Here is a 72,089-nt window from a genome sequence, read left to right as displayed (position 1 = left end):
GGGAATTTAGAGTTTTAAAAGTATCAAAGCTACCCAGTCGTTAAAACGTGACAGTATTTAAAAGAAAACACTCATGCAATGGATTCCCATAAAAGTTGTTCCCTGTGAACTGGGACATGTTTCGTGTAGAATTCGTTGAGCCAGACCCAGTATACCCCAGACTGATGAAGAAAATGGAAGACAGGATAATAAGAGGCAAGTGTGGAGGCCACATTCCTCCCAAGATCTATCCATTTCACTCCCATTTTGTTCTAGGCATGAAGGACTTCAAATTGAGAGTTTCCCAAGATGGCTCCAATTTGCATTACAAATGTTCCTTGTATGTTGAAATACTCCCACCTGAACACCAGGTCATGGTGTGGACTGCTTTAGCAATTAAGGGAATGAAGTTGGAAGTACCTTCTGTGTCATCTGTCTTTATTTTTTTGTGCAAGTAAAGTTGCAGGACTTAATCCACCCTTCACCAGATTGTATCATAACCCCCATCTGACCATATTGCTGCTCACACTCCATATTTGAGGATGAAACCCCAAGATGATGGATGAGTGACCCCTCACAACATGAAGCTCCTTCTTGCTGGGAATTGAATTCAAGGAAAGTTCAAGAGGCTCTGCAGACAGGACTGCTAGTGTCTTTCTGGGTTGGCTGCAAGCCAGTGAAACACGGGGTAGATCCATGTTTTGTGATATGGTATGCTCCTCTTCTTTCTATAAGAGTCGGTTTTTTTGAAAGGGGAGGTGATTTGGACGATGGTGGTTGTTGGCCTGCCTCCCAATTCACTGCAAATTCATGATTGCCAGAAAAATGAAGAACACGAATCCCCACAACCCCAGCAGAGCCACATGGACAGGAAACCAAAAGGTTGGGAGACTTAAAATACACGTGTTGAAGTGCATTAGCTACATTCCTTTATGCCGCCTCCACATACTGGCACACACAGAAAAACAGAAACATACACGCAAACACCCAATACCACACAAACACGCAGACATCCAACACTTGAAAATCCCACACAGAGTAACAACCCAGAAGCTCCTCAGGCTGCCTGGTTCTGCAGGAGGCCCCTCTTGAGAGAGAGCAACCCCAGGGAACACAGGCGGGTTTTACCTAGAAATGACAGTGGGGCAAGTTTCAAACAGACTCACCTCTACATCTAGACAGGCCTGAGGACTCTGCAGCTCCACTTGGATTCTTAAGGATTTTGCAATTTATTCCTAGGGCTGTGCTTGACCTTTCTTCACGCTGGCTCAAGTCTGCCCTCTCCTAAGTTCATGGGAAAATCTTGTGAATCCACAGAGACATCAGGTGAGAGTCCACTTTCAACGCATTTCCATGGAGGTCTCCTTATCCACAAAGCCGCAGGGACTTGTTGCTAGAAAATGGTGATATTCATTGTGATACTAGCAAGAGCTCACAATCAGGCCTAATTCCCTGAAACTAGGGCGAGCAGGTTCATGAGGCAGGCTCAGGTGCCTGTTGTCAGAGTGGTCAGCCTACCTTAGCAGAGGAAAATGGGACAGGCAGAGCCGACCTGGTATTGGGGAAATGTCTGCTTGTGAAAATCCACTGTGGAGCCAAAAAAGTGTCAACCTCAGGACCGCTTCGGGTGGTTCCGTGGTCCATTCCTCCTGGAGGAAGAGGTGTTTCAAGACTGTAAAGTGGTCACTGGAAACTGCTCTTCTGACTCCATTCGTGAAACAGGCTTTGTGCAATAATCAAGTGCCATGGGGATTGGAATAGTCTGGTGTGTTGATGAGGGTTGTTTGGGAGACAGAATCATACCTGAGACCCCAAATGATGGTGTCAGTGAAAGAAAGCCAGGTTCCTGATATTACTGCTTCCCTTCATTGTGGGCCTTACAGTGGCACTCAGGGAAAAGGAGGAACCATGACAAAGACAAGTCTAAAATGGGGCAGTGTTTCCCATATTGAACTGGCCTCTCAGGGTTGCAGATGAAGTTGAAACAGTGTCTCAGAGGCCATCTGTGATGATGGCAAGCCTTAAAAGTGTGTCCAGGAGTGCTGTTGAAGGGCACTGTGGATTCCCCATGAAAGCAAAGAAAAATTAAACCTGGCCTGAGAGAACAAGCTGTCTTGTGCTGGAGTCCAAGCAATATTCAATGATTCCTGTCAGAGGACAAAAAAACCTCCTGCAAGTGCAAACACCCTCAGCCCCCAAAACTAGAAAATAAGCCACAACCTGGAGCACAGCCAGCCTACCCAAAGTCCCTTTTACGCTCTGAAATACCCTGCAGCTAAGTACTCTGTGGTGAGAAGCAATCCCAAAAGCAACAGCCCAATGAAAGATACCCTCCACAATGAAAAAGCTGTGCAGTTAAAAGGAAACAGAGGCTAAATTACCATGCAAAAGCCCATCACAGCTTCCTGCTTCTCATCCTACAGAAATCTGGTAGCCTTCAAATGGAAGTGGGAGAACAATAGTTTCCTTGTTGGTGACTGTAATAGGAATTTATGATTTTAAAAGTATCAAACCTACCCCGTCATTAAAACTGACAGTATTTAGAAGGAAACACTCAGGCAACGGATTCCCATGAGGATCATTCTCCGTGAACTAGGAAACTTTTAGTGTGGAAGTCATTGAGCCAGACCCAGTAAACCCCAGGCCAATGAGGAACATAGAAGTTAAGATAAGAAGAGGCAAGTGTGGAGGCCGTATTCCACCCAAAATGAATCCAGTTTATTTCCACTTTCCTCTGAATGTGAAAGACTTCAAAGAGGGAATTTGCCAGAATGGTTTCAATTTGCATTCCTAATGTTCCTTGCAGGTCGGTGTGCACCCACCTGAACACCAGGTCGTGGTGTGGACTGCTTGTGCAATTAAGGGAATTTGGGGATGGAGTTGGAAACAACTTCTACATATCTGTCTTCGTTTTTTGTACAGGTAATATTGTGGCACTTCATTCACACCACACCAAATTGTTTTCTCACTCCTATCTTTCCTTATTGCTGCTCACATTCTATACCACAGGATAAAATCACAAGATGATGGATGGGTGCCCCCTCAGGACCTGAAGCACCTTCTCACGGGAAACTGAATTTGAGGGAAATTTAAGGGTCCCTGCAGACAGAACTGCTAGGTTCTCTATCAGGGTTGGCCACAAGACAATGAAACACTGGAAGATGTATGTTTTGTGGTGTGGTGTGCTCCTCTTCATACTAGAAGAGTGATTTTTTTATGAAGGGGAGGTGATTTGGACACCAGAAGGTCTCAGACCACCTCCCAATTCACTACAGATTCATGACTGACAGAAGAATGAAGGACACAGAGCCCCACAGCCCAAGCAGAGCAACACAGGCAGACCACCAATAGATTGAGAGACTCAAAAAAACAGAAGTGCTGTAGCGCATTAGCCACATTCCTTTATGCAGCCTCCACATACTGGCACACACACAAAAATAGAAACACACACACATAAACACACAATGCCCCACAAACCCGCAGACATCTAGCACTCACAACACCCCCACAGAAACACACAGCCTGAAAGATCCTCAGGCTGCCTGGTTCTGCAGGAAGCTTCTCCTACCAGAGAGCAACCCCAGGAAACACAGGTGGGATATGCCTAGAAATCTCAGTGGGGCAAGTTTCAGAGGCTCAACCCTACAATATCTAGGCAGGCCTGAGGAATCCTGTAGATATTTTTGGATCCTTGGGGATTTTGCCATTTATTCCTAGGGCTTCACTTGATATTTCTTCAGGCTGGCTCACATCTGCTCTCTTTTAGGACCATGGGACAATCCCATGAATCCTACAGAGAAGACAAGTGAGAGTCCGCCAACAAGGCATTTCCACGAAAATCTCCTTCTTTGCCAAGCCACAGGGACTTGTCGCTAGGAAACAGTGATGTTTATTGTGATGCTAGCCAGAGCTCACAATCTGGCCTAATTTTCTGAGACTAGGGCATGTTCATTTGTGGGGAAGCCTCCAGTCCCATGCTGTCAGAGCTGTCAACCTTCCTAAGCAGAGGGAAATAGTACAGGCAGTGTCCACCTGGTATCGGAAAAAAGACTGTTTGCAAAAACCCATTGCGGGAACCCAAAAGTCTCGACCTCAAGGCCCCTTTGGGCTGTCTCTGTGGTCGTGTCCAATTGGAGAAGGAGACATTTTGAGACTGTGAGATGGTCACTGGAAACCGTTCTTCTGACTCCATTCCCAGAAGAGTCTGTGCCAGAATTGGTTCACATGGTTCTTGGAATATAATCTGGTTGGTTGCTGAAATTTATTTGGGTGATAGAGTCATAACTGAGACCCCAAAGGTGGTTGTCAGTGAAAGATGGAACGGTTTCTGATCTCACTACCTCCCTGCATTCTGGGCCCAACAGGGGCACTCTAGGAAAAGCAGAAACCACAAAAAAGTCATGTTCAAGGAGGAGTAGTGTTTCACACCTCGGACTGGCATCTCAGGGGTGCCAATGAAAATGAAACAGTGTCTCAAAGGGCATCTGTGGTGATGGCAAGCCTGAAAAATGTGTCCAGTAGTGTTGTTGAGGGGCACTGTGGATTCCCCATGAAAACAAAGAAAAATCAAGGCCTGCCTGAGAAAATGATTTGCCTTGTGCTGGAGTGCAAGCAATGTTCTATAATTCCTGTCAGAGGACCCAAAAGCCTCCCGCAAAGTGTAAACAACATCAACCTCCAAAACGAGACAGCGACGCACAACCTGAAGCACTGCCAGTCTACCCAAAGTCCCACTTGCTCTCTGAAATCCTTGGAAGCTAAATAATCTCTGGAGAGACAGTGCCATCCATCAACATTCCAATGAGAGAGCCCCTCCACATGAGAAGGGCATGCACATTAAGTGAAAGAGAGGCTAGATTACTAGGAAAAGTCAGACATGACTGCCTGTTTCTCATCCTATGGGAATCATGAAGCCCTCTGATAGAAGTATGAGAACAAGTTTCCTTGCTGTAATGGGAATTTACAATTTCCAAAGTATCAGAGCTGCCTTATTATTAAAACATGACAGTGTTAAAAATAAAAGACACACAATGGATTCCCATAATGCTCATTCTCCGTGAACTGGGAAATGTTTAGTGTGGAACTCATTAAGCCAGATCCAGGAAACCCTTGCCTGATGAAAAAGATGGAATTCAGAAAAAAAGAGACAAATGCGGAGGCCACATCCCACCCAGCATCAATCAATTCCACTCCCATTATGCTCCGTGTATGAAAGCCCTCAAATCAAAAGTTTGCCAAGATGGCTTCAATTTACCCTCAAAATGTTCCTTGCCCATTAGAGTACTCCCACCTGAACACTGGACCATGGTGTGGACTGCTTGTGCAATTCAGGGAATGTGGGGTGGCTTTGGAAGCACCTTGTGTGTCACCTGTCTTTTTTCTTTTTCTGCAGGTGAAGTTGTGGCATGGGACCCCATCAACCCATCAAATGATTGTATTCTCACCCTATCAGACCTTATTTCTGCTCACACTCTATGTCCCAGGATGAAATACCAAGATGACGGAGGAGTCCCCCCTCATGATGTGAAGCACCATCTCAGCGAGGAACAGAATTTGAGGTATATTCAAGGAGGCTAGGAACTGTAATGCTAGTGTCTCTCCCTGGTTTGGCCACAGGATAATGAAACACTGGGAGTCTTTTTTTTTTTTTTTCTTTTTCAGGAGGAGATGATTTGGATATTGCTGTGTCTTGCCCTCCTCCCAATTCATTACGGATTTATGATCCACAGAAAAATAAAGAGCAGAGTGTCCCTGAGCCCAAGCAGAGCTACAGAGACAAGAAACCAAAAGGTTAGGTGACTCAAAATAATAATAATAATAATGATAATAATAATAATAATAATAAATAATAATAATAATAATAAGCGCTCAGGAGCGTTACCCTCATTCCTTTAAGCAAACTTCACTTACAGGCACATACCCCCACACAGACACAAACAACACACAATGCCACATAAACATGCAGACATTCAACTCTTGCAGCACTCCCACAGAAACACAGAGGCCGGTAGCTCCTGAGACTCCATGGTTCTACAGAAAGCCCTACCGGGAGAGAGCAACCCCGGGTAACACAGGTGGGATGTACCTAAAAATCACAGTGGGGCAAGTTGCAAAAAGAATCAATCCTATGATGTCTAGGTAAACCTGAGGAATTCTCTAGATCCTTTTCCATCCTTTGGGATTTTGCAGTGTATTCTAGGGCTCTGCTTGACATTCCTTCAGGCTGGCTTGCGTATGCATTCTCTTAGGATTATGGGACTATCCTGTGGATCCCATGGAGAAGACAGGCAAGAATCCCCCATTGAAGCAAATCCCCACAGGTCTACTTCTTTGCAAAGCCACAAGAATTTGTCACTAGGCAATGGTGACATTAGTTTGACACTAGCCAGAGTTCACAATCAGGCCTCATTCCCTGAGACTAGCAAATACACATTCCTGAGGCAGGCTTGGACACCCAGCTGTCAGAGCTGTATGCCTGCATAAGCAGAGGTAAATGGTACAGACAGAGCCGGCCAGGTATAGGGAAAAATCCTGCCTGCAAAAGCCCACCTCAGGATTACAGAATTCTCAACATCAAGGGCCCCTTCAGGCCATCTCAGTTGTCAGGTTCCACTTGAGGAGAAGACATTTTGAGACTGTGGGGTTGTCGCTGTAAAATGCTCTTCTGACTCCATTCTCAAAAGAGGTTGTGTGCTGGAATTGGGTCCCGTGGAGACTGGAAAGACTGGAATATAGTCTGATGTGTTGTTGAGTGTGCTTTTGGTAATAAAACCATACTGGAGGCTCCAGAGGCAGATGTCAGTGAAAGATGGCTGGACTCTTAACCTCAATGCCTTCCTTCATCCTGGGCCTCACAGGGGCTCTCTGGGAAAGGCAGGAACCATGATAAAGGCAAGTCCATTGTGGAGCAGTATTCTCACACCTCAGACTGGCCCCTCATGGGTGTATATGAAGTTGAGACAGTGTCTCAGAGGCCATCTGTGGTCATAGCAAGCCTGAAAAACATGTCCATTAGTGCTGCTGAGGGCCACTGTGGATTCCCCACAGAAGCAAGGAAGAAAACAAAACTCACCTGAGAGAATGAGGTGCCTTGTGCTGGAGTTCAAGCAATGTTCATTGATTCCTGTCAGAGGACCCAAATCCTCCTGGAAAGTGCAAACAACCTCAGCACTCACAAGGAAGCATGACCACATTCTGGTGCACAGCCTGCTTACATGAATTCCCTTTTGCTCTCCAATATTTCTGGCAGCTAAATAATCTGTGGCAAGAGGCAGTCCCATCCAGCAATAGCCCAATGAAAGGGGCCTTCCACAATGAGAAGGCCGTAGAGATAGAAATGAAGCAGAGGATATATTACCAGGCAAAATCAGACATGGTTGTCTGCTTCTCATCCTAAAGGAATCATCCAGTCCTCTGACAGAAGGTGAAGAAAAAGAATTTCCTTGTTGGCAGCTGCAACGAGAATTTATTGTTTTAAAATATAAAAGCTGCCCAGTCCTTAAAACCTGGCAGCATTTTGAAGAAAACAATCACACAATGGATTTTCACGCGAGTCATACTCCATTAAATGGGAAACATTTAGTTGTAGAAGACGTTGAGTCAGACCCAGGAAACCCTAGGCCAACGAGGAACACTGAAATCAGAAAAAGAAGAGGCAAAAGTGGAGGCCACATTCCAGCAAACATCAATGCTTTCCACTCCCATTTGTCTAAGATTATGAAAGCCCTCAAATCGGGAGTTTACCAGTATGACCCAAGTTTGCAGCCTAAATGTTCCCTACATGATGAAGAACTCTCACCTGAACACTGCATGATGGTATGAACTGCCTGTGCAATTAAGGAAATGTGTTGATGCTATTAGAAGCAACTTTTGTGTCACCTGTCTTCACATGTTTTGCAGATAAAAGTTTGCATCCCTGTCCACTCCTCACCAGAATGTATTTTTATTGCTTTTTGGCCTTGTTGCTGCTTACACTCTCTTTCCCAGATTCAAATCCAAAGATGAGAGGAATGTCCCCTCATGACCTGAAGTATCTGCTTGACTGGGAACAGAATGTGAGATAAATTGAAGAGGCACTGTGGACAGAACTGCTACTGTCTCTCCCTGGGTTGGCCACCAGACAATGAAATACTGGGAGAGGTCTATGTGTGGGTGTGGTGTGCTCCTCTTTTTTTTCTAAAAAAGTAACTGTTTTTGAAAGGGGAGGTGATTTGGATTCTAACAGATCTCAGCCGGCCTCCCAATTTGCTGCAGATTCATGATCCATAGGATAATAGCGAACAAGGGGCCCTGCAACCCTAACAGAGCCTTGCAACCCTAGCAGAGCCACACGGACAACCAACAAAGGTTTGGGAGACTCAATAGAAGAAAGCCCCACCTGTGAGAGACCAACTCCAGGGAACACAGGTCAGCTGTACCTAGAATCCACAGTGAAGGAAGTTTTTAAAAGACTCACCCCTACAAAGTGTAGGCAGGCCAGAGGCATCCTGCAAAACTTTTAGCATACTTACAGATTTGATGGTTTATTCTTGGGGTTGTTTGATGTTTCTTCAGGATGGCTCACATTTTCTCTGTCCTACCATCATGGAACTATCCAGTGGATCCCACAGAGAAAACAGGTGAGAGTCCACAGTAGATGCCACTTCACGGAGGTGTCCCTCTCCAACAACAGGCAGGTTCTTTTCGCTAGGCAACAGTGGCATTTATTATGATGTCAGCCAGGGCTCACAGCTGAGGCCAGGAGCCTTCGGACTACCACACACACATTCAGGAGCTAGGCCAGCACACCCAGCTGTCAGGCTGTCAGAGCTGTCAGCCTGCCTAAGCAGAGAAAAATGTTACAGGCAGAGCTGGCTTGGTATCAAAAAAGAAAAAAAATCATGCCTGCAATAACCTTCTGGAGGACTGTAAAAGTCTCAACATCAGGGCCACTTCAGGTCGTCTTTGTGGTTAGGTGCTGCTGGAGGAGGATGCATGTTCAGACTCTGCAGTAGTCCCTAGAAACTACTCCCTGACTCCATTCTTGAAAGAGGCTGTGTGCAAGATTCTGTTCCCATGTGATTGGAATACAGTCTGGTGAGAGGTTGAGGGGTCTTTGATAATGGAATCATACCTGAGATTCCAGAGCTGGATGTCAGAGAAAGATGGTCATGACTTTGACATCACTGCCTCCCTTCATCCTGGGCCTTACAGGGGCTCTCTTGGAAGGTAGAAACCAAGACAAAGACAAGTCGAAGCAGAAGCAGTGTTCTCACTCCTCGGACTGGCTTCTCACGTGTGCAGATGAGGTTCACACAGTGTCTTAGAGGCAGGCTCTGAAAATGGTATACATTAATGATTTTGAGGGGCACTGTCCACTTTCCATGAAAGTGAAAAAGAATCAAGGCTCACCAGAGAGAACGAGCTGCCTCATGCCGGAGTCTAAGCAACATTCAAAGATTTGGATCAGTGGACTGAGAAGCGTCCTCTACTTTGCAAAAAGTGATAGCCTCCCAAACGAGACCATGACCTACAACCTGGAGAGCAGTCAGCATACTCAAAATCCTTTTTGCTCCCTGAAATCACTGGCAACAAAGAGGTCTGTGGTGACAGGCAGTCCAGTCCAGCAACAACCCAGTGAAAGACATTGTCCACATTGAGAAAGGATGTGCAGATTCAATGAAGCAGATTATAGATCCCCACAAAAAATCAAATGGGGCTGCCTGCTTCTCATACTGTAGGAATCATGCATCCCTCTAATGTAAGAGGGAGAACAGCTGTTTCCTTGTTGGTGGATGTAATGGAAATTTATTGTTTTAAAAGTATTACAGCTGCCCAGTCAGTAAAACGTAACAATGCTTAGATGGAATCACTTATGCAATGGATTCCCATGAGGGTAATTTTCCATTTACTGGGAAATGTTAAGTATGGAAGATGTTGAGCCAGACCCAGGATACCCAAGGTCAACGAGAAACTGAGAAACATGGAACTCAAAGAAAAAAAGAAGAAGAAAGTGTGAATTCCACTTCCCACAAAGCATGAATCCATCCCACTCCTATATGGCTCTGGGTCTGAAAATGCTGAAATGGGGAGTTTGCCAGAATGGCCCAGGGTTGCATTCCAAATGATTCCTGCACGTTGAAGTAGGCCCACCTGAATATTGGGCCATGGTGTGGACTGATTTTGCAACTAAGGGAATGAGGGCATGCTGTTGGAAGCAACTTCTGTGTCGCTTGTCTTTACATTTTTTGCAGATGAAGGTGTGGGTCTTCATCCACCTGTCACCAGATTGTATCTTCACCCCAATCTCATTGCTGCTCACACTCTATCACAGAATGAAATTCCAAGGCGATGGAGGAGTGAGCCCTGATGACCTGTAGCACCTGCTTGGCCGGGAATGCAATTCAAGGTAAATTCAAGGAAGCACTACAAACATGACTACTAGTGTGTCTCCCTGGGTTGGCCTTAGGACAATGAAACACTGGGAGATGTCTGCTTTGGGATTTGATGTACTCCTCTTCTCTTTAGAAGAGTGGCTGTTTTTGCAGGAGGAAATGATTTGATTATTGTGGTTCTCAGCCAACCTCACAATTCACTGCGGATTCATGATCCACAGAAAAATAAAGACCACAGAAGCCAGCAGCCCAAGTAGAACCACATAGACCGGTTAGCAAAAGTGTGGAGACTCAAAAAATGAAGTGCTAAAGTGTTAGCCACATTCCTTTAAGAATACTCCACTTACAGGCACATGCACACGCACACACACACAATGCCAAAGACACATGCAGACACACAACACTTGCAACACTGCCACAGAAACACACTGCCAGGCACCTCCTGAGGCTGAGTGGTTCTGTAAAAAGCCCCACCTGGGATACAGTAACCCCAGGGAACACAGGCAGGCTGTATCTGGAAATCACAGTGTGGCAAGATTCAAAAAACTCACTCCTACAACATATAGGCAGGACTGAGCAATTCTGCAGATACTTTTGCATCCTTAGGGATTTTGCAGTTTATAACTGGGCCTGTGCTGGAAGTTTCTTCAGGCTGGCTCATATCTGCCCTCTCTTAGGATCATGGGACTATCCTGTGGGCAACACAGTGAAGACAGGCAAGAGTCCACGACCCAAGCAACTTGATGGAGTTCTCCTTCTCCTCCAAGCCACAGCACCTTGTGTCTAGGAAATGGTGGCATCCATTGTGAGGCTATGCAGGGCCCACAGCTGAGGCCCAGTGCCTTGAGATTAGTGCATGTGCATTCACAGTGCAGACTCAGGTGCCTGGTAGTCAGAGCTTCTCAGCCTGCCTGAGCAGAGAAATACTGTACAAGCCTGGTATTGAAAAAAAGTCTGCCTATTAAAACTGACTGCAGGACCCTAAAAATCTGAACCTCAAAGCCCCTTCGGGCCATCTCCGTGGTCATGTCTGGCTGGAGAAGGGGACATTTCGAGACTGTGAGGTGGCCTCTGAAAACTACTTTTCTGACTCCATTCCAAAAAGGCTGTGTGCCAGAATCGGGTCCCTTGGGGGTTGGAGTATAGTCTGTTGTGTATTTGAAGGTTATTTGGGTGATAAAATCGTAAATTAGTCCCCAGAGGTGGGTGTCATTGAAAGATGGCCAGACTTCTAAACTCACTGCCTTTTTTTATCCTGGGCCTTAGAGAAGTTGTCTGGGCAAAACAGGGAACACGGCAGTCAAGTCAAAGTTGCAGCAGTGTTTTCACAGTTTGGTCTGGCCTTCCATGGGTGCAGATGATGGGGAGACCATGTCTCAGAGGCTGTCTCTTTTGATGGCCACCTGAAAAGGGTGTCTGGTAGTGCTGTTTAGGGGCATTGTGGATTCTCCATGAAAGCAAAGAAAAATCAAGGTCTTCCTGAGAGAAGGATCTACCTTGTGCTGGAGTCCAAGCAATTTTGAGTGATTCAGGTCAGAGAACACAAAAGCCACCTGCAAAGTGTGAACAACTTCGGCCCCTGCAATGAGGAAACAACCCACAACCTGGAGCACAGCCAGCCTACCTGAAGTTTCTTTGCTCCCTGAAATCCCACCTTCACAATGAGAAGGTCGTGTGATGAAATGAAACAGAGGATAGATTACCAGGCAAAAGCCAGAGGCGGCGATCTTCTCATTTTACAGGAATCATGCAGCCCTCCAATGGAAGTGGAAGAACAGGAGTGTCCTTGTTGGCAGCCATAATGGAAAGTTATGGTTTTAAATATATTAAAGCTGCCCAGTCATTAAAACGTGACAGTGTTTAAAAGGAAAGACTCATGTGATGGGTTCCCATGAAGGTCGTTCTCCATGAACTGGGAAACGTTTAATGTGGAAGTCGAGCCAGACCCAAGAAACCTGAGCAGCATGAGGAACACGGAAGTCAAGAAAAGAAGACGCAAGGTGCAGAGGACACATAACACAGCATCAATACATTTCACTCCCATTTGGCTCTAGGTATGAAAGCCCTCAAATTGGGAGTTTGCCAGCATGGCCCCAATTTGCACTACAAATATTCCTTGCATGTTGCAGCAATCCCCGCTGTACACCAGGCCCTGGTGTGGACTGCTTGTTCAATTAAGGGAATGTGCAGATAGAATTGGAAGGATATTTTGTGTCATCTCTCTTCATTTATTTTGCAGGTAATGTTGTGGGACCCCATCCACCTTTCACCAGATTCTATCTTCACCCCATATGTTTTTATTGCTAATCACCCTCTATGTCTCATGATGAAATTCCCAGATGATGGAGGACTACCCCCTCAAAATGTGAAGCACCTGCTGAGCTGGGAACCAAATTACAGGTAAATTCAATGGTCCCTGTGAACAAGAGTGTTAGTTTCTCTCTCTGGGCTGGCCGGGGGAACATAAAAGATGGAGATCTCAGTTTTTTTTCTTTCTTTCTTTCTTTCTTTTTTTTTTTTTTTTTTTTTTTTGATGTCGTGTGCTCCTCTTCTTTATAGAAAAGTAGCTTATATTTATTTATTTATTTATTTATTTATTTATTTATTTATTTATTTGCACAGAGAGGTGACTTGGACGCTGGCTGTTCTTGGCCTGCCTCCCATTCTCTGTAGATTCATGATCCACAATGAAATCAGGAATACAAAGACCCAAAACCAAGCACAGCCACAGAGACAGGCCACCAAAAATCTGTGAGAAAAAAAAAAAGTAGTACTGAAGTGCATTAGTCACATTTATTTAAGCCAACTCCACTTACAGACACATACATACACACACACACCCCCCAAAACAGAATGTCACACACACATGCAGATATCCAACACTCCACGCACTCCAACAGAAACACAACCCAGCAGTTTTTGAGGTGCTGTGTTTCTGCAGGAAGCCCCAGCTGGGTTAGAGCAACTCTGGGGAACACAGATGGGCTGCACCTAGAAATCATAGGGAGGCAAGTTTCAAAAAGACTCAACACTACAGTGTCTAGGCAGGCCTGAGTAATACTGCAGATCCTTTTGGATCCTTACGGAGATTTCACAGTATATCCCTGATACTGTGCTAGACACTTCTTTATGCTGGCTCATGTCTGCCCTCTCCTAGGATCATGGGACTATCTTATGGATCTCACAGAGAAGACAGGTGAGAGTCCACCACCGACGCACCTCCGCGGAGATCTCTTTCTCCCCCAAGCCACAGGGAGTTGTCATTAGCAATGATGACATTCACTGTGAATCTAGCCAGAGCTCACAATCAGGCCTGGTTCTCTAAGTCTAGCACATGATCATTCGTGAGGCATGCTTGAGCGATTGGCTCTCAGAGCTGTCAGCCTGCCTAAGCAGAGGAAAATGTTACAGGCAGAGCCGGCATGATATCATTGGGAAAATGGCTGCTTTCAATAATCCACTGCGAGACCATGAAAGTCTTGACCCCAGGGCCCCTTCAGGCTGTCTCTATGGTCTGGTCCCACTGGAGAAGGAGGCTTTTTAAGACTGTTAGGTGGTCGCTGGAAGCTGCTCTTCTGTTTCCATTCTGGAAAGAGGCTGTGGGCAAGAATCGGGTCCCATGAGAATGGGAATATATTCTGGTGTGTTGTTGAGGGTTCTTTGGGTGTCAGAATCATACCAGGATTGGATGTCAGTGAAAGATGGTTGGGTTCTTGAACTCACTGCCTCCCTTCACTTTAGAACTCACAGGGGTTCTTTGGGAAAGGCAGGAAACACAACAAAGAAAAGTCCAAGGGGGAACATTGTTCTCACACCTTGGACTGGAATCTTATGGGTGCAGATGTGATTGAGACAGTGTCTCAATGGCCATCTGTGGTGATGGCAAGCCTGAAATGGGTGTCCAGTATTGTTTTGGAGGGCACTTTGGATTGCTCATGAAAGCAAAGGAACATCAAGTCTTGCCAGAGAGAATGAGCAGCCTTGTGCTGGAGTCCAACTAATGTTCAATGATTTCTGAAAGTAGCACAGCCAGGTTACCAAAAGCCCCTTTTACTTCCTGAAATCCCTGTCCACTAAATAATCTGAGACGAGAGGCATTCCCATCTAGCACCAGCCCAATGAAAGAGCCCCCCCCCCCCACAATGAGAAGACCATGCAGATGAAATAAAACAGAGGCTAGATTATGAGGCAAATGCCAGACACCAGTCCCTGCTCCTCATTTTAGAGGAATCATGCAGCCTTCCAATAGAAGTGGAAGAAGAGTTTCCTTGTGGGCAGATGTAATGCAAATTCCCAGTTTCAAAAGTATCAAAGTGACCAGGCATGGTGGCTCACACCTGTAATCCCAGAACTTTAGGAGACTGAGGTGAGCAGATCATGAGGTAAAAGGCCACATCACACAGAATCAATGCATTCCACTCCCATTTGGCTCTGGGTACAATATCCCTCAATAAGTGATTTGACAGGATGGTCCCAATTTGCACCCCAAATGTCCCTTGCATGTTGGAGTAATCCCCCCTGTATACCAGGCCATGGTGTGGACTGCTTGTGCAATTAACAGAAGGCAGGGGTAGAGTTTGAAGCACAGTCTCTGTCATCTGTCTTCATTATTTTTGCAGGTGAATTTGCAAGACCCCATCCACCTTTCACCAGATTGTATCTTCACCCCTATCTGACCTTATTAATGATCACACTCTATGTCCCATGTTGAAATTCCTGGACGATGGAGGAGTGCCCCCTCACAAAATGAAGCAACTGCTCAGCTGGGAATCGAATTTGAGGTAAATTCAAGGGGACCTTTGGGCAGGACTGATAGTGTCTCTCACTGCATTGGATGCAAGACAATGAAACACTTGGAGCTGTATATATATATATATATTTTTTTGGTGTAGTGTGCTCCTCTTCCTTCAAGAGGAATGGCTTTTCTTGCAGGGGGACATGATTTGGAAGCCAGTGGGTGTCAGCCGACCTCGAAATTCACTGCAAATTCTTGATCTACAAAAAAAAATAAAGAACACAGAACCCCACAGCCCAAACAGAGCCACACAAACAGGCCACCAAAAGGTTCAGAGACTCAAAAAAAAAAAAAAAGGGCTGAAATGTGTTAGCCACATTCCTTTAAGCAGACTTCAATAACAGTCATGCACACACAGACACACACACATACACACAGAAGCACACAATGCCACACACACATGCAGTCATCCCACACTGGCAACACTCCCACAGAAACACAACTCATCACCACCTGAGGCTGTGTGGTTCTGCAGGAAGCACTACCTGGAAAAGTGCAACCCTGGGGAACACAGTAGGTGTGTACCTCAAAATGACAGTGTGGCAAGTTTCAAGGAGACTCACCCCTCCAACTTCTACGCAGGCCTAAGAAATCTTGGAAATTATTTAGATCATTAGAAATTTTGTGTTTTATTCCTGGAGCTGTGCTTGATGTTTCTTCAGGCTGGCTCATGTCTGCCCTCCCTTAGGATCATGGGAATATCCCGTGGATCCCACAGAGAAGACAGGCGAGAGTCCAACCACAACTCACCTCCACTAAGGTCTCCTTCCCCGCCAAAGGCCAGGGACTTGTTGCTAGGCAGCAGTGACATTAGTTGTGAAGATAGCCAGAGATCACAACCAGGCCTGTTGCACTGAGACTAGTGCATGCACATACTTGTGGCAGACTTGGGCACAGGGTTGTCACAGTTGTCAGCCTACCTACACAGAGTAAAATGTTACAGGCAGAGAAGACTTGGTATTGGGAAAAGGGCAGCCTGTGAAATCCCACTGCAGAACCCTAAAATGCTCAATCTCAGGGCCCCTTTGTGAAGTCTCTGTGGCCGGGTCCCACTGGAGGAGGCATTTCAAGACAATGAGGTTGTTGTTGCAATCTGTTCTTCTGACTCAATTCCTGAAAGAGGCTGTGTGCAAGAAACAGGTCCAATTGGGATTGCAATATAGTCTTCTGTGTTTTCTAGAGTACTGTGGTTGATAAAAATCGTACTTAAAACCCAGAGGTGGGTGTCAGTGAAAGATGTCCTGGCTTTTAACCTCACAGCCTCCCTTCATCCTGGGCCACACAGGGGCTCTCTGGGAAATACAGGAACCACGACAAAGGCAAGTCCAAGATGGAGCAGTGTTCTCACACCTCGGACTGGCCTCTCACATATGCAGATGAGTTTGAGACAGTGTCTCATAGGTGGTCTGTTACAATGGCAAGTGTGAAAAGGGTATCCAGTAGTGCTGTTGATGGCCACTGTGGATTTTCTCTGAAAGCAAAAAAAAAAAAAAAAAAAAAAAACAAACAAACAAGGCTCACCTGAGAGAATGGGCTGCCTTGTGCTGGAGTCCAAGCAAACTTCAATGATTTCTGTCAGAGGACCCAAAACTCTCCTACAATGAAGACAACCTCAGCCCCGCAAGGAGACAACAACCCACAACCTGGAACATAGCAACCTACCCAAAGTCCCTTTTTCTCTCTGATATCCCTGGCAGCTAAATAGTGGGTGAGATTCTGTCAAATTCAGCAACAGCACAATGAAAGAGGTGCTCCACAATTAGAAGATTGTGCAGATGAAATGAAACAGAGGCCATATTACAAAGAAAAAGCCTGACATCTCTGTCTGCTTCTCAGGTTACAGGAATCTTGCAGCCCTCTAAGAGAAGTGGGAGAATAAGAGGTTTATTGTTGGCAGCTGTAAGGGGAATTTATGATTTTAAAAGCAACAAAGCTGCCCAGTCATTAAAACTTGATAGTATTTAGAAGGAAACACTTACACAATGGATTCCCATGAAACTCATTTTCTGTGAGCTGGGAAATGTTTAGTGTGGAAGTCATTAAGCCAGACCCAGGAAACACCAGGCCAGTGAGAAACTTGGAAGTTGAGAAAAAAAGAGCCAAATGTGAAGGCCATATTTAAGCCAGCATCACTTCATTTAACTTTCATTTGGCTACAGGTATGAAAGCCCTCAAATCAAGATTTTGGCTACATGACCCATATGTGCACTCCAAATGTTCCTCTCATGTTGGTGTGCTCCCACCTGAATGTTGTGCCATGATGTGGACTCCTTGTGCAATTAAGGGAATTTGGAGTGGAGATGAAGGCACTTTCTGTGTCACTGGTCTTCATATTTTTTTTTGCAGGTGAAGTTGTAGGACCCCATCCACCACTCACCAGACTGTATCTACATGTCTCTCTTATCTTACAGCAGCTCATACTCTGTGTCCCAGGATGAAATCCCAAGAAGAGGAAGGAGTACACCCTCATGACATGAAGCACCTGCTAGGCTGGGAAGTAAATTCGAGGTACATTCAAGGGGCCCTGCTGATATGATTGTTAGTGTTTCTCCATGGGTTGGCCCCTGGACAATAAATCACTGGAAGATGTCTGTTTTGACTCTCTCCTTTCTAGAAGAGTGTTTTTGTTTTGTTTTGTTTTGTTTTGTTTTGTTTTTGGGAGGGGGAAGTGATTTTGATCCCGAAGGGTCTCAACATGCCTACCAATTCACTCAGAATTTATGACCTGCAGAAAAACTTAGAACACAAAGTTCTGCAGTGCAAGTAGAGCCACATGGACAGGACACCAAAAGGTTTGGAGACTCAAAAAAAGAAGCTTTGAAGTACGTTAGCTACATTCCTTCAAGCAGGCTTCACTTGCAGGCGCAGACACACACAAATATAACACTAACACACAAAGCCACACACACATAGACATCGCACACTAGCAACTCTCCCTATAAAACACACAGCCCAGCAGCTCTTGCGTCTATGTGATTCTGCAGGAAGCCCAACCTGGGAGTGAACAACTTCAGGGAACACAGGTGGGCAGTACCAAGAAATCACGGTGAAGCAACATTTACAAAGATCACAAAGTCTAGGTAGACCTGAGGAATCCTGCAGATCGTTTTGGATTTTTAGGGATTTTGTGGTTTATTCCTGGAGCTATTCTTGATCATTCTTCAGGCTGGATCATTTTTGTCCTCTCCTAAAATCAAGGGACTATCCCATGGATCCCACAGAGAAGACAGTTGAGTGTTCACCGCCGATGCATCTGCATGGATGTCTCCTTCTCTGCCATGCCCTAGGGACATGCTCCTAGGCAATGGTGATATTCATTGCACTCCTAGCCAGAGCTCAAATTCAGGCCTGCTGCCCTGAGACAAGCGCATGTGCATACATGAGGCATGCTCCAGTGCCAGGCTGTCAGAGCTGTCAGCCTGCCTAAGCAGAGAAAAATGGTACATGCACAGCAGGTCTGGTATCGGTAGAAAGGCTGCCTGTGAAAACCCACTGTGAGACCCTAAGTGTCTCGACCTCAGGGCCCCTTCGGACCACTTTTATTGTTGGTTCCTGCTGGAGGAGAAGGTATTTTGAGATTTTGAGGTGGTCCCAGTAAACTACTCCTCTGACTCCATTCCTGAAAGATGTTGGGTGCAAGAATCAGTTCCCATGGGAATAAGAATATAGTCTGGTGTGTTGTTGAAGGCTCTTTGGGAGAGATAATCATGCCTGAGAACCGACAGACATGTATCAGTGGAAGACGTATGGGATTTTGACCTTATTGTTCTTCATCATGGGCCTCAGAGGTGCTCTTTGGGAAAGGCAGGAAACACTACAAAAACAGGTCCAAGCTGAAGCAGACTTCTCACCATTTGCACTGGCCTCTCATAGGTGCAGATGAGGTTTAGACAGTGTCTCAGAAGCTGTCTGTGGTGATGGAAAGCCAGAAAAGCATATCCAGTAGTGATGTTGTGGAGCACTGTGGATTCAACATAAAAACAAAGAAAAAGCTAGGCTTTCCTGAGAGTGAGAGATGTTTTGTGCTGTAGTCCAAGCAATATTCAATGATTCCTGTCAGAGCACCCAAAAGCCTCCTGCAAAATGTAAACAATCTCAGTTCCCACAACAAAACAATGACCCACAAACTAGTTCAGCCAGGAAACCAAAAGTTCTTTTGCTCTCTAAAATTTCTGGCAGCTAAAACATCTGTGGCGAGAGGGAGTACTATGCAGCAACAAGTTAATAAAATAGCCCATCCACAAAGAGAAAGCCATGCACATAAAATGAAACAGAGGCTAGATTACCAGGCGAAAGTCAAACACATAGGCCTGTTTCTCAACCTACAGGAATAATGCAGCACTCCAATAGAAGGGAGAGAAAAATAGTTTATTTGTTGGCATCTGTTACAAGAATTTATGACTTTAATTATCAAAGCTGCACAGTCATTAAAACGTGACAGAGTTGAGAAGAAAATAGTCATGCAATGGATTCCCATGAGGATTGTTCTCTGTGAATTGGAAAACGTTTAGTGTGAAGGCAGTTGAACGAGACCTGGGAAACCCTTCAGGAAAAAAAAAATAGGCAAGTATAGAGGCCACACTTCATCCAGCATCAATCCATTCCACTCTTGTTTGTCTCCGGTTATGTTCCCTGTACCTTGGAGTACTTCCATCTGAACACATACTGCTTAACAACCGTAGAATTCCAGACAGGTGTAGCAGATGAATCAGACTATCAAAAACAATTAGGGAAAGTGTGTCAAGAAACAGGATTAAAGTGGTTACAAGCTCTCCCTACAGTATTGTTTAAGATTAGATGTACCCCTTCTAAAAGAAAAGAATATTCCCCTTTTGAAATATTATATAATGGGACCCCTCCCATATGTAGGTGAAAGGCACCCCTCCCATATGGGGACTCCCAGGCACTCATCAAGTGTTAGGTGAAATTCAGTTCCAGTGACAGCTACAGGCTTTAGAGAAGATTTCACAAACAATTTCAGCCTGAGTAAACAAGAGGTGCCCCATCAGGTTATTCTCCCAGTTCACCCTTTTTTCCCCAGGTGATCAGGTGTGGATCAAGGATTGGAACAAAACCCCCTTGCGGCCAGAGGTGGAAATGATCCCAGACCGTCGTCTTGACCACTCCCACCACCATAAACATAGAGGAAATCCTAGCCTGGATCCACCAAAGTCCTGTAGTACCTGCAGCACATGAGACCTGGGGGGCTACATTAAGCCTAGACAACACTGGCAAGGTGACTTTGAAGAAGATGACAAGCCCTGCTCCAGTCACAGCTAAAAACTGACTGGTTCAGGCATGGTGGAAGCATGAGGAAGCTCATTGTGGGACTCATTTTGCTTAAATTTTGGACTTGTACAGTAAGGATTTCAGCTGACCTTCCTCAGACTGAAGACTGTTCAAGTGACTGAGGTAGGACAAAAAGTTAAGACAGTCTCTCTGTTTTATAGTTATTATGAATGTATGGGAATTTAAAAGGGACTTGTTTGTATAATGCCACACAGTACAAGGTATACAGCCCAGGAAGTAACAAGCCTCAAGTATTATAACCCATTAGAACTGCTTGATCCTGGTTGGAAAACAGGAGGGTATGGAACTCTAGGAATCAATAAAACTGGACTGGATTATAAGTAAAGATTTTAGACTAAAGGGAGGTCCACAGGTGCTCTCCCAAGCCAGTATTTAATCCCCTGTAGGTTATCTGTATTTCTACCACCTTCGTTCATAAAATCACCACAGCATCAGTGTATTAAATGGATCGCTATTGATCTATCTTGCATGAAGACCTGGGTAGTAAAGATGAGAGTGAGAACTCCCACTAGTGAGTGAGGGTCTCAAAGAGGGGAACGAGGAGAGAGGCCATTACTCTTACTTTCTCCTATTCTCTGAAGATAAGGAGGAAGTAAAAGCAGAAAAACAACGGGAAAGAAATCAGTGATAAGGTGAGGTGATGCCACGGATGACAAGGCCTGAATTTAAAAGATTAACTCCCCAACTCTAACCACATAAGCTATCTATAGATCTCCCACCTATCACAACAATTTCATGTTGAACCCCTTAGAGTTGTAATCACTTAAAAGAGCCAGGAAATCTTTCTTTAGAGAGCTTGGTCTTAAGAGGCAAGTCTCCTGATGCTCTAAAAAAAAAAAAAAAGCAACTTTCTTCTTTAATCCTGTGTCTGAGGGGTTTTGTCTACTGCTCGTCCTGTTCCAAAGAGAATGTGGGGATGGAGTTTGAAGCACCTTCTGTGTCATCTGTCTTCATTTTTTATTGCATATGAAGGGGTATGACCCCATCCACCCCTCACCAGATTGTATCCTCACCCCTATCTGATCTTACTGCTGCTCACACTCTATGTACCAGGATGAAATACCAAGATGATGAAATGCTCTGTCATGAAGTGAACACCAGCTTGGCTGGGAAGCAAATTGGAGGTAAACACAAAATTCCTGCAGTCAGAATTTCTTGTGTCTCTCCATGGGTTAGCCGAAAGACAATGAAATACTGGGAGAATTCTGTTTTTTGTTGTTTGGTCTGCCTCTTCTTTCAAGAATGTATTTTTTTTTTTTTTTGCACGGGAAAATGATTTGGATGCTGGTGTGTCTTGGGACACCTCCTAATTCACTTCAAATTTACAATCCAAGGAAAAATATACACACAGAAACCTGTAGGCCAAGCAGAGCCACACAGACAGGGAACCAGAGGGTTTGGAGACTTAAAAAAAGAAGCACTGAAGTGCATTAACCACATTCCTTTAACCAGACTGTACATACAGTCACACACAAACACAAACACACGCACACAATGCCACACACATGCAGACATCCAACACTCCCAAAATTCTGCAGAATCACATAGCCCAGAAACTCCTGAGTCTGCATGGTTCTACAGGAAGAGCCACGTGGGAGAGAGCAAACCTGGGGAACAGAGGCAGGCTGTACCTAGTAATCACCATGGGACTAGTTTCAAAAAGACTCAAGCTACAATGTCTAGGAAGGAATAAGGAACCCTGCAGATACTTTTTGATTCTTTGGTATTTTGCAGTTTATTCATGGGGCTCTGCTTGATGTTTCTTCAGTCTGGCTGATGTCTGCCCTCTTCTAGATTCATGAGACTATCCCATCCATCCCTCAGAGAAGACAGGCAACAGTACACTGCTGACAGGCCTCCATGGAGGTCTCCCTCCCAGCCAAGCCACAGAGAATTGTTGCTAGGCAATGAACATATTCACTGTGACAATAGCCAGAGCTTATAATCAGGCCTAGTGCCCTGAGAGTGGCGCATATGCGTTTGTGTGGCAGACTTGTGTGCCTGTCTGTCAGAGCTGTCAGTCTACCTAAGCCAGAGCAAAATGGTGCATGAAGAGCCAGCCTGATATTGGAAAAAATCTGACCGTGAAAACACACTGCGGCACTGTAAAGGTATCGATCTCAGGGCCCTTTTAGGCTATCTCCTTGGGCAAGTCCTGATGGAGGAGGTCACGTTTTGAGACTGCAAGATTGTGGCTGGATCTGGTCTTCTGACTCCATTCTTGAGAAAGGCTGTGTGCAACAATCTGGTCCCATGGGGATTGGAATATATTCTGGTGTGCTTTTGAGGGTTCTTTGTACGATACAATCATACCCGAGACACAAGATGTGTGTGTCAGTGAAAGATGGCCAGTCTCTTGACCTCCCATAATTCTGGGTCTTGCAGGGGCTCTCTGGGAAAGGGAGGAATGATGATCAAAGGAATGTCAATGTGGAGCAGTGTTCTCACACTTTGATCTGGCCTCTCATACGTGCAGATGATGTTGAGACTGTGTCTCAGAGGCCGTATGTGGGGATGACAAGCCTGAAATTGGTGTCCAGTAATGTTTTTGAGTAGCACTGTGAATTCCACGTGAAAGGAAAGAAAAATCAGGGCTCTAGCACAGGTGCCTTGTGCTAGAGTGCAAGCAATGTTCAGTGATTTCTGTCAGAGCACCCAAAATCATTCTGCAAAGGGTAAACAAACTCAGCTCTCACAAGAAGACAATGACTGACAACCTGGAGTGCAGCCAGTCTACCTGAAGTTCCTTTTTCTCTATGAAATTCCTGGTGACTAAATAATCTGTGGCAAGAGGCAGTCCCATCCAGGAACAGCCCAATGAAAGATCCCCTCCACAATCAGAAGGCCATGCAGATAAAATGAAACAGAGGCTAGATTACCAGGCAATGGCCAGACAGAACTGTCTGCTTCTCATCCTACAGGAAACATGCATACATCTGATAAAAGTGAGAGAAGAAGTTTCCTTATTTGCATCTCTAATCGGAAGTTACGATTTAAAAAGTATCGCAGCTTCCCAATCATTAAGATGTGACAGCGTTTAGAAGGAAACATTCAGAAAATGGATTCCAATGAGGGCCATTTTCCATGAACTGGGAACTATTTAGTGTGGAAGTCATTGAGCCAGACGCAGGAAACCTTAGGCCAATGAGAAATATGGAAGTCAGAAAAAGAAGAGGCAAGTCTGGAGGCCACATCCCAACTGGCATTAATCCACTCCACACACATTTGAGAATCAGAAGTTTGCCAGGATGGTGCCAATTTGCACACCAAATATTCCTTGCATGTTAAAGTATTCTCACCTGAATACCAAGCCCTGCTGTGGAATGCTCATGCAATTAAGAAAATGCAGGGATGCAGTTGGAAGCACCTTCTGTGTTATCTGTCTTCTTTTTTTTTTTTTTGCAGGTGACTTTGCAGGTCCCCATTCACCCATCACCAGATTGCATCCTCACCCCTATCTTAACTTATTTCCACTCACATTCCCAGGATGAAATCCCAAGATGATAGAGGAGTGTCCCCTAAAGACTTGAATCACCTGCTCAGATGGGAACCAAATTAAAGGTAAATTCAGGGGCCCTGCTTACAGGACTGTTAGTGTCTCTTTCTGGTTTAGCTGCAGGACAATGAAACACTATGAGATATCTATTTTATGGTTGGTGTGCTCATCTTCTCTATAGAAGACTGGCTTTTTTTCAGAGGGAGGTGATTGGATACAAGCGAGTCTGGACCTCCCTCCCAGTTCACTGTGTATTCATGATCCACATAAAAATAAAGAACAAGGAGCCTCATAGCACAAGCGAAGCCACAACACAGGCCACAAAAAGATTGAGAGACTCAAAAAAAAAAAAAAAAAAAAAAAAGAAGCGATGAAGTGCATTAGCCATATTCCTTTAAGCAGACTCTCCTTACATACAGCCTCTTTTGGAAATGTGTGCCCGGACACACACACACACACACACACACAAACACAATGACTGAAACACATGCAGGTATCCAACACTCACAACACTCCCGCAGATAAACACATCCTGGCAGTTCCTGAAGCTGCGTAATTATGCAGGTAGTCCCACCTGGGAGAGAGCAATGCCAGGGAATACAGGAGGGCTGTACCTAGAAATCACTGCGGGGCAAGTTTCAAAAAGATTCACCCATACAACATCTAGGCAGGCTTGAAAAATTCTACAGGTCTATTTGGATCATTAGGGATGTCATGGTTTATTCCTGGGGTTCTGCTTGACATTTCTTCAGGCTGGCTAACATCTGCCCTCTCCTAGGTTTACGTGACAATCTCATTGATCCCACATAGAAGACAGGTGAGAGCCTTCTGCCGACACACCTTCATGGAGTTCTCCTTCTAGGACAAGCCATAGGGAATTCATGTTCAGCAATGGTGGCATTCACTGTGACGCTAGCTAGAGCTTACAATCAGGCCCTGTGCCCTGAGACTAGTGCATGTGCATTAGTGAGGCAGGCTCAGGTACTCAGCTTTCAGAGCTGTAAGCCTGCCTAAGCAGAGGAAAATGGTACAGGCAGAGATGTTCTGGTATTGGGAAACAGGCTGCCTGTGAAAACCCACTGTGGAATCCTAAATGTCTCGACCTCAGGGCCTCTACAAGCCATCCCCATAATCAAGTCCTGCTGGAGGAGGAGGCATTTTGAGATTGTGAGGTGGTTGCTGGAAACTTCTTTTCTGACTCCATTCCCAAAAGAGGCTGTATGCAAGAATTTGGTCCCACGGGAGTTGGAATATAGTCTGCTGTGTTGTTGAGGGTTCATTGGGTGATAGAATCATACCTGAGACCCCAGAGGTGAGTTTTAGTGAGAGATGGGGAATCATACCTAAGACCCCAGAGGCCGGTGGTTGTGAGAGATGGCCAGGAGCTTGACCTCACTGCTTCCCTTCATTCTGGACCTCACAGGGGTTTTCCTAGAAAGGAAGGGACGACAATAAAGTGATGTCTAAAGTGGAGCATTGTTCTTAAACCTCGGTCTGGTCACTTAAGTGAGCAGATGAGGTTAAGACACTGTCTCAGATGCCGTCTATTGTGATGGCAAGCCTGAAAATTGTGTCAGTAGTGCTGTTTAGGGGCTACATGTATCCCTCAGGAAAGTAAAGGCAAATCAAGGCTCATCTGAGGGATCAAGCTGCCTTGAGCTGGAGTCCAATAAGTGTTCAATGATTTTTGTTGGAAGACCAAAATCCTCCTGCAAAGTGCAAACCACCTCAGCCCCACAACGTGAAAATGCCCAATATTCTGTAGTACAGCCAGCCTACCCGACATCCCTTTTGCTCTCTGAAATCACTGGCACCTATAAAATCTGTGGCAAAAGGCAGCCTCATCCAGTAACACCTCAGTGAAGGAGACTCTCCACAATGAGAAGGCCATGCAGACTAAATGAAACAGAGGGAACATTACCAGGTAAAAGCCAGACATGGCTTTCGGCTTCTCATCCTACAAGAATCATGAAGTCCTGCAAGAGAAGTGGGAGAAGAAGTTTTCTTGTTAATAACAGTAATGGGAATTTACACTCTTAAAAGCATTAAACCTGCCCAGTCATTAAAACGTAACAGTATTTAGAACAAAACACTCAAGGAATGGATCGCTATGAGGGTAATTCTCTGTGAACTGGGAAATATTATGTGTGGAAGTCGTTGAGCCAGACAGGCCAAGAAGAGGCAATTCTGTATGCCGCATCCTACCCAGCATCAATCCATTCCACTCCCATTTGGATCTGGGTATGAAGGCTCTTAAACCGGAAGTTTGCTAACATGGCTTCAATTTAAATGCCAAATGTTCCTTGCACGTTGGAGTACTCCCAGATGAACACTGGACAATGGTGCAAACTGCTTGTGCAATTAAGGGAATGCAGGTATGCAGTTGGAAACTCCTTCTCTGTCATGTGTCTTCATTTTTTTTGCAGGTGATATTGAAGGACCCCATCCACCCCTCAAGAGATTGTATCCACACACCTATCTGATTTTAATTCTTCTCAAACTCAATGTCCCCAGATGAAATTGCAATATGATGGAGGTGTGCCCCTACACGATGTGAAGCACCTGCTTTTCTGGGAAAAGAATTTGAGGTAAATACATGGGTCCTTACAGAGGGGACTGCCAGTGTATCTCCCTCTGTTGTCTGCAGGAAAATGAAACAACGGGATACCTCCATTTGTTGATGTGGTGTGCTCCTCTTTTTCCTAGGACAGTTGGTTTTGATTTTTGGTTGGTTTGTTTGTTTGTTTGTTTGTTTTGCAGGGGGAGGTGTTTGGGCACTGGCGGGACTCAGCACCCCTCCAACTTCAGTGCGGATTAATGATCTACAGAAAAACAAAGAACACAGATCCCCACAACCCAAGCAGAATCACAAAGACAGGACACTAAAAGTTTGGAGATTAAAAAAAGAAAAAGAAGAAGAAGTACTGAAGTATGTTAGCCACAATTCTTTTAGAAGATTTCACTTACTAGGACACGCACACACAAACACAATGCCACACACACACATGCAGACATCCAACAGTTGCAAAACTCCCACAGAAACACACATCACCAGTGCCTGAGGCTGTGTGGTTCTGCAGGAAGCCTCACCTGGGAGAGAACAACCCCGGGGAACACAGGCGGACTGTACCTAGAAATCACAGAGAGGCAAGTTTTAAAAAGACTCACCCCTAAAACATCTAGGGAGACCTGAGGAAACCTTCAGATCCTTTTAGATTCTTGGGGATTTTATGGTTTATTCCTGGGGCTGTGCTTGAGGTTTCTTCAGGCTGGCTCCCATCTACCCTATCCTAGGATCATGAGACAGTCCCATGGATCTCTGAGAGAAGACAGGTGAAAGTTCATCGCTGAGGCATTTCCACAGAGGTCTTCTTCTCCGACAAGACACAGGGACTTGTCACTAGGCAACAGTGACATTCAATATGACGCGAGCCACAGCTCACTATCAGGCCTGGTGCCCTGAAACTGTTGCATGCACATTCATGAGGCAGGCTCGGGCACCTGGCTTTAAGAGATGTCAGCCTGCCTAAGCGGAAAAAAAATGGTACAGGCAGGCCCAGATGGAGGAGGAGGAGTTGTGACATTGTAAGGTGGTCACTTATAACTGTTTTTCTCACTCCATTCCTCAAAGAGGTTAAGTTAAAGAACCAAAACTCATGTTGATTGGAATATAGTCTGGTGTGCTTTTCAGCGTTATTTGGTTATATAATCATATCTGAAACCCCAGAGGTGGGTGTCAGTGAAAGAAGTCCGGGCTCTTGACTTCACTGCCTCCCTTCATCCTACGCCTACCAGGGGCTCTCTCAGAAAAACAGGAACCATGACAAAGTCAATCCACAGTTGGAGCAGTCTTCTCACACCTTGGACAGGCTGCTCATGGGTGCAGATGAGGTTGAGACAGTGTCTCAGAGGCCTTTTGTGGTGATGACAAGCCTGAATAGGATGGCAGATTGTGTTGTCAAGGGGCACTGTGGTTTCCCCCTAAAAGCAAACAAAAATTAAGTGTCACTTGGGAGAATGAGCTTCCTTGTGCTGGAGTCCAAGCTATGGTCAATGATTCCTGTCAAAGGATCCAAAGTCTCCTGCAAAGAGTAAACCTCAGCCCTCACAATAGGACAATGACACACAACCTCACATGCGGACAGCCTACCCAAAGTCAACTTTCTCTCTGAAATCCCTGGTAGCTAAATAATCTGTGGTGAGAGGCAGTCCCATCCAGCATCAGCCCAATGAAAGAGACCCTTCACAAAGAGAAAGCCATGTAGATGAAATGAAACAGAGGCTAGATTACCAGGAAAAAACAGTCACAGGTGCCTGCTTTTCATGTTAAAATATCATGCAGCCCTCTGACAGAATTGGCAGAAAAAGTATTTCGTTCTTGGTGGCTTTAACAGAAATTCACAGTTTAAAAAGTATCAAAGCTGGCCAGTCATTAAAATGTCATCAAGTTTAGAGAAAACACTTACGCATTGGATTTCCATGAGGGTCATTCCCCACGAACTGGGAAACACTTACTGTTGAAGTCTTTGAGCCAGAGTCAGGAAACCCTAGGCTGATGCAAAATATGGAAGTCAGGAAAAGAAGAGACAGGAATAGAGGCCACATCCCACACAGTATCCATCCATTCCACTCCCGTTTGTCTCCAGGTATGAAAGCCCTAAAATCAGGAGCTTGCCAGGTTGGCTTCAGTTTGCACTCCAAATGTTCCTTACAGTTTGGGGTGCTACCACCTGATCACTGGTCCATGGTGTCAACTGCTTGTGCAATTAAGGGAATGTGGAGATGGAGTTGGAAGCACCTTGTGTGTCATCTGTCTTTATTTTTTTGGAGGTGAATGTGTGGGTCCCCATCTACCTTTCACTAGATTGTATCCTCACCCCTATCTGATGTTATTTCTTCTCACCCTCTATGTCCCAGTATGAAATCCCAAGAGGATTGAGGAGTACCTCATCATGATGGGAGGCACCTGTTGGGCTGGGAACTGAATTAGAGGGGAATTGAAGATGATCTGCCGACTGAACTTTTAATTTATCTCCCTGGATTGGCCACAGGACAATAAAACACTGGGAGATTTTAATTTTTGGTCCGCTGTGCTCCTCTTCTTTCTAGAAGTGTGGTTTCTTTGCAGGGGGTTGTGATTTGGATGCCAGCAGCTCTCAGCCAACCTCCCCATTCACTGAGGATTCAGGGTCCACAGGGAAAAAAAAAACAGAAAAACAAACAAACAAATAAACAAAAAACAGAACATGGCGCTTCACATCTCAGGAGGAGCCACACAGACTGGCCACAAAATAATTGAGAGATTCAAATAAAAAGACGTGCTGAAGCGTGTTAGCCAAATTTCTTTAAGTAGATTCCACTTAGAGTCTCACACACAAACACACAATGCCTCACACACATGGAGTCATCCAACACTCACAAAATTTTTACAGAAACACAGCCTGGCAGCTCCTGAGGCTGCATGGCTCTGCAGGAAGCTCCACCTGGGAGAGAGCAACTCTGGGGAACACAGGCTGGTTGTATCTGGAAAACACAGTGGATCAAGTTTCAGAAAGACGCACCACTACAAAATTTAGGCAGCCCTGAGGAATCCTGGGGAACTTTTTGATTCTTATGGATTTTGTGGTTTATTCCTGAGGCTGTGCTTGGTGTTTCTTCAGGCTGGCTTATGTCTGCCCTCTCCTAGGATCATGGGACTATCCTGTGGATCCCAAAGGGAAGACAAGCGAGAGTCCACCACTGACCCACCACTACCGTAGGCTTCCTCTTCACCAAGCCACAGGCACTTGTTGCTAGGCAACAGTGACATTTATTGTGACATTAGTCAGAGCTCTCAGTAAGACCTTGTGCTCTGAGGATTGTGCATGTGAATTTGTGGTGCAGTCAGTCCTCCCGGATGTCAGAGCTGTCAGCCTGTCTAAGTAAAGGAAAATGGTACAGACAGAGAGGGCCTCCTATCAGAAAAAAGGCTGCCTGAAAAAACCCACTGGGGGACCCTAAAATTCTTGACCTTGGGGCCCCTTCAGGCTGTCTTTATGGTTGAGTCCTGATGGAGGACCAGGAGTTGCAAGATTGTGAGATGGTCGCTGAAAACTGCTCTTCTGACTCCATTCCTGAAAGAGGCTGTGTGAAAGAATCGGGTTCCATGGGCATTGAAATAGGTTCTGAAGTGTTGTTGAGGGTTCTCTGGATGATAGAATCATACTTGAAGCCCCAGAGCAGACTGTCAGTAAAAGACCTCTGGACTCTTGACCTAACTGTCTCTTTTTATCCTGGGTCTTGAAGGAGCTTTGTGGAAAAGGCAGAAACCATGAATAAAGGAAGTCTAAGGTGGAGTAGTGTTCTCACACATCAGACTGGTGTCTCATGGGCACAGATGTCTGAAAGAACCTTTGAAATTACCTCAAATTAGTTTCCAAGGCAAGCAGGTGTTTCACATCATGAGGGAGCACTTCTCCATCGTGTTGGGTTTTCATTATTGAACAGAGAGTGTCAGCAGAATGTCAGATAGGCATGAGGATATAATCTGGTGAGGGGTGATTGGGATCCCACACCTTCACCTGCAAATAAGGTGAAGACAAATGACACAGAAGGTGATTCCAACTGCATCTCCACATTCACTTAATTGCAAAAGTAGTTCACACCATGGCCCATTGTTCAGGTGGGAGTACATCAGTGTGCAAAGAACATTTATAGTAAAAACTGGGGACATCCCTGGCAAACTCTCAATTTATGGGCTTTCATACCCAGAGCCGAATGGTAGTGTGAGGGACTGATGATAAGTAGGATGTGGCCTTGACACTTGCCTTTTCTTTTCCTGACTTCCATGTTCATCATTGGCCTAAGGTATTTTGCGTGTGGCTCAATGTCTCATTTCTACTCCAAATGTTTTGTGCACTTTGGAGACCTCCCACCAGAACACAGGGTCATGGTGTGGACTGCTTGTGTAATTCAGAGAATGTGGGGAAGTTGTTGTAAGCAGCTTCAGTGTCATCTGGGTTCTTTTTCTTTCTTTTTTTTTTTTTTCAGGTGAAGTTATGGGATCCCATCCACCCTCAGCAGGTTGTATCCTCACCCCCAACTGACCTTATTGCTGCTCACATTCTATGTCCCAGAATGAAACCCCAATACCATGATGAATGACTTCTCATGACATAAAGCACCTGCTAAGCTGGGAAACAAATTTGAATTAAATTAAAGTGTCCTTGGGGACAGGGCTGCTAGCTTCTCTCCCTTTGCTGCAAGAAAATGAAACACTGGCAGATGTCTCTTTTATGGTGTCATGTGTTCCTCTCTTTCTAGCGAGGTGGGATTTATTTATTTATTTATTTATTTTATGTTAATTTTGCAGACGGGGGTGATTTGGATGCCGGCATGTCTATGCCTACCTCCCAGTTTACTGCAGATTCATGATTCACAGAAAATTAAAGGACATGGAGCCTCGCAGCCCAAGCAGAGCCACACAGACAGGCAACAAAAGGTTGGGAGATCCAAGAATAAGAATGCAATGCAGTGCGTTAGCCACATTATTTTGAGCAGACTCCTCTTACAGGTGCGTGCGTGTGTGTACAAGCACACACACACAATGCCACACACACACATGCAGACATCCAACACTCCCAAAACTTTTACAGGAAAACACAGCCTGGCAGTTTCTGAGGCTGCCTGGTTATGCATGATTTTCCACACTGGAGAGAGAAACCCCAGGGAACACAGAGAGGCTGCATGTAGAAATGAGTGGTGCAAGTTTCAAAAATACTCACCCATGCAACATCTGGGAGGCATGAGAAATCTTGCAGATCCTTTTGGTTTCTAAGGCATTTCATGATTTATTCTTGTGGCTGTGCTTGAGGTTTCTTCAGGCTTGCTCACCTCTGCCCTCTACGAGAATAGTGAGACTATCTGGTGGACCCTACAGGGAAGACAAGTGAGAGTACACCACCTACGCACCTCTAGGGAGGTCTCTTTCTCCTCCAAGCTGCAGGGTCTTGTCATTAAACAACTGAGACTTTCATTGTGATGCTACTCAGAACTCATGACCAGGCCTGGCGCCCTGAGAATACAGCATGCACATTTGTGAGGCAGGCAACTGAACTGGGCTGAGAGATCTGTAAGCCTGCCAAAGCAGAGGAAAATAGTACAGGCTTAGCCGGTCTGGTATCGGGAAAAAGGCTTCCTGTGACAACCCACTGCGTGACCCTAGAAATGTCGACCTCATGGCCCCTTCGTGCCATCCTTGTGGTCGAGTCTCGATGGAGGAGGAGGCCTTTTGAGGCTGAGGTGGTCCCTCGAAAGTGCACTTCCGACGCTATTCCTGAAAGATGCTGTGTGCAACAATCGTGTTCCATGGGGATTGGAATATAGTCTGATTTGTTGTTAAGTGTTCTTTGGGTGACAGACTCATAACTAAGACCTCAGAGGTGGGTGTCAGCAAAAGATAGCCGTGCTGTTGACCTCATTGCCTCCCTTCATCCTGGGCTTTGCAGGGGCTCTCTGGGAAAGGCAGGAACCATGACAAAGGCAAGTCCAAAGTGGAGCAGTGTTCTCATACCTTAGACTGGGCTCTCACGGGTGCAGATGAGGTTTAGACAGTGCCTCAAATGCCATCTCTGGAGATGGTAAGCCTGAAAATGGTGTCCAGTTGTGCTATTGAAGGGCACTGTGGATTCCTCATGAAAGCAAATACATATCAAAGCACACCTGAGTGAATGAGCTGCCTAGTGGTGGAGTCCAAGCCACGTTCAATGATTTCAGTCAGAGGACCCAAAAGTCTCCTACAGCATGCAAACAACAGCTCCCACAATGAGACAGCCACCCACAATCTGGAGTGCAGCCAGACTACCTGAACTCCCTTTTGCTCTCTGAAATCCCTGGCAGCTAAATAATCTGTGGTGAGAGGTAGTCCCATCTATCAACAGCTGAAGGGAAGATCCCCTCCACAACAAGAAGGCTGTGCAGATAAAATGAAACAGAGGCCATATTACAAGGCGAAAGCTAGACACAGCTGCCTGATCTTATCCTACCGGAATCATGGAACCCTCTGATAGAAGTGGGAGAACCAGGGTTTTCTTGTTGGCTGATGTAACAGGAATTTATGGTTTTAAACTATCCAAGCTTCCCAGTTATTAAAACCTGATAGTATTTAGAAGAAAATATTCATCCAATGGATTTCCATGAGTGTCGTTCTCAGTGAACTGGGGAAACATTTAGTGCGGAAGCAGTTGAGAAAGGCCCAGGAAACCCTAGGCCAATGAGAAATGTGGAACTCAGGAAAATAAGAGGGAAGTGTGGAGGCCACATCTCACCCAGCACCAATCAATTCCAATAACATTTGGCTCCAGGTATAAAAGCCTTCACATCAGCAGTTTGCCAGGATGACCCCAATGTGCACTGCATATACTGTTTGCGTAGTGGAGTACTCCCATCTGAAGAGTGGGCCACGGTGTGGACTACGTTTGCAATTTAAATAATTTGGGGAAGGTGTTGGAAGCACTTCTCTGTCATCTGTCTTCTTCTTTTTTTTTTTTTTTTTTTTTTGCAGGTGAAGTTGAGGGACATTTTCCACCCCTCAACAGATTGTATCACACCCTCTCTGACTTTATTTCTGCTCACACTCTATGTCCCAAGATGAAATCCCAAGAGGAGGGAGGAGTGCATCCTCATGACCTTAAGCACCTGCTCACCTGGGAACCGAATTCTAGGTAAATTCACGGGGCCGTGTGAACAACACTGCTAGTGACCCTCCTTGGCTTGGTCTCACAACAATGAAACACTGGAGATGTCTATTTTTTGGTGCGTTTTGCTCCTCTACTTTCTAAAATACTTTTTTTTTTTTTTTTTTTTTTTTGTAGGAGAAGGTGATTTGGAAACCTGTGTGTCTCAATCCCCCTCCCAATTCACTGCTGATTCGTTATCCACTAAAAAGTAAAGAACAAGCAGCCTTGCAGCCTAAGCAGAGCCACAAAGACAGGACACCAAAAGAGTGGAAAACTCAAGGAAAAAAAAAAAGAAGTGTTGAAGTGCATTAACCACACTTATTTAAGCTGACTCCACTTACAGGTACACACATATATGCACATACACATACAAGCACACAACGCCACACAAAAATGCAGATATCCAATACTGAGAACACTTGCACAGAAAAACACATCCTGGCAGATCCTGTGGCTGTGTGGGTCTGCAGGAAGCCCCACCTTTGATACAGCAACCCTGGGAACACAGGTTTGCTGTACCTAGAAATCACAGTAGGGCAAATTTCAAAGACCCACCCATAGAAAGTCTAGACAGGCCTGAGGAAATGTGCAGATCATTTTGGATTCTTAGGGATTTTGCAGTTTATTATTGGGGCTGTGGTTGACTTTTCTTCAGGGTGGTGCACATCTGCCCTCTCCTAAAATCATGGGACTATTCTGTGGATCCCAAAGTGAAGAGAGATGAGAGTCCATAGCTGACAGTTGTTCTCCACCAAGCCACAAGGACTTGTTGCTAGGTAATGGGGACAATCATTGTGACGCTAGCCATAGCACACAATAAGGCTTGGGGACGTGAGACTGGCCAATGTGCATTTGTGGCAGGTTCCTCTGCCCAGCTGTCAAGAGTTTTCAGCCTGCAAAAGCAGAAGAAAATTATACTGGCCAAGCCACCCTGGTTTTGGGAAAAAAGGCTGCCGGTGAACACCCACTGCGAGACACTAAAATGATTAACCTCAGGGGGCCATCTCCATTGTCGGGTCCCTCTGGAGGAGAAGACATTTTGAGACTGTGAGATGGTTGCTGGAAACTGATATTCTGACTCCATTCCCAAAAGAGGCTGTGTGCAACAATCCTGTCCCATGGGAATTGGAATATAGTCTCATGTGTTGTTGAGGGTTCTTTGGGTGATGGAATCATACCTGAGACACCAGAGGGAAAAGCCAGTGAAAGATGGCTGGGCTCTTGAACTCACTGCCTCTCTTTATCTGTGAATTGCAGGGGCTCTCAGGGAAAGGTAGGAACCACGAAAAAGACAAGTCCAAGATGGAGCAGTTTCCTGACTTGTCACTCATCGGACTGGCCTCTGATGGGTGCAGATGAGGTCGAGACAGTGTCTCACAGGCCGTCTGTGGCAATGGAAAGCCTGAAAAAGTGTCCAGTAGTGTTGTTGAGGGGAAATGTGGATTCCCCATGAAAGCAAAGAAAATCAAGGCTAGCCTGAGAGAACAACTGCCTTATGCTGGAATCCAAGCAATATTAAATGATTGCAGTCAGAGGACACAAAAGCATCCTGCAAAGTTCAAACACACTCAGCCCCAACAATGAGACAATGACCCACAACTTGGAGCACAGCTGGCATACCCAAAGTCCTTTTCGCACTCTGAAATCTTTGGCAGCAAAATAATCTCTGGTGAGAGTCAGTCCCATCCAGCAACAGCCCAGTGGAAAAACCACAATGAGAAGGCTGTGCAGATGAAATGAAACAGAGGATAGATTACCAGGCAAAAGTCAGACATGGCTGTCTGCTTCTCATCCTATGGTAATCAAGCAGTCTCTGATAGAAGCAGGAGAACAAGAATTTTCTTGTTGGAAGTTGTAACAAAAATTTACCGTTTCAAAAGTATCTAAGCCACCCATTCTTTAAAACATGACAGTGTTTAGAAGAAAACACTCACACAATGAATTCCCAGGAGGTTTATTCTTTGTGAAATGAAAAACGCCTTGTGTTGAAGTGTTTGAGCCAGATCCAGGAAACCCTAATCTTATGAGAAACAGGAAATTCAGAAAAAGAAGCAGCAAGTGCTAGGCTACATCAGAACCAGTATCGATCCATTCCACTCCCATTTGGTTCATTCATGTTAGCTCTCAAATTGGGAGTTTGCCAGAATGGCCCTTATTTGTTCTTCAAATGTTCCTTGCACGTTGGAGTACTCCCACCTGAACATCAGGTGATGGGTGGACTGCTTGGGCACCTGACAGAATGTAGGAATGGATTTTGAAGCACTTTCTATCTCATCTTTCTTCATTTTCTTGCAGGTGAAGTTGTGGTACCTTGTGGTACCCCATCCACCCCTCACCATATTGTATCCTCACCTTTCTTTGGCCTTATGGCTGTTCTCACTCTGTCTCAGGATGAAATCCCCAAAATATAGAAAAGTGTCCCCTCACAATGTCAAGCACCTGCTTGGCTGGGAACCAAATTTGAGGTAAATTCAAAGGGCCCCGCAGACAGGACTGCTAGTGTCTCCTCCCGGGTTGGTCCATGGCCAATGAAACACTGGGAGATATGTGATTTTTGGTGTGGTGTGATCCTCCTTTTTCTATAAGAGTGCCTTTTTTTTTTTTTTTTTTTTTTCCTGCGAGGTAATTTGGATGCTGGTGTGTTTCAGCACACCTTCCAATTCACTACAGATTCATAATAAACACAAAAATAAAGAACCCGGCCCCACAGCCCAACCAGAGCCACAGAGACAAGCCAACAAAATGTTGGGAGACTCATAGTAAAGAAGCTCTGAAGTGCTTCTTTAGCCACATTTATTTAAACAGATTACACACGCACACACACACACACAATATTATTCCCCACACACACACAGACATCCAACACTCACAACACTTTCATAGAAACACACAGCCTAGCAGCTCCTGGGGCTCCTTGGTTCTTCAGGAAGCCCCACCTGGGAGAGAGCATCTCCGGGGAACACAGGTGGGCTATATCTAGAAACCACAGTGAGACATGTTTCAAAAACACTCAACCCTACAATGTCTAGGCTGACCCCAGGGATCATGCAGATCTTTTTAAATACTTAAGGGTTTCATGGTTTATTCCTGGGGCTCTGCTTGATGTTTTCTCAGGCTGGCTCATGTCTGCCCTCTCCTAGGTTCATGGGACTATCGCATGGATTCCATAGAGAAGACAGGCGAGAATCCACCAATGATGTACCTCCACAGAGGTCTCCTTCTTGGCTAAGCCGCAGAAACTTGTTGCTGGTCATTGGCGACATTCACTGTAATGCTAGCCAGAGCTCACAGTCAGAACTTGTTCACAGAGACTAGAGCATTTGCACTCCTGAGGCAGGCTTGGGAGGCAGGCTTGGGACAGACAACTGTCTGCCACAGTTGTCAGCCTGCCTAAGCAAAGGAAAATGGTACAGGCAGAGCTGGAATAGTATCAGGAAAAATGCTGCCTATGAAATCACACTGTGGTACCCCAAAAGTTTTGACCCCAGGGCCCCTTTGAGACATCTTGGTGGACATGTTTGTCTGAAGCAGGATGCAATTAGAGACTGTAAGGTAATCACTGGAAACTGCTCTTCTGACTTTATTCAGGAAAGAGGCTGTGTAGTGGGAATTGGAATATTGTCTGGTATGTTGTTAAAGGTTCTTTGGGTGAAAAAATTATACCTGAGACCCCAGAGGCAGGTGTCAGCAAAAGATTGCTGGAATGTTGACTTCACAGCCTCCCTTCATCCTGGGCCTCTCAAGGGCTCTTTGGGAAAGTCAGGAACCCTGACAAAGGCAAGTCCCAGCTGGAACAGTGTTCTCGTAACTTGGACTGGCCTCTCACAGCTGCAGATGAGTGTTCACACAGTGTTTCAGATGTCGTCTAGGGTGATGGCAATCCTGAAAAGGGTGTACAGCAGTACAATTTAGGAATTCTCCATGAAAGCAAAAACAAAAATACATATCATGAAACATTGCTTGGACTCCAGCACAAGGCAGCTCTTTCAGGCAAGCCTTGATATATATATGTGTGTGTGTATATATATGTGTGTGTGTGTGTATATATATATATACACACACACACTCATACACACACACACACACATATATATACACACACATATATATATCAAGGCTTGCCTGAAAGAGCTGCCTTGTGCTGGAGTCCAAGCAATGTTTCATGATTCCTATCAGAGTACCCAAAAGCCTCCTCCAATGTGCAAACAAACTCAGCCCCCACAGTGAGACAGTGACTCAAAACCTGAAGTTCAGCCAACCTACCCAAAGTCCCTATTGATTCCTGATATCCCTGGCAGTAATATAATCTGTGTCGAGATGCACACTGATGACCCCAGTTTGTACTCCAAATGTTACCTACAAGTTGAAGTGCTCAAATTTGAACACTGGGTCATGGTGTGGACTGCTGTGTAATTAATGGAAAACAGGGATGCAGTTGGTAGCACTTTCTGTGTCATCTGTCATCACTTTTTTGTAGGTGAAAGTGTGGGTCTCCATCCACCCCTCACCAGATTGTGTCCTCACCCAATCTGACCTTATTGCTGCTCACACTGTCTGTAGCAGAATGAAATCCAAAGAGGCAGAGGTGTGCCGCTGACTTGAAGCACCTGCTTGTCTGGAAACCAAATTCGAGGTAATTTCAAGAAGCACTGCAGACAGGACTGCTAGTGCCTCTCCCTGGCTTGGCTGAAAAACAATGAAACATGGGGAGATGACTGTTCTTGGGTGGGGTGGGGTGCTCTTCTAGAAGGGTTTTTTTTGTTTTTTTTTTAAGAAGGAAGTGATTTTTATCCTGATGGGTCTTAGGCAGCTTCCTCCATTGTGGATTCATGATCCATAGGAAAATAAAGAACATGGAGCCCCGCAGCACAAGCAGAGCCACACAGACAGGACACCAAAAAGTTGGAACACTCAAAAAAGAGGAAGTGCTGCAGTACGTTACCCACATTCCTTTAAGCAGACTCCAGTTACAGGCACACACACACACATACACACACACACTCTAAACCACACATATACGCAGACATCCAACACTCACAACACTCTCACAGGAACACACAGCATGACAGCTTATGAGGCTCTGGTTCTGCAGGAAGTCCCACCTGAGAGCGTAAACATGGGTAATACAGACGGACTTTACTGGTAAATCACAGTGGTGCAAGTTTCAAAATGACTTACCCCAATACTGTCTAGGCAGACCTGAGGAATCATGAAGTTATTTTAAATCATTAGGAATGCCGTGCTTTATTGCTGTGGAACTGCTTCATGGTTCCACAGGCTGGCTCATGTCTGCCCTCTCCTAGGATCATGGGACTATCCCGAACATTTCACAAAGAAGAGAGGTGAGAGTCCACAGCTGACATACCTCCACGGAGGTCACCTTGTTTGTCAAGCTGCAGGGACTTCTCACTAGGCAATGGTGGCATTTATTGTGACAGTAGCCAGAGATGTCTATGAGGACTTGTGCCCTGAGAGTAGAGCCTGCACATTAACGAAATAGGTTCTGGTGCCTGGCTGTAAGAGCTGTCAGCCTGCCTAAACAGGAAATTGGTACAGGCAGAGCTAATTGGGTATTGCAAAAAGGGTGCCTGAAATAACCCACGGCAGGAACTAAAATCCTTGACCCCAAGTCCCCTTCGGGACATCACTGTGGTTGGGATCCACCAGAAGAGGATGCTATTCCAAACTGTGAGGAGGTAGTGGAAAACTACTTTTCTGACTTCATTCACAAAACAGGCTGTGTGCAAGAATTGGGTCCCATGGAGATTGGAATATAGTTCAAATAGAAGCAAAACAAGGGACCTCAAGGCCTCTTCTGGCTGTCTCCATGGTCAGGTCACATTGAAAGAGGAGGCATTTTGATACTGTGTGATGGTTGCTGAAAACCGCTTTTCTGAATCCATTCCCAAAAGAGGCTGTGTGCAAGAATCAGATCCCATGGGGATTAGTAATTAGTCTGGTAAGTTTTGATAAGCCTTTGGGTAAAGCAATCATAAAGGAGACACCGGGACAGGTGTCAGCAGATGGCTGGGCCCTTGACCTCATTGCCTCCCTAGTCCTCACAGGGGCTCTCTGGGAAAGGCAGGAACCAAAATGAAGGCAAGCTCGAAGAGAAGAAGGGTTCTCACACCTCGAGCTGTCTTTTCACAAGTGCGGGTGAGGTTGAGATAGTGATGCAGAGGCCATCAGTGGTGATTGGAAGCCTGAAAAGGGTGTCCAGCGGTGCTGTTGAGGGACACTGTGGACCACACATGATAGCAAAGAAAAATCTAGGCTTGCCTGAGAGAACAAGCTTACTTGTGCTGGAATCCCAGAAACATTTAAAGATTTCTGTCAGACAAGCCAAAATCCTCCTGCAAAGTACAAACAACCTCAGCCTCCCCAAAGAGATCATGACCAAAAGGCTGGAGCACAGTCAGTCTACCTGAAGACCCATTTGCTCCCTGAATTTCCTGACAGCCAAAAGATCTGTGGCAAGAGGCATTTTCATTCAGCAACAGCCCAATTAAAGACCTCCTCCACAATGAGAAAGGACATGCAGAAGAAATGAAGCAAAGCCTAGATTTCCAGGCAAAAATCAGGCACTGCTGTCTGCTTTTCATCCTGCAGGAATCATGCATCTTTCCTACAGAAGTAAGAGAACAAGAATTTCCTTGTTGGCAACTGTTACAGGAATTTACAGTTTTAAAAATATCACAGCTGCCTAGTCATTAAAGTGTGACAGTGTTTTGAAAGAAACTCACGCAATGGAATCCCATTACGGTCATCCTCCTTGAACTGGGAAACTTAGTTTTGAAGACATTGAGCCAGACCCAGGAAACCATAGACCGACAAGGAACATGGAAGTCAGGAAAAGAAGAGACAACATCAATCCATACCATTCCCATTTGTCTCTGAGTATGAAAGCCCTCAAATTGGGAGTTTGTAAGGATGGCCCCAGTTTGCACTACAATTTTTACCTGCACGTTAGATTAATCTCACGTTAACACCAAGCCATGTTGTTCATTGCTTGTGATTATTAACGGAATATGAGGATGTAGTTGGAAGTACCTTCCATGTCAATTGTTTTCACCTTTTCTCAGGTGATGGTGCAGGTCTCCATTCAGCCCTCACCAGATTGTATCCTCACCTTTATCTGACCTCACCGATGCTCACACTCTCTGACCCAGAATGAAATCCCAATATGATGGATTAGTGCCTCTTCATGCTGTGAAACACCTACTCAGAAGAAATTGAATTCTAGGTAAACAAAAGGGACCCTGTGGACAGGACTACTAGTGTCTCTCCCTGGGTTGCCTGAAGGATAAACTCTGGGAGATGTGTGGTGTGATCCTCTTCTTTCTAGAGAGTGGCTGTTTTTGCAGGGAAAGATGATTTGGACCCAGAAAGGTCCAGCCAGCCTCCCAATTCACTGTGGAGTTATGATACATAAAAAAATAAAAAACACAGAGCTCTGCAGCCAAAGCAGAGCCACAAAGACAGGCCACCAGAATGTTGGGAGACTCAATAAAAAAAGAAGCCCTGCAGTGTGTTAGCCACATTCCTTTAAGCAGACTCCACTTAAAGGCACACACACACACACACGTACACACACACACACACAACCCACACCCAAAGCCACACAGACACGAAGACATCCAGTACTTCCAACACTCCTACAGAAACAAATATCCTGGCAGCTTCTGGGTTTCATGGTTCTGCAGGAAGGCCCACTTTGGCAGGAGCAACAACGGGGAAAATAGTTCACCTGTATCTATAAATCATGGTGAGGCAAGTTTCAGAAACACCCCTGCAACCTCCATGCAGGCCTAAGGAATCCTGAAGATCTTTTTGTATCATTAGGGGTTTCATAGCTTATTGCTGGGGCTCTGCTTGACTTTTCTTCAGGCTGGCTCATGTCTGTCCTTTCCTAGGATCATGAGACTGTCCTATGGATCCCACAGAGAAGATAGGTGAGAGTCCAACACCGATGCACCTCCATAGAAGTCTCCTTTTCTGCCTAGCCACAGATAATTTTTGCTAGCCAATGGTGGCATTGATTGTGACACTAGCCATAGTTCACAGTTCATGCTGGGTGCTCTGATACTGCTGCATGCCCATTCATGAGGCAGGAGGGGGCACCATGGTCTAGGAGATGTCAGCCTGCCTAAACAGAGGAAAATGTTACAGATAGAGGAGAACTGTAATCAGGAAAAACGCTGCCTGTGATAACCCACTGCAGAACTCCAAAATCTCGAACTTAGGGCACCTTTGTGCCATCTCTGGAATTGTGTCCCTCTGAAGGAGAAGACATTTCTAGACTGTGAGGTCATCACTGGAAACTGCTCTCTTGACTCCTTCCCTGAAAGGGGCTGGGTGCAGGAATTGCATATCATGGGTATTAGAATATAATCTGGTGAGTTGTTGAGGGGTCTTCTGGTGATGGTATCATACCTGAGACCCCAAAGGTGGATGTCAGTGAAAGATGGTTGGGCCCTTGATCTCACTGCCTTTCTTCATCCTGGGCTTTGCAGGGGCCCTCTGGGAAAGGCAGGAACCATGACAAAGGCAAATCCAGTGAAAAGCAGTGTTCTCATACCTGAAACTGTCCTTTCACTGGTGCAGATAAAGTTGAGACAGGGTCTCATAGATTGTCCGTGGCTATTGCAAGCCAGAAAAGAGTGTCCATTACTGCTATTCATGGGCAGTGTGGACCCCCCATTAAATGAAAGAAAAATCAAGACTCTTCTAAGTGAATTGACCGACTTGTGCTGCAGTCCAGGCAATGTTCAAAGATTCCTGTCAGAGAACTCAAACCCTCCTACAAAGTGAAAACAACATCAGACCGCACAAAGAAACCAAAACCCACAACTGGGATTGCAGCCAACCTACCCAAAGTTCCTTATTCTCTCTGAAATCCCTGGCAGACAATAGATCTGTAGTAAGAGTCAGTCCCATCCAGCAATACCCCGTGAAGAACCCCTTCACAATGAGAAAGGACATGCAGATCCAATGAAACAGATCCTAGATGACCAGAAAATGCCACACATGGCTGCCTGCTCCACATTCTATAGGAATCATGCCATTCTCTGATAGAAGTGGGAAGACCAGAGTTTCTTTGTTGGCCACAGGAATGAGAATTTATTGGTTTAAAAGTATCACAGCTGCCCAGTCATTAAATCAAGAAAATACTTAGAGGGAAACTATCATGCAATGGATTCCCATGAGGCTTGCCCTTTGTGAGGTGGGAAACATTTAGTGTGGGAGATGTTGAGCTAGACGCAGGAAACCCTAGGCAATGAGGAACATGAAAGTCAGGATAACAAGACACAAGTGTAAAGGCCAAATCCCATAAGCATCAATCCATCTCATTCCCATTTGTCTCTGGGTATGAAATCTCTCAAATCGGAGTTTGCCAGGATGGCCCAAATTTGCATTTCAAATGTTCCTTGCATGTTCGAATACTCCCGCCTGAACACTGGGACATAGTGTGGACTGCTTGTGCAATTCAGGGAATGTGGAGATGGAGTCAGAAGCACTTTCTCTGTTACCTGTCTTCATTTTCATTTTTTTGCAGGTGAAGTTGTGGGACCCCTTCCACCCCACACCACATTGTATTTTCACCGTAAGTTACCTTATTCATGCTCACATTCTATGTCCCCACATGAAAACCCAAGACGATGGAGGAGTGACTTCTCACCATGTGTAGCACCTGCTCTGCTGAGAACAAAATTTGAGGTAATTTCAAGGAGCCCTGAGGGCAGGACTGATAGTGTCTTTCCCCGGGTTGGCCGCAGGACAATAAAACAATGGGAGATATTCTCTTTTTGATGTTGTGTGCTCCTCTTCTTTGTAGAAGAGTGGCTTGTTAATGCCGGGGGAGTTGATTTAAATGCCAGTGGGTCTTGGACTGCCTCACGATTCACTGCAGATTCATGATTGACAGAAAAATAAAGAACACAGAACCCCTCAGTCCAAGAAGAGCCACAGACAGGCTACTAATATGTTGTGAGCCAAAAATAAAAAAATAAAAAATAAAACAAGCACTGAAGTGCAGTAGCCACATTCCTTTAAGCAGACTCCATTTACAGCCACACACACAGAAACACACACACACAATGCCACACACAATCAGACTTCCAATACTCACAACACTCCCACAGAAACACACAACCCAGCAGTTCCTGAGGCTCTGTGGTTCTGTAGGAAGCACCACCTGTGATAGAGCAACTCCAGGGTACACAGGTGGGTGGAACCTAGAAATTGCAGTGAACTAAGTTTCAAAAAGACTCACCCCTGTAGGAAAATGGCATGAACCTGGGCGGCAGCAGTTGCAGTGAGCCGAGATCAGCCAATACACTCTGCCTGGCTGACAGAGCCAGACTACATCTCAAAAAAAGAAAAGAAAAGAAAAAAAAAAAAAAGACTCACCACTACAATGTCTAGTCAGGTGTTTAGAATCCTGCAGATCCTTTTGGGTCTATAGGGATTACATTCTTTATTTCTGGGGCTGTGCTTCACCTGTCTTCAGGCTGGTTCAACTCTTCCCTCTCCTACAATTGTGGGACTAACCCGTGGATCACACAAAGAAGACAGCCGAAAGTCCATGGCTGACACACCTCCACGGAGGTCTCCTTCTCCGACAAGCTGCAGGGACTTGTTGCTAGACAAAGGCGACATTTATTGAGATGCTAGGCACAGATCACATTCAGGCCTGGTGCTCTGAGACTAGTGCATGCACACTCATGAGGCAGGCTCGGGCGGATGGACCTCAGAGATGTCAGCCTGCCTAAATAGAGGAAAATAGTAGACGCAGAGTTGGCCTGGAATCAGAAAAAAAGCTGACTGCGAACACACACCGTGGGACCCAAAAATCTGTTTCAGGTCCTCTTCGGGCCATCTCTGTGGTCAGGCTCTGTGGAAAAGAAGCTCTGTGACTGTGAACCTGTCACAGAAAACTGCTCTTCTGATTCCATTCCCGAAGGAGGCTGTGTGACAGAATCTAATTCCATGGTGATTGGAATGTAGTCTAGTGTGTTGTTGAAAGTTGTTTGGGTGATAGAATCATACCTGAGACACCAGATGCACGTGTCAGTGATAGATAGCCAGGCTCTTGACCTCATGCCTTCTTCATCCTAGGGGTCACAGGGGTTTTCTGGGATAGGAAAGAACCACGACAAAGGCAAGTCCAAGGTGGAGCAGTACTTTGGACTAGCTTCTCATGGGTGCAGATAAGGTTGAGAGTTTCTGAGAGGCCGTCTGTAGTGATGGCAAGCCTGAAAAGGGTGTCCAGTAGTGCTGTTAAGGGGCACTGTGCATTCCCCGTGAAAGCAAAGAGAAATCAAGACTTGCCTGAGAGAATGAGCTTCCCTGCGCTAGAGTCTAAGCAATGTTCAATCATTTCTTTCAGAGGACTCAAAAGCCTCCTGCAAAATGCAAACAACCTCGGCCCCAACAACAAGACAGCAACCCACAACATGGAGTGCAGCCAGGCTAATTGAAGTCTCATTTGCTCTCTGAAATCCCTGGCAGCTAATAATTTGTGGTGAGAGGCAGTCCAATCAAGCAACAGCCCAATAAAAGGCTCCCTTCACAATGAGAAGGCCACACAGATAGAATGAAATAGAGGCTACATTATTAGGCAAACACCAGATATGGCCTCCTGCTTCTCATCCTACAGGAATCATACAGCGCTCCAATGAAAGTGGGAGAACAAGAGTTTCTATGTTGGCAGTTGTAATGAGAATTTACTGTTTTAAAAGTATCAAAACTATACAATCATTAAAACATCCAATTTTTAGAAGGAAAGAGTCATGCAATGGACTCCCATGAGGGTGGCTCCTCGTGAACTGGGAAAGGTTTAGTGTGGAAGTCATTAAGCCAGACCCAGGAAACCCTAGACTGACGAGGAACATGGAAGTCAGGAAAAGAAGAGTCAACAGTGGAGACCACATCCCATGCAGCATCAATCCATTGCACTCTCATTTGGCTCCAGGCATGAAAGCCCTCAAATTGAGAGTTTGCCAGGATGGACCCTATTTGCACCCCAACTGTACCTTCCATGCTGGAGTACTCGCACCTGAACACCAGGTCATGGTTTGGATTCATCGTGCAATTAAGGGAATGCGGGGATGGAGTTGGAAGCATCTTCTCTGATAACCGTCTTCATTATTTTTGCAGGTGACTTGCGGGATGGCATCCACCCCTCAACAAATTGTATCTTCACACCTATCTGACCTTATTTGTGCTCACACTCTATGTCCCATAAGGAAATTCCAAGAAGATGGAGGAGTGCCCCCTCACGACATGAAGCACCTGCTCAACTGGGACCCAAATTTGAGATAAATTCAAGGGGCCCTGCAGACAGGACTGCTAGTGTCCCCTTCTGGGTTGACTGCAAAACAATGAAACACTGGGAGATGAGATGTCTGTTTTTTGGTGTGGTGTGCTCCACTTATTTCTAAAAGGATTTTTTTTTTTTCCAGAGGACATGATTTGGATGCCAACGTTGTCTCAGCCCTCCTCCCAATTATCTGTGGATTCATAATCCACAGAAAAACAAAGAACATGGAGCCCCAGAGCTGAACAAAGCCACATAGACAGGCCACCAAAAAGTTTTGAGATTCAAAATAAAAGAAGTGCTGAAGTGCGTTAGCTATATTCCTGTAAGCAGACTCAACTTACACCCCCCCCACACACACACACACACAAACAGGCAATGCCACAACACATGCAGACATCCAACACTCACAACACCGCCACAGAAATACACAGCCCGGAAGCTCCTGAGGTTTCGTGGTTGCGCAGGAAGTCCTGTCTGGGAGAGAGTAACCACGGATAACAGAGGCAGGCTGAACCGAGAGATTACAATGGGTCAAATTTCAATATGACTAACACCTACAATGTCTGGGCAGGCCTGAGTAATCCTGCAAATCCTTTTGGATCTTTAGAAATTTTGTGGCTTATTTCTGGGGCCTGCTTGATATTTATTCAGGCTGGCTCACATCTGTCTTCTCCTAGGATCATGGGACTATCCTGTGGATCCCACAGAGAAGACAGGTGAGAGTTTACTGCCAACAGACGTTAATGGATGTCTTCTTCTCTGCTGAGCTGCAGAGACTTGTATCTAGGCAATGGTGACTTTCATTGTGATGCTAGCCAGAGCTCACAAGCAGGCCTGGTGCCCTGAGACTAGTGCATACACATTCATGAGGCAGGCTCCAGTGTTTGGCTGTCAGAGCTGTCAACCTGCCTAGGAAGAGAAAAGTGATACAGGCAGAGCTGGCCTGGTATTGGGGAAAAGACTACCTGCAAAAACCCTCTGTGGGACCCTAAAATCCTCAACCTCAGGGCACCTTCTGTCTGTCTCTGTGGTCAGTCCCCACTGAAAAAGAGGCATTTCAAGACTGTGAGGTGGTAGTTGGAAACTGTGCTTCTGACTCCATTTCTGAAAGAGGCTGTGTGCAAGAATCAAATCCCCTGGGGATTGGAATATAGTCTGGTGTATTGTTTAGGGGTTCTTTGGGTGATATAATCATATCTGAGATGCCAGAAGTGTCAGGGGAAGATGTCTGGGCTATTGACCTCCCTGCTTCCCTTCATCCTGGGTCATTCAGGGGTTATCTGGGGAAAGCAGGAAAAACATCAAAGGCAAGTCCAAGGTGGAGTAGTGTCCTAACACCTGGGACTGGCCACTCACCAATGCAGATGAGTTTTAGACAGTGCCTAAGAGGCCGTCTGTTGCAATGGCAAGCCTGAAAAGGGTGTTAAGTAGTGCTTTTGAAGGGCACTGTGGATTCCCCATGAAAGCAAAGAAAAATCAAGGCTCACCTGAGAGAACAAACTGTCTTGTGCTGGAGTTCAACAAGGTTCAATGATTCTGGTGAGAGAACGCAAATGCCTCCTGCGAAGTGCAAATTACTTCAGCCTCCACAATGAGAACATGATCCAAAACCTGGAGTGCAGCCAGCCTACCAGAAGTCCCTTTTGATGTCTAAATCCCTGGCAGCTAAATAATCTCTGGGGAGATGCAGTCCTTTCCAGCAACAGCCCAATGAAAGAGCACGTCCACAGTGAGAAGGCCGTGAAGATGAAATGAAACAGAGGCTAGATTGCCAGGCAAAAGCCAGACACGGCCTCCTTCTTCTTATCCTGCTGGAATCATGGCACCCTCCAATAAAAGTGGGAGAATAAGAGTTTTTTGTTGGTGGCTGTAATAGGAATTTACAGTTTAAAAATTGTCAAAGCTGCCAAGTTATTAAAACATAAGAGGGTTTAGAAAGAAATACTCATGGAATGGATTCCCATGAAGGTCATTCTCTGTGAACTGGGAAACATTTATTGTGGAAGTCGTTGAGCTAGGCCCAGGAAACTCTAGTCGAAGGCGAACATGGAAGTCAGGAAGAGGCAATTGTAGGGTCCACATCCCACCCAGCTGCAATTCATTTCACTCCCATTTGGCTCTGGGTATGAAAGCCCTCAAATCAGGTGTTTGTTAGGGTTATCCCTATTTGGACTGCAAGTGTTTACATCACTCCAGAGTACTCTTACCTGAACAATGGTCCATAGTGTGGACTGGTTGTACAATTAAGAAAATACGAGGATGGAATTGGAAGCAGCTTCTGTGTCATCTGTCTTCATTCTTCTTTGCAGGTGAAGATGTATCCTCACCCCTATCTGACCTTATTTGTGCTCACACTCTATGTCCCAGGATGAAATCTCAAGACGATGGAGGAATGTCCCCTTATGATATGAAGCACCTGCTTGGCTGGGAACCCAATTTGAGGTAAATTCAAGAGGTCTTGCGAACAGGGCTGCTAGTGTCTTTTTCTGGGTTGGCTGCAGGACAATGAAAGATTGGGAGATGTCGGTTGTTTGGATTGGATTGCTCCTCTTCTTTTTACGAGATTGGATTTTTTTGCAGGGAGAGGTGCTTTGGACACTGGCCAGTCCTGGCATGCCTCCTAATTCACCTTGGATTCATGACCCACAGAAACAAAAAGAACATGGATCCCTACAGCCCAAGCAGAGCCACACAGACAGGCCATCAAACAGTTGGGAGACTTAAAAAAAAAAAAAAAAAAAAAGAAGCACTGAAGTGCTTTAGCCATATTTGTTTTATTTTTTATTTTTTTTGAGACAGAGTCTTGCTGTGTCACCCAGGTTGGAGTGCAGCGGTGCAATCTCTGCTCACTGCAAGCTCCGCCTCCCATGTTCATGTCATTCTCCTGCCTCAGCCTCCCCAGTAGCTGGGACTACAGGTGTCCTGCCACCATGCCTGGCTAATTTTTTTTCTTTTTTTTATTAGAGTCGGATTTTCACCATATTAGCCGGGATTGCCTCCATCTCCTAAGCTCATGATCTGCTTGCCTTAGTCCTCCATTTAGCCACATTTCTTTGTACAGACTCCACTTACAGGCACACACACACAAACACACAGAGTCACAAACACACAATGTCACACCAACACTCAGACATCCAATATTCACAACACTCCCAGAGAAACACAGCCTGACAGCTCTGAGGCTGTGTGGTTCTGAAGGAAGCCCCACCTGGGAGATAACAATCCTAGGGAATACAGGCAGGCTGTACCTAGAAATCACAGTGGGGCAAGTTTCAAGATGACTCACCCCTGCAACCTCTAGGCAGGCCTGAGAATCCTGCAGATCTTTCTGAATCCTTAGGGATTTCATGGTTTATTCCTGAGGCTGTGCTTGATGTTTCTTCAGGATGGCTCATGTCTGCCCTCTCCTAGCATCATGGGAATATCTTCTGGATCCCACAGAGAAGACTGGCGAGAGTTCACCACCGGCCCATGTCCACGGAGTTCTCCTTCTCGGCAAGCTGCAGTGACTTGTCGTTAGGCAACGGGACATTCACTGTGATGCAAGCAATATCTCACAATTAGGTCTGATGCCCTGAGACTAGTGCATGTGAATTTGTAAGGCAGGATGAGGTACCCAGCTGTCAGAGTTGTCAGACTGCCTAAGCTGAGAAAACTTGTACTGGTGGAAACGCCCAGGTTTCAGAAAAAAGTTGCCTGAGAAACCCACTGAGAGACTCTTTAATTTTCAAACTCAGGACCCCTTAGGGCAATCTCCATGTGCGAGTACAGCATGAGGACCTGGCATTATGAAAGAGTGAGATGATTGCTGGAAACTGTTCTTCTGACTTTATACCAGAAAGAGGCTGTGTGCAGGAATTGGGTTTCACAAGGATAGGAATATAGTCTGGTGGGTTGTTGAGGGTTCTTTGATTGAGAGAATCATACCTCAGACTCCAGCGGTGGGGCTCAGTGAAAGATGGAGGGGCTTTTGACCTCACTGCCTCCCTTCATCCTGGGCCTTGCACAGGCTCTCTGGAAAGGAAGGGAACCATGGTAATGGCAAGTCCAAGGTGGAGCAATGTTCTCACACCTCAGACTGGCTACTAACGGGGCAGATTAGCGTTAGACAGTATCTCAGAAGCTGTCTGTAGTCATGACACTCCTGAAAAAGGTGCTCAGTACTGCTGTTGAGGGGCACTTTGGCTTCCCAATGAAAGAAAAGAAAAATCAATTCTTGCCTGAGAGAATGAGCTATCTTGTGCTGGAGTCCAAGCAATGTTCAATGATTCTAATCAAAGGACCTAAAAGTCTCCTGCAAAGTGCAACCAATCTCAGCACCCACAATGAGAAAATTATCCACAACCTGGACAGCAGCCAACCTACCCTAAGTACCTTTTGCTGTCTGAAATCCCTAGAAGGTAAATAATCTGTGGTGAGACCCACTGCAGTCCCATCCAGCAACAGCCCAATGAAGGAGCCCCTCAACAATGAGGAGGCCTTGCAGATGAAATGAAACAGAAGCTAGATTACAAGGAAAAGCTAGACACGGCTTCTTGCTTCTCATCCTACAGGTATCATGCAGCCTTCTGATATAAGTGAGAGAAAAAGAGTTTCCTTGTTGGCAGCTGTAACAGGAATTTACGGTTTTAAAAGTATCAAAAGTGCCAAGTCATTAAAAGGTGGCAATGTTTAGCAGAAAACACTCATGCAATGAATTCACATGAGGGTCATGCTCTGTGAACTGAAAAACATTTAGTGTGGAAGTTGTTGAGCTAGACCCAGAAAACCATAGGCCGAAGAGGAATATGAAAGTCAAAAAAAGAAAGTGAGGAAAAGAAGAATCAAATCTGGAAGTCATATCCCACCAAGCATCAATCCATTCCACTCTTATTTGTCTCTGGGTATGGAAGCCCTCAAATTGGGAGTTTGCCAGGATGGCCCCAATTTGCACTCCACAGTTACTTGAATGTTGGGTGTTCTCACCTGAACAACAAGCTATGGTGTGGACTGCTCCTGCAAATAAGAAAATGTGGGGATGGGGTTGGAAGAATCTTCCGTGTTGTCTTCATTTTTTTTTTTTTTTTTTTTTTGCAGGTGATGTTGCCAGAATTTATCCAACCATCAAAAGGTTGTATTCTCACCCCTATCTGACCTTATTGCTGCTCACACTGTATGTTCCAGAATGAAATGTCAAGACAATGGAGGATTGCTCCCTCTACTTGAAGAAACTGGTGACTGAATTTTAGGAAAATTCCAGGGGACCTGTGGACAGGACTGCAAGTGTCTCTCTTTGGAATGGCTGCAGGACAATTAAACACTGGTAGATGTATGTTTTTTGTTGTGGACTGCTGCTCTTCTTTCTAGAAGAGTAGCTTTTATTTCAGGGGGAGGTGACTTGTACACTGGCAGGTATGGCCTACCTCCCAATTTACTGCGGATTCATTATTCACAGAAAAATAAAGAACACAGGCCATGCAGCACAAACAGAGCCACACAGACTGTCCATCAAAAGGTTAGGAGACTCAAGAAAAAAAATAAGTGCCTAAGTTCTTTAGCCACATAACTTTAAGCAGCCTCCACATACAGGAACACACAGACACACACCCACACTAACACACAATGCCACACCCACATGCAGACATCAAACACTTGCAACACTCCCACAAAAACACAAAGCCCCACAGATCCTGAGGTTGCGTGGCTGTGGGGCAACTTTCAAAAAGATTCACCCCTACAACATTTGGCAGGCCTGAGGAATCCTGCAGATCACTTTGAATCCTTAGAAATTTTGTGATTCATTTTTGGAACTGTGTTTGAAGTTTCTTCAGGCTGGCTCACATCTGCCCTATCCTAAAATCATGGGATTATTCCATGGATCCCACGGAGAAGATAGGTGAGAGTCCACCACTTGCATACCTCCAGGGAGGTCTCCTTTTCTGCCAGGACATAGGGTCTTGAGGCTACTCAACACTGACATTCATTGTGGTTTTAGCCAGAGCTTACAATCAGGCCTGGTGCCCTGAGACCAGCACATGCACATTCATGATGCTGGCTCAGGCTCCTGGCTGTCAGAGCTGTCAGCATGCTTAAATAGAGGAAAATTATACTATCAGAGCAGTCTTGGCATCTAGAAAAATGCTGCATGCAAAAACCCACTGCAAAACCCATAAATATTTCAACCTCAGGTCCCCTTTGAGCCATTCCTGTGGTCATGTCTCACTGGAGAAGGAGGCGTTTCAAGACTGAGTTATTCACTGGAAACTGCTCTTCTGACTCCATTCTCAAAAGAGGCTGTTTGTAACAATCAAGCCCCATGGAGATTGGAATATACTCTGGTGTGTTGCTGAGGGTTCTTTGGGTGATAAAATCATAGCTGAGATCCCAGAGGTGGGTGTCAGCAAAAGATGGCCAGGCTCTTGACCTCACTGCCTCCCTTCCTTTTTTGCATCACTGGTGCTCTCTAGGAAAGGCAGGAACCATGACAAAGGCAAGTAAAAGGGGGTGCAGAATTCTCACACCCTGTACTGGCCTCTCATAGGTGCAGAAGTTGTTTAGACAGTGTCTCAAAGGAGGTCTGTGATGATGGAAATCTTTGGTGAGAGGCAGTCCCATCCCTCAACAGACCAATGAAAGAGACCCTCCACAATAAAAAGACTGGACTGGACAGATGAAAATAAAACATAGCAAAAGTCAGATACAGATGCCTTCTTTTAATCCTGCAGGAATTATGAAGCATTCCAACAGAAATGGGAGAAGAAGTTTCCTTGCTGGTGGTTGTTATGTGAATTTACAGTTTTAAAAGTATCAAGGGTGCCCAATTATTAAAACGTAACAGTGTTTAGAAGGAAACACTAAAGAAGTAGATATCCAAGAGGGTCGTTAGCAGGGAGCTGGGAAATATTTATTGTGGAAGTCACTGAGCCAGACCCGGGAAAACCTAGGCTGACCAGAAACATGGAAGTCAGGAAAAGAAGAGGCAAATGTGGGGGCCACATCTCACCCAGTATCAATCCATTCTACTTCTATTTGGCTCCAGGTTTGAAAGCCCTGAAATCAGGAATTTGCCAGGATAACCCCAATTTGCATGACAAATGTTCCTTGCACATTGAAATACTCCCTCCTGAACACTGGGTCATGGTGTGGATGGCTTGTGCAATTAAAGGAATGGGCAGATGGTGTTGGAAGCTGCTCCTGTGTCCTAGGTTTTTTTTTAATTGCAAGTGAAGTTGTGGGACCCATGCACCCCTCACCAGACTCTATCCTTCCCCTCTCTGACTTTGTTGCTGCTCACACTCTATGTCCTAGGATGAAATCCCAAGGTAATGGAGGGATCCCCCCTCATGACTTGAAATACCAGCTTAGCTGGGAACCAAACTCGAGGTAAATTCAAGGGGCCTTGAGGAGAGGACTGCTAGTGTCTCTCCCTGAGTTGGCCACAGGATAATGAAACACTTGTAGATACATATATATCATATATATGTTTTTTTGTTTTTTTGTTTGTTTGTTTGTCTGTTTGGTGTGGCGGGCTTCCCTTCTTAATAACAGTGGATTTTTTGGTAAGAGGATTTTTTTGGATGATTTGGATGCCAGCATGTCTCAGCTAGCCTCTCAATTCACAGCAGATTCATGATCCACAATAAATAAATAAATAAATAAATAAAGAACACAGAACCCTGCAGCCCAGGCAGAGCCACATAGAAAGGCCACCACAAGTTGAGAGACAAAAAAAGGAAGCGTTGTTGTGCATTAGCTGAATTTCTTTAAGCAGATTCCAGTTACAGGAACACACACACACAAAAGCACACACAGCAACACAAAATACCATACACACACGCAGATATCTAATACTCACAACACCCCACAGAAAGACACAGCCCAGCAGCTCCTGAGGCTGTGTGGTTGTGCAGGAAGCCTCACCTGGAAGAGAGCAACCCGGGGAAACACAGATGTGTTGTACATAGAAATCACAGTGGAACAACTTCAAAAAGACAACCTGCAACACTTTGGCAGTCTTGAGAATAAATGGAGATCATTTAGCATCTTTAAGGATGTCAGGGTTTACTCCTGGGACTGTGCTAGAGGTTTATTCATGCTGACTCATGTCTGCCCTATGCTTCATTGAAATATCCCATGGATCCCACAGAGAGGACAGATGAGAGTCCACTGCTCACACATCTCCACCCAGGTCTCCTTTTCTGCCAAGCCAAAGGGACTTGTCGCTAGACATCGGTGACATTCGTTGTGGCTCTAGCCAAAGCTCACAATCAGATCTGGTCAGCCTGCCTAAGCAGAAGAAAAATGTTACAGGCAGAGCCAAGGTTGCATTGGGAAAAAGGCTGCCTGTGAAAACCCACTGCAGAACCCTAAAAGTCTCAATCTCATGACCTTTTCAGGCCATCTCCATGGTCCGCTCCCACTGGAGTAGAAGGCATTTTGGGATTGTGATGTGTTCGCTGGAAACTGCTCTTCTGACTCTACTCCTGAAATAGGCTGTGTGCAAGAATCGGGTCCCATGGGGATTGAAATATAGTCTGGCTTATTATCGAGGGTTTTTTGCTTGCTGGAATCATATCTGAGACCCCAGAGACATGTCAGTGAAAAATGGCCTGGCTCTTGAACTCACTGACTTCATTCATTTTGGGCCTCTCAGGGGCTCTCTGGGGAAAAAAAAAGAAAAGAAAAGAAAAAGAAACAAACAATAAAAAAAAACCACAAATACACTCCAAGTTGGAGCAGTGTTCTCACAGCTCGGAATGGCCCCTCACAGGAGGAGATGAAGTTAAGACTGTGCCTCATTGGCCCTCAGTGGCAATGGCAACCCTGAGAAAAGTGTGCAATGTGCTGTTGAGGGACACTGTGGAATCCCCATGAAAGCAAAGGAACAACATCAAGGCTTGCCTGAGAGAATGAGCTCTGCTGTGCTGGAGTCCAAGCAATGTTCATTGATTTCTGTCAAAGGACCCAAGAGCCTACTGCAAAATGCAAACAACCTCAGTTTATGCAACAAAAGTACAGCCCACAAACTGGAGTGCAGACTGCTTACCCAGAACCCCTTTTGTTATTTGAAATCCCTGGCAGCTAAATAATCAGAGATGAGAGGCATTCACATTCAGCAGCAGCCCAGTGAAAGAGACCATCAACAATCAAGAGGCTATGCAGATGAAATGAAACAGAGGCTAGATTGCCAGGAAAAAAACAGGGCTACGTGATTCTCACCCTACAGGAATAATTAATCCCTCTGATAGAAGTGGGAGAACAAGAGTTTCCTTATTGGTGGCTGTAACAAGAATTTAATGTTTTAAAAGTATCAAAGCTGCCTAGACATTAAAATATGACAGTGTTTAGAAGAAACCTTGCAGGCAACACAATGTCATGTTAATCGTTCTCTGTGTTCAGGGAAACGTTTAGTGTGGAAGTCAGTGAGCTAGACCCAGGAAACCCTAGGTCAATGAGGAACATGGAAGTGAAGCATAAAACAGGCAAGTATGGAGGTCACATCCCACCAAGCATCAATGCATTCTACTCCCATTTGGCTGTTGGTATAAAAGCCCTCAAATTGGTAGTTTGCCAGGATGGCCCCAATTGGAACTCCAAATATTCTTTGCATGTTGACTCCCACCTGAATGCTGGGCCATGGTGTGGACTGCTTGTGCAATTAAGGGAATGTGCAGTGGTGTTGGAAGAACTTTCTGTGTTATTGGTCTTTTTTTTTTTTTTTTTTTTTTTTTTTTTGCAGGTGAAGTTGTGGGATCCCATCCACTCCTCATCAAACTGTATTATCACTCCTATCTGACATTATTGCTGCTTACACTCTGTTCCAGGATGAAATTCCAAGATGATGGAGAAGTACCCCTTAGGACATGAAACACCTGCTCAGTTGGGAATTGAATCTGAGTTAAATTCAAAGGCCCTGCTCACATGACTGCTAGTGTCCCTCCCTGGGCTGGCTGTAGGACAATGAAACACTAGGATATGTCTGTTTGTTAATGTGGTGTGCTTCTCTTCTTTCTAGAAGAGTGGCTTTTTTATTTTTATTTTTTGAAGGGGGAGGTGATTTGGATGCCAGCAACTATTGGCTCGCCTGCCATTTTACTATGGAATCATGTTACACAGAAATAAAAACCAAGGAGCCCTACAGCCAAAGCAGAGATGCCCAGACAAACCACAAAAAGTTGGGAGACAAAAAAAAAAAAAAAAAAAAAAGATGTACTGAAATGTGTTAGCCACATTCCTTTAAGCAGACTTCACTTACAGGCACACATACCTACACAACACACACACACAAAAAATGACACATACAAACGAAGACACAGAACCCTAACAGCAGGTGAGAGTACACTGCCAATGCACTTCCACAGAGGTCTGCTTCTCAGTCAAGCCAAAGGAAATTTTAGCCCAGTCATTAAAACATCTAAACATCTAAAATATGACGGTGTTTAGAAGGAAACAGTCACGCAATGGATTTCCATGAGGGTCGTCCTCAGTGAACTGTGAATTGATTAATGTGAAAGATGTGGAGCCACACCCAGGAAACTATATGCTGTTGAGGAACATGGAATTCAGGAATAGAAGAGACAAGTGTGCAGAACACATCCCACTCAGCATCATTACATCCCACTCCCATTTCACTGGGGGTATGAAGGTTCTCAAATCAAAAGTTTGCTGCCCTGGCCAGCAAACATTTCAGTCCAAATGTTCCCTGCAGGTTGTAATAATCCCACCTGAACACTGGGACATGATGTGGCCTGCTTGTGCAATTAAAGTAATGCAGGTATACAGTTTGAAGCACATTCTGTGTCATCTTTTTTGCAGGAGAAGATGGGAAACTCTATTTACCCCTCCAGATTGTATCTTCAACCTGAGAACCCAGAATCTGGTGTCAGCAAAAGATGGCCAGGCTCTTGACCTCACTGCCTCCCTTCATTCTGGGCCTTTCAGGGGATCTCTGGGAAAAGCAGGAACCATGACAAAGTAAGTGTGGAAATGGCAACCTGAAAAGGGGTTGAGGCAGTGTCTCAGAGGCCATCTGTGGACATGGCAACCTGAAAAGGGTGTCCAGTAGTGCAGATATGGGACAATGTGGATTTCCCAGGAAAGCACAGAAAAATCAAGGCAGGCCTGAGGAATGAGCTGCTGTAATTTAAGCAATGTTCAATGATTCCTGTCAGAGGACCAAAAAGTGTCCTGCAAAGTGGAAACAACCTCAGTTCCCACAATGAGACAATGACCCACAACCTGGAATGCAATTATCTTAGCTGAAGTCCCTTTTGCTCTCTGAAATCCCTGGCAGCTATATAATCTTTGGTGAGAGACAGTTCCATCCAGCAACAGACCAATGAAAGAGCCCCTCCAGAATTAGATGGACTTGCAGATGAAATGACAGAGGCTAGATTACTAAGAAAAATCCAGACACAGCTGCCTGCTTCTCATGCTACAGGAATCATGCAGTCCTCTGGTAGAAGTGGGAGAACAGGAGTTTCCTTTTTGGCAGATGTAATGGGATTTTACGGTTTTAAATATATCAAAGCTGCTCAGTCGTTACAATGTGAGAGCGTTTAGAAGGAAACACTCACACAATGGATTCCCATCAGAGTTGTGCTATGTGAACTGGATAATGTTTAGTGTGGAAGTTGTTCAGCCAGACCCAAGAAGGCCTTGGCCAATAAGGAATATGGAAGTCAAGAAAAGAAGAGGAAATTTTGGAGGCTACATCTCATCTACCATCAATCTATTCCACTCCCATTTGGCTCTGGCATGAAAACCGTCAATCGAGAGTTTTCAGGATGGCTCCAATTTGCACTTCAAAATTTTTGCACGTTGAAGTATTTCCACCTGAACACGGGGCCAGGGTCTGGACTGCTTCTGCAAAGAAGGGAATGTGGAGATGGAGTTGAAAGCAACTTCTGTGTCATCTGTCTTCATTTTTTTTTGCAGGTGAAGCTGCGGGACCCCATCGATCCCTCAGGTGATTGTATTCTAACCGTTTTCTGACCTTATGCTGCTCACACACTATGTTCCATCATGAAATCACTAGATAGTGGAGGAGTGTGAAATAATCTTTGGGGTGAAACACCTGCTTCATGACGTGAAACACCTGCTCAGCTGGAAACCAAACTTGAGGTGAGTTCAAGAGGCCCTGTGAATAGGACTATAAGCATCTCTCCCGGAGTTGGACACAAGACAATGAAACCCTGGGAGATGTCTGTTTTTTGTTGTGGTGTTCTCTTCTTTTGTAATAGTTGCTATTTTTACATGGGGAGGTGTTTTGGATGCTGGCAGGTCTTGGCATGCCTCCAATTCACTGCAGATTCATAACCCACAGAAAAATAAGCAATACCGAGCACCACAGGCCAAGCAGAGACACACATACAGGCCACAGAAGGTTTGGGAGACTTAAAAAAAAAAGAAGCGCTGAAAGGCATTAGCCATATTTCTTTAAGGAGACTCCACATACAGGCATACACACATAAACACACACACAGATATACACACACACAAGTCCATGCACACATGCAGACATCCAAGATTCATCACAACCCCTCAGAAACACACAGACCGAAAGCTTCTGAGGTGGCGTGGTTCTGCAGGAATCCTCACCTGGGATAGAGCAACCCTGGGGAAGACTGGCTGACTTTACTTAGAAATCACAGTGGGAATGATGGTTTCCAGTTTCATCCATGTCCCTACATAGGACATTAACTCATCATATTTTATGGCTGCATAGTATTCCATGGTGTATATGTGCCACATTTTCTGAATCCAGTTTATCGTTGTTGGACATTTATGTTGGTTCCAAGTCTTTGCTATTGTGAATAGTGCCACTATAAACATACATGTGAATGTGTCTTTATAGCAGCATGATTTATAATCCTTTGAGTATATACCCACTAATGGGATAGCTAGGTCAAATGATATTTCCAGTTCTAGATCCCTAAGGAATCGCCACACTGACTCAGCAAACTGTCGCAAGGACAAACAACCAAACACCGCATGTTCTCACTCATAGGTGGGAATTGAACAATGAGAACACATGGACACAGGAAGGGGTACATCACACACTGGGGACTGTTGTGGGGTTGGGGGAGGGGGGAGGGATAGCACTAGGAGATATACCTAATGCCAAATGACGAGTTAATGGGTACAGCACACCAACATGGCACATGTACCCTAAAACTTAAAGTATAATAATAATAAAAAAAAAGAAAAAAAAATCACAGTGGGGCAAGTTTCAAAAAGACTCAACATACAACATTTAGAAAAGTCTGAGGCATTGTGCAGATACTTTTGGATGAGTATGGGTTTCATGGTTTATTCCTGCAGCTCTGCTTGACCTTCCTTTAGCCTGGCTCAAGTCTACCTCCTCATAGGATCATGGGACTATACCGTGGAAGACAGTGGGGACTCCACCACCGAAGCACCTCCACAACGGTCTTTTTCTCTGCCAAGTCCCACTGACTTGTCTCTAGCCAAAGGTGGCATTTATTGTGAGTTTGCCAGAGTTCACAGCTCAGGCCTCGTGCCCTGAAACAATTGCATGCATATTCACAAGGCTGGCTCTGGCGCCAGGCTGTCAGGCCTGTCATATGACCTAAGCAGAAGAAAATGGTACACTCAGAGCCTGTCATTTATTAGGAAAAAGGCTACCTGTGATAACCCATTGTGGGACCTTAAAAATCTCGACCTTAGGACCCCTTCAAGACATCTCTGTGGTCAGGATCCACTGGAGGAGGAGCCATTTCCAGGCTCTGAGGGAGTGATTGGAAACTACTCATCTGCCTCCATTCCCAAAAGAGGCTGTGTGCAAGAATCATGTCCTATAGGGATTGGAATATAATCTGGTGAGTTTCTGAGTGGACTTTAGATGAAGGAAGCATACCTGAGACCCCAGAGGCAAGTGTCAGTGGAAGATGACCATGTCTTTAACCTCACTGCCTCCCTTCATCCTGTGCCTCACAGTGACTCTCTGGTAAAGCCAGGAACACCAACAAAGGCATGTCCGAGGTAGGGCAATGTTCTCAAACCTCAAAAGGGCATCCTATGGGTTCAGGTGAGGTTGAAACAATGTCTCAGATGCCCTCTGTGAAACTTGCCATCCTGAAAAGTGCAGGAGAAGATGGGAAACTCTATTTGCCCCTCCAGATTGTATCTTCAACCTGAGAACCCAGAGTCTGGTGTCAGCAAAAGATGGCCAGGCTGTCATATGGGTTCAGATGACGTTGAAACAATGTCTCAGATGCCCTCTGTGAAACTTACCATCCTGAAAATTGTGTCTAGTAATGCTTTTGAGGGACACAGTCAACCCCACATGAAAGGAATAAAAAATCAAGACTAACCTAAGAGAATGGGCTGATTTGTGCTGGAGTTCTAGCAACATTCTAAGATTCCTGTCAGAGGGTGCAAAAGCCTCCTGCAAAGTGCAAACAAGCTTAGCCCACACATTGAGACCATGACCAACAACCTGGAGCACAGAAAGCTTATTCAAAGTCACTTTTGCTCCCTGAAATCCCTGGCACCCAAAAGATATGTGACGAGAGGCAGCCCCCTCAAGCAACAGCCAAATGAAGACACATTCCACAATGAGAAAGGATGTGCAGATGAAATGAAACAGAGCCTAGATTACCATCCAAATGACAGACACAGCTTCCTGCTTTTCATCCTATAGGAATAATGAAACCCTTTGATAGAAGTGGGAGAATAAGAGTTTCCATGTTCCAATAAGGAATATAGAAATCAGGGACAGAAGAGGCATGTGTGGAGGCCACATGCCACCCAGCATCAGTCCATCCCTCTTCCATTTGGCTCTGGGTTTGAAAGCCCTCATATTGAGACTTTGCCAGGATGGTGCCAGTTTGCAGTCCAAATATTTCCTGAACTTTGTAGTACCCCCACATGAACACCATGCTATGGTGTAGACTGCTTGTGCAATTAAGGGAAATCGGGGATGCAGTTGGAAACAACTTTTTTGTCATGGGTGTTCACTTTATTGCAGGTGAAGTTGTGGATTGACATCCACACACCAGCAGATTGTCTCATCACCCCATCTGACCTTATTGCAGCTTGCAGCTCACATTCTCTAATCCAGAATGAAAACGCAAGATGATGCAGGAGTGCCCCATCACAATGTGAAGTACCTGCTTAGCTGGAAATGGAATTCGATGTAAATATAAGAGTTTCTGTGGACAGGACTGCTAGTGTCTCTCCCTGAGTTGGCTTCAGGACAATGAAGCATTGAGAGATGTCTGTTCTTGGATGTGGTATGCTCCTCTTCTCTCTAGAAAACTGACTTTATTTTGAAAGGGGAGATGATTTGCAAACTGGATGATCTCAGCCAGCCTGACAATTCACTGCAGATTCATGATCCACAGAAAAATTAAGAGCATGGAACCACGCAGCCTAAGCAGAGCCACAGAGACAAGCCACCAAAAAGTTGGGAGACAAAAAAAAAAGTTTCACTACTTAAAGCAGACTCCACTTACAGGCAAACACACAGAGACACACAAATACAGACACACACACACAAACATTGAGCACTCACAACACTCCTAGAAAAACACACAGCTTGGCAGCTTCTGAGCCTTCATGGTTCTGCAGGAAGCCCCACCTGGGAGAGAGCAACCCCGGGGAACACAGGCAGGCTGTACATACAAATCACAGTTGGTCAAGTTTCAAAAAGATTCACCCCTACAACGTCAAGGCAGGCCTGAAAAATTTTTCAGATCATTTTGGATCCTTGGGGATTTCATGGATTATTCCTGGAGCTCTGCTTGACGTTTCTTCAGGCTGGCTGATGTCTGCCTACTCCAAAGTTCATGGGAGTATCCCGAGGATTCTACAGAAAAGACAAGCAAAAATCCATTGCAGACGCACCTCCACAAAAGTCTCCTTCTTTGCCTTGCCCCAGGGACTTGTCACAAGGTAACAATGGCATGCATTGTGATGCTCGCCAGAGCTCACAGCTAAGGTCTGGTGCCCTGAAACTAGCACATTCACATTCATAATGCAGGCTTGAGAGCCTGGCTCTCATAGATTTCACTCTGCCTAAGCAGAAGAGAATAGCACAGGGAGTCATGCCTGATATTGGAATACAGGGTAAATGCAATAATCCATTGCATGACCTGAAAATCTTGACCATAATTCCCCTTCGGGTAGGCTCTGTGGTCAGGTCTTGCTGTAGGAGGAGGCATTTTGGACTGTGAGTTTGTGGCTGAAAACCGCTCATCTCACCCTATTCCTGGAAGAGGCTGTGTGTGAGAATTGGAGCCCATGGGGACTGGAATATACTTTGGTGCATTCCTGGTGGATCTTTGGGTGATGGAATCATACCTCACACCACAGAGTTAGGTGTCAGTGAAAGATGGCCTGCACTTGACCTCACTGCTTTCCTTCATCCTGGGCCTCACAGGGGCTCTCAGGGAAAGGCAGATAAAAAGACAAAAGCAAAACCAAGATGGAGCAATGTTCTCACACCTCAAACTGGCCTCTCAAGAGTGCAGATGTGGTTGATACTGTGTCTCAGAGGCTGTCTGTGGTGTTTGGAAGTCAGAGAAGTGTTTCCAGTAGTGCTTCTGAGGGGCAATGTGGACCCCCATGAAAACAAATGAAAATCAAGGCTTGCCTGAGAGAAAGAGCTGAATTGTGCTGGAGTCCCAGCAACATTAAAAGATTCCTCCAGAGGACTGAAAACCCTCCTGCAAAGTGCAAACAAACTCAGACCCCACAAGGAGACCACGACCCACAACCTGCAATGTAGCCAGCCTACCCAAAGTCTGTTAAGCTCCCTGAAATTTCTGGCATCCAAAAGATCTGTGGTGAGAGGAAGTCCCATCATGCAAGAGCCCAATCCAAGATCCACTCCCCAGTGTGGAAGGGTGTGCAAAGAAAGTGAAAAAAAAACAGGATTACCCGGCAAATCCGGGAATGGCTGCCTGCTTCTCTTTCAACAGAAATCATGCATCCATTAGATAGAAGTGTGAGAAGTGTTTCCTTGCTGGTGGCTATAACCCGAATTTATGCTTTTAAAACTATCGCAGCTTCCCAGTCATTAAAATGTGGCAGTGTTTAGAAGGAAACACTCATGCAATGGAATCTTATGAGGGTCTTCCTTCATGAACTGGGAAACTTTTAGTTTGGAAGATTTGGAGTCAGCACCAGGAGACCCTAGGCCAAAGTGTTGCATTAATGTCAGGAAAAAGATATGCAATTGTAGAGGTCACATCCCACGTAGCATCAATACATCCAAATCCCATTTGGCTTTGGGTATGAAAGCCCTGAAATCGGGAGTTGATCAGTATGGCCCCAGTTTGCACCCCAAAGCTTTCCCTGTATGTTGAACTCCCACCTGAACACCTGGCCATGGTGTGGAGTACTTGTGCTATTACAGGAATGTGGGGATGGAGTTGGACACAGAGTCTGTGTCATCTGACTTCACCTTTTTTTACAGGGGAATGTGCAAGACCCCATCACCCCTCACAAGATTGTATCCTCACCCCTATCTGATGTTACTGCTACTCACACTCTCTGTTCTACAATAGAATCCCAAGATAGTGGAGGAGTGATCCCTCACAAGGTGAAGCACCTGCTTATCTTGGAATCAAATTTGAAGTGAAATGAAGGGGCCCTGTGGACAATACTGCTATTGTCTCTCCCTGTGTTGGCTGTAGGACAATGAAACACTGTAAGGTGTCTATTCTTGAAAGTCGTGTGTTCCTCTTGCTTCTTGAAGAGTGGTTTTTTTCACAGGGGCAGATGATTTGGACCCCAGTGCGTCTCAGCCAGTTTCCCAATTTACTTTGCATTCATGATCTACAGTAAAATAAAAAAACACAGAGCACCACAGCCTAAGCAGAGTCACACAGACAGCCCACAAAATGTTGGGAGACTCCAAAAAAAAGAAAGGGTTGCAGTGTGTTAGCCATAATCCTTTCAGAAGACTCCACTTACAGACACACACACACAAACATACAATGCTACACACACACCCAGATATCAAACACTTCCAACACTCCCACAGAAGTGCACAGCCTGGCAGCTCCTGAGGCTGTGTGGTTCTGCAGAAAGCCCAACCTGAAAGAGAGAAAGCCCGGGGAACACAGTCAGGTTGTACCTAGAAATCACAGTGGGGCAAGTTTGAAAAAGACTCTCCCCTTAAAAGACTAGGCAGACCTGAATAAAACTGGAGATCTTTTTAGATCCTTGAAAATTTCTTGGTTTATTTCTGGGTCTCTGCTTGGCATTTCTTAAGGCTGGCTTACAAGTGCTCTTTCCTAGAATTACAATACTATCCCGAACAACCCACAGAGAAGATAGGCAAGAGTTCACCGCTGACGGAACTCCACAGAGGTCTCCTCCCTTAAGCTTCAGGAACTTGTCACTAGGCAATAGTGGCATTCACTGTGATGCTAACCAGAGCTTACTGCTCATGCCTGGTGCCCTGAAACTAGTGCATGCATGTTCATGTCACATGCTCAGGTGTTCAGCTGTCAGAACTGTCAGCCTGCACAAGCAGGGGACACTGGTATAGCCAGAGCCGGCAGGGAATCGGGAAAATCGCTGCCTGTGATAACCAATGGCAGGACTCTTGAAATCTCAAACTTATGGCCCCTTAGGACCACCTCCGTGATCTGGTCCTGTGGGAGAAGGAGACATTTCAAGACTGTGAGGAAGTCGCTGGAAACTGCTCCTTTGACTTTATTCCTAAAGAAGCCATGAGCAAGGATCGGTTTTCATGGGGACTGGAATATAATTTGGAGTGTTTTTGAGGGTTCTCTGGGTGACAGAATCATACTTGAGACCCCAGAGGTGGGTATCAGTGAAAAATGGACAGTGCCTTCCTTCATTCTGAGCCTCACAGGGTCTCTCTGGAAATAACAGAAACCACTACAAAACCAAGCCCAAGGTGTAGCAGTGTGCTGACACCTTGAACAAGGCTCTAACGGGTGAAGAAGTGGTTGAGACAGTGTCAAAGAGGCCGTCTTTGGTGATTGCAAGCCTGAAAAAGGTGGAAAGATGTGTTTTACTTCTTCTCTAATTCTGTGGTGAAGCAATGTCGACCCCTCATTAAAGCAAAGAGAAATTAAAACTCACCAGTGAGAAAGAGCTGACTTGTGCTGGAGTCCCAGGAACATTCAGATATTCCTGTCAGAGAACCTAAAACTTCCTGCAAAGTGCAATAATAATAATAATAATAATAATAATAATAATAATAATAATAATAATAATTACTCAAAACAAGACCACAATTAACAACCTGGATGGCAGCCAGGCTATACAAAGTCCTTTTTGCTTCATAAAATCCCTGGGAGCAAAAAGACTTGTGGTGAGACCCAATCCCATCCAGCAATAGCCCAATGAAAGATGCCCTGCACAATGAGAAAATATGTGCAGATGCAATGAAACAGAGCCTAGGTTACCAAAGCAAAATCCAGACACAGCCTCCTGCTTCCCATCCTACAAACATTATGCAGCCCTCCAATTGAAGTGGGAAAAAAAGAGTTTCTTTGGTGGCAGCTACAATGGAATGTTTTTGCTTTAAAATTATCAAAACTGCCCAGTCATTAATACATGACACTGTCAAGAAGGAAACATTCACACAATGGATTCGCATGAGTGTCGTTCTCCATGAACTGGGAAATATTCAGTGCGGAAGCCATTGAGCCAGACCCAGGAAACTCTAGGCCGACATGGAAGTCAGGAAAAGAAGAGGCAAGTGTAGAGACCACATGCCACCCAGCACCAATCCGTTCCATTCCTATTTGGCTCCATGTATGAAAGCCATAAAATCGGGAGCTTGCCAGGATAGCCCCAATTTGCACTCCAAATATTTCCAGCATGTTGAAGTACCCCCACCTGAACACCAGGGAATAGTGTGGGCTGCTTTTGTAATTATGGGAATGTAAGGATGGAGTAGCAAGCGGTTTCTGTGTCATCTGTCTTCATTTTTTTTGCAGGTGAAGTGCAGGACCGCTTCCACTCTTCACCAGATTGTATTCTCACCCATATTTGACTTATTTCTTCTTATACTCTGTTCCAGGATGCAATCCCAAGATCATGGAAAAGTGCCCTCTCAGGACACGAAGCACCAGTTCATCTAGGAACCAAATTTGAGGCAAATTCAAGGGACCTTGCAGACTGGACTGATAGTACCTCCCCCTGGGTTGGCTGCAGGACAATGAAATACTGAGAGATGTCTGTTTTTTGGTGTGGTGTGCTCCTCTTCTTTTGAGAACAGTGGCTGTTATTAGAGGGGGAGGTAATTTGGACTCTGGCAAGTCACAGCCCACCTCCCAATTAACTGCGGATTCATGATCCACAGGAAAAAAAGAACACAGATCCCTGCAGCCCAAGCAGACCCACAGAAACAAGACACAAAGTAAGTGGGAGACTAAAAAAGAAGAAAGAAAGAGAGACTGAAGTGCATTAGCCACATTCCTTTAAGCAGACTCCACTTATAGGCATACACACACAGAAACATACACACAAAATGCCACTTACAGGCAGACAAAAAACACTCTCAACAATAGCACAGAAACACACAGCTCAGCAGCTCCTGAGGCTGGGTGGTTCTCCAGAAAGCTTCCCCTAAAAGAGAGCAACCCTGTGGAACCCAGCCTGGCTGTACCTAGTAATCACAGTGGGGCAACTTTCAAAGATACTCACCCCGAAAATATACAGGACAGCCTGAGGAATCCTGCAGATCTTTTTGTATTTTTAAAGATTTTGTGGTTATTTCTGGGGTTCTGCTTGACATAACTTCAGGCTAGCCCACATCTTCCTCCTTTTAGGATCATGGGACTTTCCTGTGGATCCCACAGAGATGACAGGTGAGAGTCAATTGCCAATACACCTCCACGGAGGTCTCCTTTTCAGGGCGTTGTTGTGAACCAACAGTGACACTCCTTGTGATGTTAACCAGAGCTCACAGTCAGGCCTGATGTCTGGAGACTAGTGTATGCACATTTGTGAGGCAGGCTTGGGCTCCATCTGTCAAACCTGTTGGCTTGCCTAATCAGATGAATATGGTAGAGGCAGAGCTGGCCTGGTATTAGGAAAAATGCTGCCTGCAAAAACCCATTGAGGGACTCTAAAAGTCTCAACCTCAGGGCTCTTTTGGGTCATCTCCATGTTCGGGTCCCACTGCAGGAGGAGGTGTTTTGAGACTGTGAGGTGGTCATTGGAAAGGGCTGTTCTGACTGCATTCCCAAAAGATTCTGTGCCAGAATCTGGCCCCATGGGTTTGGAATACAATCTGCTGTGTTGCTCAGGATTCCTTTGGCGATAGAATCATCCTGAGACCCCAGAGGTGAGTGTCAGGGAAAGATGGCCAGGCTTTTGACCTCACTACCTCCTTTAATTTTGCCTATCACAATGACACTCTGGGAAAGGCAGGAACCTCTATAAAACAAGCCCAAGGGGGAGCAGTCTTCTGACACCTTGGACTAGCCTTTCACAGATGTAGATGTTATTGAGACAGTGTCTCAGAGGTCCTCCTTGAAATAGCAAGCGTGAAAATCTTGTCCAGTAGTGTTATTGAGGGGCACTGTGGATACCTTATGAAAGCAAAGAAAAATGAAAGTTCACCTGAGAGAATAAGCTTCATTGTGCTGGAGTTCAAGAAATGTTCAGTGATTTCTGTCAGAGGATCCAAAATCCTCCATCAAAGTGCAAGCAACTTCAGCCACCACAATGAGACAATGACCCACAACCTGGAGCACAGCCAGCTTACTCTAAGTCCCATTTTCTTTCTGAAATCTCAAGATGCAAAATAATCTGTGGAGAGAGGCAGTCACATTCAGCAAAGCCCAATGAAAGAGCCCCTCCACAATGAGAATGCTATGCAGATGAAATGAATCAGAGGCTAGAATACCAGGCAAAAGCCAGACACAGCTACCTGCTTGACATTCTACAGGAATCATGCAGCTTTCCAACAGAAGTGGGAGAACAAGTGTTTCCCTGTTTACAGCTGAAACAAAAATTTATAGTTTTAAAAGTATCAAAGCTGTCCTCTCATTAAAATGTGACAATGTTTTGAAGAAAGCACTAATGCAATGGATTCCCATGAAGGCTGTTCTCTGTGAACTGGGAAACTTTTAGTGTGGAAATCATTCAGTCAGACCCAGTAAACCCTAGGCCAAAGAGGAACATGGAATTCAGGAAAAGAAGAGGCAAGAGTGGAGGCCACATCCCACCCAGCATCAATCCATTCAACTTCTTTTTGGCTTAGGGTATGAAAGCCCTCAAATCAGGAGTTTGCCAGGATGGCCCTAATTTGAACACAAATTGTTCCTGGATTATTGGATTACTCACAGTTCTACAATGGGTCATGTTGTGTATGGCTTGTGCAATTTAGGGAATGTGGAGATGAAGGTCGAAGCGATTTGTGTGACATCTCTCTTCATTTATTTTTCAGGTGATGTTGTGGGACCCCCTTCAACCCCCATGAGCTTGTATCTTCACCTCTGTGTGACCTTATTAATGATCACACTCTATGTCACAGGATGAAATACCAAGATGATGGAGAATTTTCCCATCATGACTTGAAGCACCTGCTCAGCTGGGAACTGAATTCCAGGTAAATTCAACAGGCCTGGCAGAAAGGACTGCTAGGGTCTCTCCCTGTGTTTGTGGCAGGACAATGAAACATTGGGAGATGTCAGTTTTTGGTTTGGTGTGTTCCATTTCTTTGGGGAATAGTTTTTTTTTGTTTGTTTGTTTTGTTTTTTGTTTTTTGTTTTTTTTTGGCAGGCATAGCTGATTTTGATGTCAGTGGGTCTTGGCCCAACTCCCAATTCACTGACATTCATGATTGACAGAAAAATCAGGAACATGAACCTCACAGCTGAATTAGAGCCACACAGACAGGCCGCCAAAGAGCTTTGAGACTCAAACTAAAAGTAGCACTAAAGTGCATTAGCCACATTTCTTTAAGCATACTCCACTTACATGCACACACACACAAGCACATAAAGCCACACACATGCAGACATCCAACATTAGCAACACTCTCACAGAAAAACACAGCCCCAACACTCCTGAGGATGCATTGTTCTACAGGAACACCCACCTTGGAGACAGCAAGCCAGGAGAAGAAAGGCAGAACTTATCCCATCACAGTGGGATAAGTTTCAAAAAGACACTCCCCTAAAACGACTAGGCAGGCCTGAGGAATCCTGCAGATCCATTTCCATACTTAGGGATTTTGCAGTTAATTTCTGGGGCTCTGCTTGATATTCCTTCAAGCTGGCTCAAGTCGGCCCTTTCCTAGCATCATGGGACGATCCCGTAGATCATACAGAGAAGACAAGCGAGTGTCTAGCATTGACACATCTCCAAGGAAGTATTCTTTTCTTCCAAGCCACAGGGACTCATCACTAGGTAACAGTGACATTAACTTTGACTCTAGCCAGAGCTCACAATCACGCCCGGTGCTCTGAGAGTAATGCATGCACATTTCAGAGGTGGGCTCTGGCACAAAGCTGTCAGAGCTGTCATCCTCACTCAGTAGAGGAAAACGCTACTCATAGAGCTGGACTGGTGTAAGGAAAAAGACCGCCTGTGGAAGTCCACTGTGGGAACATAAAATCTCGAACTCAGTGCCGTTTTGGGCCATTTCTGATGTTGCATCCCACTGGAGGAGGAGGTGTTTTGAGACTATGAGGTGGTTGCTGGAAAATGTACTTCTGATTCCATTCTCAAGAGGGTCTGTGTGGACAAAGAGGCTGTGTGGTGTGTTGTTGAGGGTTGTTTTATTGACAGAATCATACTTGGGATGCCAGAAGTGGGTGTCAGTGAAAGATGGCTAGGCTGTTGACCTCACTGGCTCCCTTCATCATAGGCCTCACAGGGGCTCTCTGGAAAAAGCAGGAATCACAACAAAGGCAAATCCAAGGTAGAGTAGGTATCTCACAGCTCATACTTGTCTCACAGGTGCTGATGAGGATGAGAGAGTGTCTTAGAAGCCGTCTGTGGTGATGGAAATCCTGAAAAGTGTCCAGTAGTGCTGTTGAGGCACACTGTGGATTCCCCATGAAAGCAAAGAAAACTTAAGGCTCACCTGAGAGAATAAGCTGAATTGTGCTGGAGTCCAAGCAATGCTCAATGATTCCTGTCAGAAGACCTAAATGCCTTCTCCAAAGGGCAAACAACCTTAGCTCCCAAAAGGACACAATGACCCACAACCTGGAGCGTAACCAGTTTACCCTAAGTCGTGTTTGCTCTCTGAAATCCCTGGTAGCTAAATAATCTGTGGTGAGAGGAAGTCCCGTTGAGAAATAGCCAAATTAAAAGCCCATCCTCAATGAGAATGCCATGCAGATGAAACAAAACAGAATCTAGATTACCAGGAAAGAGCCAGACACCACCACTTACTTTTCTTCCTACAAAAATCATGCAGCCCTCCTATAGAAGTGGCAGAAAAAGATTTTCCTTGTTCCAACAGTAATAGGAATTTACAGTTTTAAAAGCATCAAAGCTGCTCAGTCATTAAAATGTGACAATGTTTAGAAGGAAACGCTCATGCACTGGATTCCCATGCAGGTCGTTCTCCATGGATGAGGAAAGGTTTAGTATGGAAGTCATTGAGCCAGACCCAGGAAACCATATGCTGACAAGGAACATGGAGGCCAAAAAAAAAAAAGAGGCAAGTGTGAAGGCCACATCCTACCCAGCATCAATCCATCCCATTCCCATTTGGCTTAGGGCTTGAAAGTCCTCAAATTGGGAATTTTCCATGATGGCCCCAATTTGCACACCAACTGTTCTTTGCAAGTTGGAATACCCCCACCTGGACAAGGGACCATGGTGTGGACTTCTTGTGCAATTAAAGCAATGCACTAATGGTGTTGGAAGCATCTTCTGTGCCACTTGTCTTTATTTTCCTTTGCAGGTGTTTGGAGTGCTTCTGTACTTTCTGCAAGAGTGGCTTTTTTTTTTTTTTTTTTAAGGAAGAGGTAATTTGGACACCTGAAGGTGCTGGCCCATTTCCCAATTCACTGCAGATTCATGATACAAGAAAAAATAAAGAACATGGAGCTCCACAGCCCTAGCAAAGCCACATACACAGGCCACTAAAATGTCTGCAGACTCAAAAATAAGGAGGGCTGAACACTGTTAGCCACATTCCTTTAAGCAGACTCTACTTACAGGCACACACCCACAGACATCCACACACACAAACACACACAAGCAGACATCCAACACTCGCAACACTCCCACAGAAACACACATTGTGGCAGCTCCTGCGGCTGCGTGGTTTTGCAGGTAACCCCATCTGGAAGACGGCAACCCAAGGGAACACAGGCAGGAAGTACCAAGAAATCACACTGGTGGAAGTTTCAGAGACTCATCCTAAAACATCTAGGCACGAGTGATGATTCCTGCAGATCCTTTTGGATCCTTAGGGATTTTTCAATTTATTCCTGTGGCTGGATAGCAGCTTTGGCTTCTTTCCAGGTAATGCTGTAACTGCGTTTGAGGCCAGAGGCATTAACTTGGGTTAAATTGTGAAAGTCTCTAGCATTGGATATTGCAGTAGCAACTAGGCTATCAGCCATTAGATTCCCTTTAGTCAAAGGTCCTGGAAGAGGTGTATCAACTCTAATATGAGTGATGTAAAATGGGTGCATTCTACTCCTAACTGTTGTTTGCAATTGGGTAAATAAAGTCATCAATTGTTCATCTGTATGAAATTGTAGCTGAGAATTTTCAATTAACTGTGTGGAGTGAACCAGGTACGAAGAATAAGAAATCACATTACTAGGTATATCAAAAGCAGTCAATACCTCAATTACCTCTACAAGCTCCGCTTTTTGAGCTGAAGTATAGGGCACCTCAAAAACTTTACTTTTCAAGCCAGAATAAGATTTACCATCACTAGGCACATCTGTAAAACAATGAAAATGCTTAGCAGGATACAGGTTGTTTACTGCAGGAATTGTAAATGCAAACCGTTTACAGTCTTGCTCAGCTAAAGGGATAATAAAGAAACAATCTTTTAAGTCTATGACTATTAAAGGCCTTTTTTTTTTTTTTAAATTATAGCAGGAGAAAGCAATCCTGGCTGTAATGCTCCCATAGGTTGTATAACTGAATTGATGGCTCTTAAGTCAGTCAACACTCTCCA

The 72,089-nt window shown here is 45.2% G+C and overlaps 1 long non-coding RNA gene across 1 annotated transcript; it reads right to left on the bottom strand.

Moving 5' to 3' along the window:
- Nucleotides 1-37,226: 37,226 nt before the first annotated feature.
- Nucleotides 37,227-49,485, bottom strand: LOC129138934 (uncharacterized). The gene is made up of 4 exons (XR_008542163.2): nt 49,278-49,485; nt 47,479-48,486; nt 38,204-38,355; nt 37,227-37,551 (listed from the first exon to the last, which is right to left on the bottom strand). It is a non-coding gene; the product is annotated as an uncharacterized LOC129138934 (long non-coding RNA).
- Nucleotides 49,486-72,089: the final 22,604 nt, after the last annotated feature.

This window comes from Pan troglodytes, chromosome Y, assembly GCF_028858775.2.
Source record: "Pan troglodytes isolate AG18354 chromosome Y, NHGRI_mPanTro3-v2.0_pri, whole genome shotgun sequence".
NCBI lineage: Eukaryota > Metazoa > Chordata > Mammalia > Primates > Hominidae > Pan > Pan troglodytes.
This window is presented reverse-complemented; position numbering and strand designations above follow the sequence as displayed.